The sequence below is a fragment of the Camellia sinensis genome, chromosome 1 (genome assembly GCF_055761805.1).
Source record: "Camellia sinensis isolate YWXY chromosome 1, ASM5576180v1, whole genome shotgun sequence".
Classification (NCBI taxonomy): domain Eukaryota; kingdom Viridiplantae; phylum Streptophyta; class Magnoliopsida; order Ericales; family Theaceae; genus Camellia; species Camellia sinensis.
The window spans coordinates 253,479,104-253,551,192 of NC_138961.1; the positions used below are offsets into that span (position 1 = coordinate 253,479,104).

Here is a 72,089-nt window from a genome sequence, read left to right on the forward strand (position 1 = left end):
GAACTTCTTATCCAACAGTTCTTGCAGTTGCACTTTTAATTCTTTCAGTTCAATTGAGGCCATTCGGTAAGGAGCTTTAGAAACTGGCTGTGTTCCCGGAACCACATCAACGGTGAATTCAATCTCCCTGTCAATCAAATCCCCTGGCAGGTTGTCTGGAAAAACATCTGGGAATTCTCTGACTATAGGTATACTGTTCACATTAGCACTATCATCAGTAGATACAGTCAATACAGAACACAGATATCCTTTACATCCCTTTCTAATCAATTTAACAGCTTTCATAGATGAAATCAAATACGGAGGAGGTACTACTCCAACCCCATTAAACACAAATTCGGGTAAACCCGGTGGACGAAAAACTACTTGTTTCATTACACAGTCTATGGTAGCATGGTATTTCGTTAACCAGTTCATTTCCAATATAACATCAAAATGATCTATGTTCAGAGGCAGTAAGTCAATATACAGATGCATATCCCCAACAATAATTTCACAAGCATGGTACATATATGCACAAGTCGTGGATCTCCCAACGGGTGATGATACAGCTAACAGATAATTCATGGGTTCTAAGGGTCTATTCAATTTTCGCGAAAAAGCATGCGACACATACGAATGTGTAGACCCCGAATTAATCAGTACATATGCATTTTGAGTACAAATAGAGAGGATAGCTGACACAATGGTCTGAGTATTTTGTACGTCTCCCGGTACTAGGGCGAACACTCGGCCCTGCCTCGTAGGTTCTTTCCCGGTAGCTTTGGGGTTCGGTTTCGGTGCAACAGTTGATGCTGCTACGCTTGGTGCCGCTTTACTATTGGTCTGCGGAGCAGAGGGGCAGTCTTTAACCATGTGGCCTATCTTGCCACACCTGTAACAAGCACCAGATAATTTATAATAGACCCCTTTGTGCTTCTTGCCACACTCAGAATAGGGTGGTATAGAACCACTCTCTTGACTAGAAGTAGTCGTTGACCTTGTATTCTGTTTTTTGTTCAATGGGTTATGCTTGCCTTTCTTGAATTTAAAACCCTGCCTTTTACCACGCCATTCAGACGCTGGTGTTTTAGTTTTCAGTGCCTCGATGTTCGATTCAGCCATCAAGGCTCGGTCAAGAACATTCACATAGTTCGGTAGCTTTAAAACATTAATTCTGTCGAGTATTGCGACATTAAGGCCGCCTTCAAACTTTCTGGCCTTCTTGTAATCAGTATCCACCATGTGTGGTGCGTATCTAGCAAGTTCGGTGAACTTTGTTTCATATTCAGTAACGGACATTGTGCCCTGTCTCAGCTGTTCAAATTCAGTTACTTTTCTGTTCGTGACACACTGAGGAAAATACTTCTCGAAGAAGGCTCCTTTGAATTGAGCCCAAGTCATTACAGTGTTGTCATCATGGATAAGCATCCACCACCTTCTAGCCTCTTCTTGCAAGGTAAAGGTGGCCAACAGTACTTTATGTGCTTCAGAGCACGGAAAAACCTCAAACAATTTTTCTGTCTCGAGAACCCATGCTTCAGCTTTTAACGGTTCAAGGCCTCCTTGAAGGATGGCGGTTTCATTTTGCTGAACTTTTGGGTGAGAGCAATTATATACCCATCATTAACATTCACATTCTGTTCCGGCTGTACCGGAGGGGGAGGTGGGGGCTGTTGATTCTATTGTTGATCTAGTCTCTCAGTTATTAGTTCCATCATTCTTTCTAGTCTTGCCATTCTTGCCTCGGAGGATGAGGATTCAGATTCATCTGCAGTGCTTGTATTATCCATTTCACTATAAGCAGTTATAGCAATGATAAACATGAGCAGTTACATACTTAAACAGTTTATCACATTAGCATATATTCAGTCATGTCATAGCCACACACACTTTAACATGTTCATGCAATGCCCTAATCGCTTTTCTAGGACATCCTATAGCTCATTTGGACACGTGTGTGCGGTATAACTCGTGGTAAGTATCGCTCTGATACCACTCTGTCACGACCCAAACCTGACCCTATGGGTTTAGCACCGTAACCGGCCTGTAATCAGAGATTACCGAAGGCCTACTTAACAATAATATAGTAAAACAGAGTACAGGGCCTGGCAGAAGCCAAAACAGTAAATAAACAATGTCCAATGAGCTGTGACAGTCTGTATACAAAAAGACTTTTCCTACATATATACATGAACAGTACAGAACAGTATGTACAACATTTATAGTTATTCAGGACAGGGACTTACTCCCTATTGGAACAGTACAGTACAAAACATTCGGTCTATACTGTTAACAAAACAGTTACAGAGACAGACGGGGGAAATTAAAACACCCCTAAGCCGTAGTTTGAGAGGCTCGGAACCTCGCAGCGAGGCACAGTGGTTGGCTTGACAAAAGGGAGTCTAACCCACGCTCCTAGCTCCGGTCGGGTGCCTGAACACCTACATATATATATGAGTAGTGAGCTAAAGCTCAGTGAATAACATAATGCGTAAAGAGATTAAGAATGAATGTCCTTACAGTAATGAAAACAGTTCATTAAATCAGTATTTCAGTCGTTTAGTCAGTACAGTGATATGTGGTACATCCATTAGCATAACAGTACAGTAAACAGTAGGTCTTGAAAGATCGAACAGTAAATGATGGCCATCAATCAGTAAACAGTAGTGGTTCCAACGAGGGAACCGACAGAGATCTCTGTAACAGTAACAGTCAGTAACAGTAGTTGCTAAGGATGCCACAATATAGTTCAGAATATAGGACATATATTCATTCAGTTAACAGTATCAGTTCAGAAACAGTACAGTCCAATTGTTCAGAAGATAATCATTTTTGAACATATCTTTACACAGTTGTTACTCACAGAGTTCTGGGCTACAGTTAGGCTAGAGCGCGTCCCCAGTCGCCAACCCTACACAGTTACAGATTGAACACACACTAAGCTACACAGTTAGGAAAGATAATAACTTAATCCCAAATTTGCCTCGATGTGTTCTACATCTATATCCTCATTAAGATGTCTTAAACTAGGCCTAAGAGTGCCTAGGATGGGATGAGGATGCAAAGATGCACTTTAAAAGTATTTTCAGAATTTTCAGAAAATAGGGGTCATGCTCGAGCGTAGGTTACTCCGCTCGAGCGTAGAATTACCCGCCCGAGCGTTCTACAAAACAGTCAAAAGTACTGGATAGGTGAAAATCACGCTCAATTGGGCGCTCGACACCCACTCGATCGCAAGACACAGGGTCCCACTCGAGCGTCAATTATTCCGCTCGAGCGGACATCAAAACAGAACAAAATACTAGGAGCACGATTTCCACGCTCGAGCACCAGTCACCCCGCTCGAGCGTGAGTTCAGAATTTGGAATTTCCAGATTCGAACCTCAAGCTCAAATTCAACTCCACAAGTGCAAATTTCGATCCTCTTGGGCCAATTTTCTAGAAAACATTCCAAAACTCCTAATTTAACATGATTCCAAAGCTCAATTGTAAAATCAAGGCCCAAGGGTGTTTCAATTACATCCAATTTCAAACCAATTTTCATGAACAAGATGAACATGGGACATGCATGAGTTTAAACCAATTCAAAGCTTCCAATACTAGCTCAAATGAGCTAATTCTTTTCAAAACAAGGTGAAATCATGGACTTAAACATAATTATGAACATGCATGTAATATTTTGCCATGAAAACAACTTAAAACTCCCCAATCCAAACGTGCATGCATGAATTAAGATATAATTCAACATGTTAGAACTAAATTATGACTTAGCTCCTCAATTAGACATGAACCATGCATTAATCAACTTAAAGACACAATCAAGAGGATGAAATTCATACCTAGGTTCCTTAATTACTAGTCTTGAGGTTCAATTCGCCAATTTACACTTTAATTCTTCAAGTTCTCTAGCCAAACTCTCAAGAACAACTCAACTCTCCCTCACTCTCTTCCTTGGTCGGTTGAAGGCAACAAAAAGGCTGATGAGGTGTGTTTTGATACAAAGGAATGAGTCTCAAGAGTGCTAAGCTAGTGGCCCACTAGTGGTGGCAAAATGGTAAATAAACCAACTCATGCAATTTAGTTTATTTTAATCTAATTTAATCATACTAAATCCCATTACAGATAAATACATCGTTAAATCACATAAATTCTACTGATCATGAATCACTAATCAGTTTCTCTGTTCGGCCGCTGATAAGGCCTTCAATTTGCAGTTTAAACATAAAAGCATAAACAGATAATCAAACAGATAGAAATGCAATACAAACAGATATATTCAATCAATCAGTTTCAGATTTCAGTCAGTCAGTTCAGTTCAGTATTTCAATCGGTTCAATTACTTATCATAATCAGTCTCAGTTTAGCAGTAACCAGTGGTTTATCAGTAAACAGTGGTGAGGGTTATTACAGGCTCCTACTCTTCCCAACCTTCCTATGATGCCGATTGAGCAAATAATGGCACCGCAATCAAATATTGAAGCTAATCATTTCACACTGACGTCCTGTATGGAGACTATAGCGATCCCGGTTTTCCCTTTCTGTATTAATTGTTTTCCGGACTTAGGTTCCGTGGAGTTGGTGGTTGTATGTCTTGTTGTCATCCTTTAATTCCCTATGTTTGAGTTTTAGGATGCGTTGGGCGTGTTTCGAACTGATGGGTTGAGTTTTGGTCTCAAGTGTTGTTGCCTAGATTTTAGGTGTTACGCTCGAGCAGGTCATTCTGCGCTCGAGCGGAGTTGGTTTCTTTTGGCGATCCGCTCGAGCAGGTCTCTTTGCGCTCGAGCGGAGTTTTTGTACTTCCAGCATTTCGTGCCTCTGCAAAAGTACTGCCACTACAAAAAAAATTGTTTTTTGCGACGGCAAAACGCCGTCGCAATTAATCCAAACGCCGTCTCAAAAGCTATTTGCGACGGTAAATTTTTTTTTTGCAACGGCAAGTGGGGGTCGCAACAAGGGGGGTTGCAAAAGACCTTTAGCGACGGCACTTGCCATCGCCATTGTTTTTGCGACGGGAATATTTCTTTTTTGCGACGGCAAATATCTGTCGCCGATAGTGGATGAAGATCTGGGCTTTTTTGTGACGGCACAAGCTTTCCGTCGCTAATGAGATTTTGCCGACAGCAAAATTTCGTCGCAAAAAATGCCGCCGTAAAAAAATGTGGCGTTTATGACTATTGGCGACGGCAATCTCACCGTCGCTAAAGCCTTGTTTCTTAAATAAATTCCACACCTTTTGCGACGGTATGGCTGCCGTCGCAAAAAAGCCTGGCATAGCTTCTTTTTTTTTTTTTTTTTTTTGCGACGGGGTGTTCTGCCGTCTCAAAAAAAATTACAAAAAAAAAAAAAATCCCTGTTTTACAATTATTTAAAATATAAAAATAACCTGTAATGTTGGCAAATGATATAATAATATAAATACATAAATAAAATAACTAATGTTGGCAATGAAAAATAGCTTAAAAAAATCAAAAAATGAAATAATAATATAAATCCATACATAAACAAAAGTTGGCAAATGATAAAAATTCCTAATGTTGGTCACATAATACATACATAATGTTGGTCACAAATTTAAATAACATAAATCAAAATCAAAACCAAAAGTTTTCATCTTGATTCATTCGTGAGTTACAAAAACAGAAGTTGGTCATAATCTTTACGCACCCACATTCCAAGCGAAGCAAACTGCTACTCAGGAAATATCTGAAAAAAATAAAATAAAAATAATTAATAACAATATAATGGTGGTAATATTTTAATTACAGAAAAATATAAAAAAATTAACTACCATATAATTAGAAAGATAGTTTAGTGAAATCCGGGAACCCGATTCGAGCCCCGTCTTCTCCCACAAGTCTCTCGTGCCTAGGCGGTCGTGTGTGCCAAGTTTCGTGCTAAACCGACGCCGTTTGGTGATTTTGGGGCGTTAACTCCTCGAATTCAAGTTTCTTAAGGAACTAGTTTACCTAAAGTGAAATCCGGCTCTAACTTCCAAACCGGGAACCCGATTCGAGCCCCGTCTTCTCCCATAAGTCTCTCGTGCCTAGGCGGTCGTGTGTGCCATGTTTCGTGCTAAACCGACGCCGTTTGGTGATTTTGGGGCGTTAAATCCTCGAATTCAAGTTTCTTAAGGAACTAGTTTGCCTAAAGTGAAATCCGGCTCAAACTCCCAAACCGGGAACCCGATTCGAGCCCCGTCTTCTCCCACAACTCTCTCGTGCCTAGGCGGTCGTGTGTGCCAAGTTTTGTGCTAAACCGACGCCGTTTGGTGATTTTGGGGCGTTAACTCCTCGAATTCAAGTTTCTTAAGGAACTAGTTTGCCTAAAGTGAAATCCGGCTCTAACTCCCAAACCGGGAACCCGATTCGAGCCCCGTCTTCTCCCACAAGTCTCTCGTGCCTAGGCGGTCTTGTGTGCCAAGTTTCGTGCTAAACCGACACCGTTTGGTGATTTTGGGGCGTTAACTCCTCGAATTCAAGTTTCTTAAGGAACTAGTTTGCCTAAAGTGAAATCCGGCTCTAACTCCCGAACCGGGAACCCGATTCGAGCCCCGTCTTCTCCCACAAGTCTCTCGTGCCTAGGCGGTCGTGTGTGCCAAGTTTCATGCTAAACCGACGCCGTTTGGTGATTTTGGGGCGTTAACTCCTCGAATTCAAGTTTCTTAAGGAACTAGTTTGCCTAAAGTGAAATCCGGCTCTAACTCCTAAACCGGGAACCCGATTCGAGCCCCGTCTTCTCCCACAAGTCTCTCGTACCTAGGCGGTCGTGTGTGCCAAGTTTCGTGCTAAACCGACACCGTTTGGTGATTTTGGGGCGTTAACTCCTCGAATTCAAGTTTCTTAAGGAACTAGTTTGCCTAAAGTGAAATCCGGCTCTAACTCCCAAACCGGGAACCCGATTCGAGCCCCGTCTTCTCCCACAACTCTCTCGTGCCTAGGCGGTCGTGTGTGCCAAGTTTCCTGCTAAACAGACGCCGTTTGGTGATTTTGGGACGTTAACTCCTCGAATTCAAGTTTCTTAAGGAACTAGTTTGCCTAAAGTGAAATCCGGCCCTAACTCCCAAACCGGGAACCCAATTCGAGCCCCGTCTTCTCCCACAAGTCTCTCGTGCCTAGGCGGTCGTGTGTGCCAAGTTTCGTGCTAAACCGACACCGTTTGGTGATTTTTGGGCGTTAACTCCTCGAATTCAAGTTTCTTAAGGAACTAGTTTGCCTAAAGTGAAATCCGGCTCTAACTCCCAAACCGGGAACCCGATTCGAGCCCCGTCTTCTTCCACAAGTCTCTCGTGCCTAGGCGGTCATGTGTGCCAAGTTTCGTCCTAAACCGACGCCGTTTGGTGATTTTGGGGCGTTAACTCCTCGAATTCAAGTTTCTTAAGGAACTAGTTTGCCTAAAGTGAAATCCGGCTCTAACTCCCAAACCGGGAACCCGATTCTAGTCCCGTCTTCTCCCACAAGTCTCTCGTGCCTAGGCGGTCGTGTGTGCCAAGTTTCGTGCAAAACCGACGCTGTTTGCTGATTTTAGGGCGTTAACTCCTCGAATTCAAGTTTCTTAAGGAACTAGTTTGCCTAAAGTGAAATCCAGCTCAAACTCCCAAACCGGGGACCCGATTCCAGCCCCGTCTTCTCCCACAACTCTCTCGTGCCTAGTGTCACGGACTGGGCGCTTGTCATCCTCCCGAGAAGCCGGCTCCACGAGTGGTACTGCGTACCCCCCTGTGCATTTTGCCCACGGATCAACCTAGGAGATGCGATAGGGATCTACCCTGCCTGCCTTGCCGCTCACAACCTAATGAACCTAATGCGCTTGCAAGGTGCTTGGTGTAGAACTCGCATCCCTGATGAGTCGGTACGTGACATGCTACCACCGCCAGTCCCTGACGCCCTCGTCAGGGGGACATTACCCTGCCTGCCCCCATGCTTGTCCGTTCCCCTACCCACGGGAAACCCGCCCCGCGCAGACACCACCCTTGGTGTGGACCCCACAATGAAGGTGCTTGGTGTAAGTCCCACGTACCGTCCCCATCACAGTGCTCCTAGGCTGGCTCTGATACCACTTGTCACGGACTGGGCGCTTGTCATCCTCCCGAGAAGCCGGCTCCACGAGTGGTACTGCGTACCCCCCTGTGCATTTTGCCCACGGATCAACCTAGGAGATGCGATAGGGATCTACCCTGCCTGCCTTGCCGCTCACAACCTAATGAACCTAATGCGCTTGCAAGGTGCTTGGTGTAGAACTCGCATCCCTGATGAGTCGGTACGTGACACTAGGCGGTCGTGTGTGCCATGTTTCGTGCTAAATCGACGCCGTTTGGTGATTTTGGGACGTTAACTCCTCGAATTCAAGTTTCTTAAGGAACTAGTTTGCCTAAAGTGAAATCCGGCTCTAACTCCCAAACCTGGAACCCGATTCGAGCCCCGTCTTCTCCCACAAGTCTCTCGTGCCTAGGCGGTCGTGTGTGCCAAGTTTCGTGCTAAACCGACGCCGTTTGGTGATTTTGGGGCGTTAACTCCTCGAATTCAAGTTTCTTAAGGAACTAGTTTGCCTAAAGTGAAATCCGGCTCTAACTCCCAAACCGGGAACCCGATTCGAGCCCCGTCTTCTCCCACAAGTCTCTCGTGCCTAGGCAGTCGTGTGTGCCAAGTTTCGTGCTAAACCGACGCCGTTTGGTGATTTTGGGGCGTTAACTTCTCGAATTCAAGTTTCTTAAGGAACTAGTTTGCCTAAAGTGAAATCCGGCTCTAACTCCCAAACCGGGAACCCGATTCGAGTCCCGTTTTCTCCCACGAGTCTCTCGTGCCTAGGCGGTCGTGTGTGCCAAGTTTCATGCTAAACCGACACCGTTTGGTGATTTTGGGGCGTTAACTCAAAATTATGCAAAGATACATTTTAGCTTAGAATGCAAAGATACATTTTATACCTGATCTTCTGGTGGTGGTGCATATGGATTCTCGTCTTCTGCAGATTCCCTAAATGCCCGGTGGCCACTCGATGCATCAGGAACCTATGATAGTCAATACATAATGTTGTAATCATATTCGAATTTTATACATAATCTTGTGTGAAAATTGAACTATCAAACAATTTAATTTATATCGAACCTGACTGTTGGGATCCACACTTGCCCCCTGTGACACTAAGGCCATCATCTCAGCTCTCATCTGCTGTAAATGTGTAGAGAACTCTGCTCGCAGCTCCTCCCTCAACTCATCCCTTAGCTCTGCACGAACCTTCTGCGTGATCTGATCAATAGTCGATGGCTGGGGTGTTGATTATGATGGCCCAGCACCATCTTTATACACCGCTCTCCGAAGCACAATTCTCCCGTATGTGCGACAATATCCATGTCTGTCATGACCTATCAACTCATGGAAAATGGCATTCCTAGCCTCCAAAGTCCGACCATCCTCAGGTAGCATAGAGAGTTGACGATTAAACTCATCCTGTATTGAATAAGACATACAAGTATATGTCAAATTAAGATGGTTGACACACAAAAAATAAACTTTAAATACAATCAAAGGTGTTTGGAAACTACCAACGTCTGAATAACCTCTAGGTCATCTACTCTACGTGTCATAAGCCAAACATTCATCTTATCAGTAGACTCCCCCTTACTGGTCATCTGCATTTTTTTAGAAATATGAAAATTAGAATGTAAATAATTTGTAAATATACAATGTTTATTTATATACAAAAATAAAACAATAAAATGTAAACCTCATGCCGTATCTGAGAGAAAGTAGTACGCCATGTGGTATGAGCTATGCCGTGAGCTCGCCGATTTTTAGCGTTCCTACTTGCGATTTTCTATAACAGGTTCGACAAATGGGAGTATGCAACTATGATTTGTATGTTTACATATCATAAATATAACTTATTTGTATACCTCAGCATCGGAAGTACGCCAATACTCCACAAGTTCTTCCCACTGGCTTGGCACAATGTGCATAGGAACATCATCCTTCAGATTAGGATCAGAACTTCTAGGCTTGAAATACTTAGCCTTAAGCTTGTTCTTGTGATCCTTCCATATGCTGTTGCAGTTTTTCATGCAGATTGGCTTGTACTCCTCTGGACATATATTCAAATTGTCCTATAAAACACAATTTCAAAGTTTAAATAATAATAACACAATTTTGGAATTCGAATTTGTGGACAAAAATATACTTTTACCTTCACATCCTTCCAGATAGCATCAATAATATCATCAGGCACATTGTTCCAGTCAAGAAAAGTAAGAGGAACAATGTTACCATTCCGCACAATAATGCCAAGTTGAGTAGTTAACTTAGCCACGTTATCCCCTATTGGGCAGTAATTTCCATCAAATTGTATGTCTAACTTTTTACCAGTACCCCACTCTTTAATGCCCTTGGCACATCCTCTACCACGCCTAGTCGAGGTTGATGAAGAACTAACATGACCTGTGAGATACAATAACAATAAACAATATGCAATGGTAATAAACAAATGCAAATTTAAATAATGTGAATACAAATCATATCAAATAAACCTGAGGTGGGCTGTGAAGAAGTCGAAGGGTCTGCAAAATACAATGAGAATAAACAAGTTATATATAATGAGCATAAATAAATGTATGTTTAAATAATTTTCATACAAATCAAAGCAAATTTATATACCTGCGGATGGCTCATAAGCTGATGATGATAGCTGCTGTGGTGGCACTGATGGTGGACGCACCGATGGTAGACGTGGAGGCTGAGTACATGGTAGCTACTGTAGTGCCACTAAAGGCCCCTCCGATAGTGGCCGATGTGATGCCTCCTCTGATGGTGGTGCTACTGATGTCCTGTTATGTAGCACATCAGACATCATGCGCCGGGAATGATCAGGCTTCCTCTTCCTTCCCATAATAATCTGCAAGCAATATAACATTAATTGACATTAGAAACATAGACAATGGTTTGTCGTCAACTATAATATGACATTAATTGAACTAATACAATTACAAAGACAGAGTAAATTAAGAAATTGATGATTAACTACAACCTTGGCCTTAATTGAATTACTAATGTTTCCACCACTATCAGCCTATTTGAACATCAACTGTTTCCCCTTCTGCGGCTTCCCTCACCCAACCAACTTCTTCATCACGAAGCATTATATTTTCTTCCAATTGTTGGCTCATGTATGGCTCGATTTGTGGATCAGTCGAACTCATATCAAATAAACCTCTTTGAGACATCTTCACCACGACTTGCCAGTCCGGTTGTAACGGGTCTGCAACATACCAAACTTGCTCTACTTAGGACGCCAAGATGAAAGGTTCATTGGTAATTCTATCATCTCGGTACAACAAATGATTGAAGTTCACCAACGTGAAATTGAAGACATCTTCTTTCTTTCCATGAATGTTGTCAATCCAATCACACTTAAATAACACATGTTTCTTCTCATTGGAATATCAAATCTCAACAATATCTGTCAATTGTCCATAATAGTACACAGACCCCACACGAGGATTCTTGTCTTTTCGACTAGCATAACTTATGGTATCTGCCTTCAAAGCTACACCACAATTTTGTGTGGCTCGACGATCATCCATGGCCTTTACTCGATACCGAAACCCATTCAGTATCTACCCATTGAACCTCCTTGCCAAGTTATGAGGACCATTTTCCAATAGAATAATCTCTTCAGAAAATATGACATCAGTAGTCCTTCACAAAGTTTGGACCTATTTTACACAAAAATGTAAAATTTAAAATGTAGTTCGACTTAAGTAACTAGAATCTATAGAGTTAAATACATACATGTTCCTTGAACCAAATGTGAAAAGTTTCAAAATGTTCACGCGAAGCTGATGATCGTCAACACGAGGCATTTTAAGCTTAAGTACTTCAAGGTGTTCGCTGTGTAGATTGAAATTTTAGCAATACAAAAAATTTTGTAGAAAATTCAATAAAACATAATAAAATATTGAGTGAGTGACTTAACCTACTTTATGAATGGTTGAACCGCGCTTGTATTGAATAAGATGTATCGATGAGCTTGTACCCAAGAAGTATTATCAAGATAAAAGCTTGTGTTTTCACCAATAGCATGACCCAAATTATCAGCATCACTATAGTTCCTCACGGGTCGACTAGATTTGGTTTCCACATCATTGAGATATTGTGCACAAAAATTCATGCATTCTTCCATAAGATATCCTTTAGCAATTGATCCTTCAGGATGAGCTCTATTACGCACGTATTGCTTCAAAGTAAGAAGATACCTCTCAATTGGATACATCCATCGAAACTGAATCGCTCCACCCAATAAGGCTTCATCAGCTAGATGTATAGGCAAGTGCTCTATTATATCAAAAAAACTCGGAGGAAATATTTTCTCTAGATGACAAAGTGTTATAGCGATACGATCTTGAATATATTGCAAATCCGTCGCACGATTCACTTTTGAACACAATTGTCTAAAGAAATTGCTCAATTCAATCAAGGGTTCAATTACATTCTTCGGTAACGATCTTCGAATAGCCAATGGAATAAGTTGTTGCATCAGAATATGACTATCGTGGTTCTTAAGACCCCCAATACTTCTATCATGTGAGCGCACACGACGTGATATATTGGATGAATACCCGTCGGGAACTCTTACTTCCTTCAACACTTTCAAGAACAAATCTTTCTCATCCTTGGTCATCGTGAATTGTGCTGCTGGTAAATAGGCTTTATTCGACCCTCTTGACTGCAAATGTAGGGGTTTTCTAATATTCATATCTTGTAAATCACGCCGAGCATTAACGTCATCCTTCGATTTTCCTGCAACCCCTAATATTGTCCATAACACATTGTCACAAACATTCTTCTCTATATGCATCACATCGAGGTTGTGTCTTATTAGATTGTGCTCCCAATATGGCAATTCATAAAAGATACTCTTTTTCTTCCAACTGTGGGTGCGATGTCCAGCTTTCTCCTTCTCTACCTGTCTCCTATGCCTCTCCTTAAGGTCATCCCTCTTGTATTGGGTTAAAATACCCTCAGATTCTAATTGTAGCAACATCTCAGTTCCAGACAACAATTTGGGTTTGAGTCGGACTTCCCGAGTACCATCAAATGATACTTTATCCTTCCGGAATTTATGGCCAGTAGGTAAAAATCTGCGATGACCCAAGTATGATTGTTTCCTACTATGCTTCAACCAACACGATGTAGTTTCCTTATTGCAACAAGGACATGCATATTCGCCTTTAGTGCTCCATCCTGACAAGTTTGCATATGCAGGAAAATCACTAATTGTCCACAGTAAAGCTGCATGCATTTGAAACATTTGATTTGTTGATGCATCAAATGTTGACACACCCTCATTCCATAGTTCTTTCAACTCCTCAATCAACGGTTGCATGTACACATCAATCTTGTTACCAGGTCCTTTTGGGCCGTCAATAAGCACGGCTAAAATTAGAAATGGTTGCTTCATGCACATCCATGGCGGCAAGTTGTATGGAACGAGCACAACAGGCCAAGTGCTATGAACTATGTTCATCGTTCTAAATGGGTTAAAACCATCAGATGCTAAGCCAAGCCTTATACTTCGGCAATCATTACTAAAGTCAATATTCCGACGGTCAAAATCTTTCCATGCAAGGGAGTCAGCAGGATGCCTAAAGACACCATCATCAGTTCGTTCCTCTGCATGCCATCTCATTAACTTGGCCGTCTTGGATGACATAAACAACCTCTGCAACCTTGGCTTTAAAGGAAAATACCTCATCTGTTTTGCAGCTATTCGTTTGCCACCTTTGTTAGGACCATTTGAACCACCATCACCATTTGATTTCCATCTACAACTGTTGCATATGACACATTTATCAAGATTGGCGTCCTCGTTTCGAAACAACATACAACTGTTGGGACATGCATCCCACGTCTTATACGTGAAGCCCAAATCTGTTGTGACCTTTTGAGCTTTATAATATGAGTCCGGGAGTTTCACACCCAACGGGAACGCCTCATTCAATAACTCAAGCAGCATGTCAACAGACTTGTCTATCCACTGATTAAGCACCTTCAAATGTAAAAGTCGAACAATGAATGACAAAGATGTGAACTTCTGACAACCCGGATACAATTCACTTTGTGCATCTTGAAGAAGTTTGAAATACTTTGCAGTCTCTGCATTTGGACCGACCTGGGGTTCAAATGCATGGGGATCAGGCTCCTGTGGTTCATCACCCTCAACACTTGTATCGGCATGTGGATTTTCCATAGCCCCTTGTATCATTCCAATCATATCATCCCCAATGTCTGAATTAGCTAATGTTTCATTCTCTCGATTACCATGCAGAGATACGTAAGATTCCCAATGATTAATCCAATGTTTGTATTTTTTAAAAAAACCATTCAAAATCAGATGCTCCCGTACACCCTCTCGTACAAAATAGTATCGATTCTCACACTTCCTACACGGACAACTGATCATCGAACCTTCAACCCTATTGGTGTAGGCAAACACAAGGAATTCATCAATCCCATTAATGTATTCGCTCGACATCCTATTTGGAAAATCGATCCAACTCTTATCCATCATCTGTACACATCCACAAAAATATCTCATCAAAGTAACTCTAAATATAATACCTACGTATTCATGTACCATGATACCTATCCATCCAATTTCTCTCAAATAGGTAGGTAGTCTTATCCTAGTTAGTAATTTACCGATTTAATAGAAGAACATAAAAAATGAAATACTTATACAACAACACGTGAGATCAATTAATTGAAGAAAAAAATGATATAATTTCATACTTTCTGAGTCATAACTTAAAAAATAAATAAATCATAACCAAACACCACATGAGGCACAACCAAAGATCTTATAAGTCTTAACTAAAACAATATCATAATTAATGAAGATAATTCATCATAACTAAAGAAAAAAAAAATGACATAACTAATGATGCATATGATAAATGGATGTGTATGGTAGAATTCTCCAAATTATTAGTATTCCATAATACTATGCGGCATTATTTATGAACTTGATAGATGAGTTATACAAAAACACACTAATCAAGTATATTGTCTCAAAAATTATTTAATAAAAATGGATCATTATTTTGTATATTATAATTTTGAACATCACATACATAATCTTATGTAACAAAGTAGAATAAGAAAGCCCAGTCCAAGTTTCTTTTCTATCTATATATATGGAGGCCCAATTACTTTCCATACTACAAATTACTTCCACAAACACACCAGCAAAGATCAACCAGGTAACGTAAATACTTAAATGCCTTGCATGCTACATGTTGGAAACATTGTAAGATATGCTCTCCTTGAAAGAAAATGGAAAAACTACATATAATGAAATGATAGCAGAACTGCATTAGCTATGGTTATGAAGTTCACAGACTAGATAGATGTACAGTATAACCAAATTAAGCACAGAACCATTACCTGTCGATAGAGTGGTGACTGGAACTTAAAATCCACCAAAAAATAAAGGCTTCAAGTTCCTGGATCAAGTCCCGGCCTAAATTCCCAAAAGTTTATCAAATGATCAAAAAGACTACTTTTTGATACAGTTGCCTGGAAGAAAAACAGAACAAATGATAGGTACATCAATAACAGTATCAGCAAAATTAAACTCATGATTTATTTTATTATAAGACTTAAACTTTGAGTTTTTTTTTTTTCCTAATTTTTCATATTATTTTTTATTGGACACTTCTTATATTATTGAGAATTGCATTACTTTAGTGATTAAGTAGTGTATATAATATGAGAAATTTGTTGGGTTATATTATGAAATTTGAAGTATACCAATGAAGTTTTTTGAAACTCTTCAATCGTGGAACTAAACTGGATTTGAACAAATTTTGCAGTTTGGTTTTGGTTCGATTTCTAAAATTTCAGAATTTATGATTCCAAAATTTCTCTAAGGATAGGTTTAGTACTTGGATCATCTCATAAACAAATTAAACTAGTATGTAAACACCCCTACTAAAACAATTGATTAATCAGGCTAAAAATGATTATACATCATTCACTTTTATAAGTCATGTATATTTTCATTTCCAACATTTTTAGCAAGTGGCCACAAATAAGAGACCCGTTAACAATTTTTTTTTTAAATATATAAAAATAGGTTGTGAATTTTTAAAAGTTTATTATTTTTCAAAAAAATAAAATGATTGGAAATAATGAGTGTTTCCATAAATGTTATTATTATTTATTTAAATATACAAATTAAGTGTTATTATTTATTTTCAAAAAAATAAAATGATTGGAAAACAATGAAAACAGATTTTAGTTTTATAATGTATATATATATATTTATATATAATAATGAAAACAGATTTCCATAAATGTTATTATTATTTATTTAAATATACAAATTTTATAATATCAATGTAATTAGAATTATAATGTATATATATATATTTATATATAATTTACATATTTATATATATATATATATATATCAGATTGATACAGATTTATATATATATATATATATAAATATATATATATCAGAATTATAATGTATATATATATTGATACAGATTTATATATATATATATATATACAGATTTAATAATATATATATTATCAATATATATATATAGATGATATAGATCTGTATATGTATATACAGAGAGAGAGAGAGAGAGCATACCTGTCGTCCTCGACGCAGCAGCACCGCACCACCGTTCGCCGTTCACCGTTCACCGTTCGGCTTCGTAGGGATTTGGGGGAAAGAAATTGGTTTCAAATATTTAGGGATTTGGATTATGTTTTGATCGAGCGGCAAGATGAATAGGGAAGAGCGGGGGCAAAAACAATTTCACTTTTTGCGACGGTAGGTTTTACACCGTCGCAAATGACAAGTATTTTATTCATAAAACGGCGCCGTTTAAATTAGACTTTTTTGCGACGGAAAATTGCCGTCGCAATAAGTAAACTATTTGCGACAGCAAACGTACGCCGTCTCAAAACATTTTTTTTGCCGACGGTAAAAACATCCGTCGCTAATACTGATGCATTTACTCCCTATCGGCGTATTTTTTATTACCGACGGGGAAAACGCCGTCGCTAAATCCTTCATTTGCGACGGGTTAAGCTGCCGTCGCAAAAAACCATTTTTTGCGATGGGGCAAGCGCCGTCGCTAATGCTTCCGTGTTTTTTACCCCCCTTTTCTTGTAGTGTGCAGGCTTGTTATTCACGCTCGAGCGGATTTCCTTACGCTCGAGCGGGTCGCGCTCGAACGTGTATCTTGGCACTCGAGCGAAGTGTTCATTTTCTGTGAAAGTTCTGGGAAGGGGAACTATACGCTCGAGCGGACTGGTTTTCGCGCTCGAGCGGGTGTGTTTTGTTTTTGTGTCTTGGCGCTCGAGCGGGCCTTCTTACGCTCGAGCTGGACCAGTTTTTCGTGCTTGACGCTCGAGCGTCCGGTTCTACGCTCGAGCGGGATAGTCGTATATCAGTTGGCAACTGGGCATTTTTGATTTACTTTTCAACTTTCTTTCTCTCTCTTAGTTTCCAAAAAACCGATTGTGAGAGCTCATCTCTCTAGAATCTCCCTTTTCTCTAGGGTTTGATCTAGCTAGAGTGTTTCACTCCCTTGTTGTCTTTGTAAAAAGTGTGTTGATCGATGAGGGCTATATTATGATCCAAAAAGTTTGGAGTTTGGAGCACTTTGAGTTTGGTCATCATCGCCGTTTGAGCTCTAACTTCGAGGTAGGGATATCCTACTCCATCTTATGAGCTTTGTCTTTAAATTTTAGTATTTTGATATGTTGAGGGTTGTTGGGTAATTTTGAGAAAGTTTGGGGTCATGTGTACTTTTTTAAAAAGATGGGGTTTCAAACATATAAACCCTTATGTATGTAATACATTGGAAAATGGACTTGGTGTTGGATTATTGATGAAAATGGAACCTTAGGGCTGGTATTGAAATTATGGGAAAAAGCCCTAATTATTATGATAAATTAATTTGTATAATTAATTTTGGGAAATGAGAAATTGAATAGGAAATATTCGAATTGGAAAGGTATGGGATTAAAGGGTGTAGTTGGATTAATTTATCGCTCACCTAGTCAAAATGTTGATATTTTATCCATTTGATGCAATTATTTTCTGTTTAGAAATAACTGTTTTGGACTATTGGTAGAGGATAGTCTTCATTGTTGTAGACAATACATGATGATTAGGCAAACTAAAACTAATCAATTGAGTATGCTATTGGATATGGTGGTAGGTATAATACATCAAAATTTTGTATTGATTGATTGAATTTGTATATGATGATTGCTTATATACATTGCATTGTGTGGGAGGAGATGGGGGATGTACTCCGTGGTTTATTGGAAGATGGGGGATGGACCTCTAAACCGGATTTTGTTTGATATTAATACAGCACTAAAATGTGTATCATTTGTGTATAATTGTGTATTACATGATTAAACTTGTATATGATAATTGCTTATATACATTGCATTGTGTGGGAGGAGATGGGGGATGTACTCCACGGTTTATAGGAAGATGGGGGATGGACCTCTAAACCGGAAATTGTTTGGTATTGATACAGCACTACAATGTGTATCATTTGGGAAGTATAGAAGTGTTTCTATGTTTATTTGATATAGCACTAAAATGTGTATCATGTGAGAAGTATAGAAGTGTTTCTATGTTTATTTGATACAGCACTAAAATGTGTATCATTTGAGATGTATGGAAGTGATTTTATGTGTTATTGATACAACACCAAAATGTGTATCCATCATGAATTTCGAAAGTATTTTAATGATGAGTTATAATCTCATCAAATTATTTGGTTAGGTTCTGAGTCGTATTTTCAAACTCAAAGTTGAATAAGAAATGGAAAAGGAAATGTAACATGGGCATGGCTGTCATGAGACTGTAATATGATATAAGTCGGAATATAAGTGTGGACCATCTATCGAATGTTATTATTTTAGTCATTGTTTATAGTTGGTTTAGTATATTTCTACTGGGCTGTGGCTCACCCTATATGGGACATCATTTTCAGGTACAAGTGTTATGCCATCTCCAAGGACATAGCTTGGAAAGCTTGGGGCCGTTAGACTACTTTTGTTGTTTTGTTGTATTACATATATATCAAGCCAAGGGCTTTCTTTGTATAGAGTTAGTACTCTCTTATTGTAACCAAGTGCTGACTTGGAAAGTTGTAAGCCTATAGAGCATTTACTTTTGTTGTCAACATGTAATACACTTTGTAATAATTACTCTAATGGAATATATTTATGCTTTATTCTCTTATGTCTAAGCACGCTTTTGTTGGATGATTTATGAGTTTATTTTAAGGGCGTTACAGAGATGGTGACTGCAGTCACAAAATTGGCGTATCGACTGCAAAACAGAACGAGTGAGCTCCACCAGTTCAACGCCTAACTCTCTCTGCTCCAACGCATGTACAAGGATGCACGAGCAAAGATTTGCGCACTGAAGGCCGAAAATAAAGAACTTAAACGGAAGACCACTTCCATGGCCCGATTTAGAGTAACGTCGTTCTTGGCTTTTGATAGTCGGCAGGGAATGCTCGCTCTCGACGAAAGCACGGAGGCAGGGACGTCAAGCGTAACCCAAGGTGATAAAAAGAAGAAGAGAACGATGAAAGAGGTGAGTAAGTAAGGTTGGCCAATGGCTGAAAAAATGAATGAAGATTTTTTTTTTTAAATGTAAATATTGTTATTTTAAGTTATTTTTATTTTCTTCATTTCGGTTTTTGTTTTTATGCATATATATATATATATATTTTAAGCACAAAAGATGAAATTAAAGTGTAGAAAATAATAAATAAAAATTAAGTCTAATGGCAAAACAAAAAAAAATGGAAAAGAAGAAAAAAAAATAATGACAAGAAAAGAAAAAAAAGAAAATAAATAAATAAAGAAATGAAATGAAGTCTATTAGTGAAACGGGAAAAAAAACAAATAAAAATAAATAAAATAAACGAAATTAAGTCTAATAGTAAATTTTTTTTAAAAAAAATCAATGTAATGCAAAATTAAATTAAGCTCAAGATGCAGAACAAAAATACATAGTTGTGAATAGCAAACTGTTAAGGATAATAAATATATGAAGGACTTGACAACATTCAACTGCTAAAATGTTTTAATATCAATATAGCAATACACATATATCATTTTAACAAAAATTCAAGTTTCATAGTCACAACAAAACTTTTTAAGTAGAAATCAACATTCCAAGCTCGCCACGAATAAAATTGAAGCGATCCTCGCTTAGGGGTTTTGTGAAAATATCCGCCAATTGCTTGTCGGTGTTTACAAATTCAGGTACAATATCTCATTTTTGAACATGATCTCTTAAAAAATGATGTCGAGTTTCAATATATTTCGTTCATGAGTGTTGAACCGGATTTTTGCTTAAATTGATGGTACTAGTATTATCACATTTAATAGGGATATGATCATAATGCAAATCAAAGTCCTCCAATTGTTGTTTCATCCAAAGTATTTGGGCACAATAACTTCCAGAAGCTATATATTCAGCTTCGGCCGTTGATAAAGCAACAAAATTTTGCTTTTTGCTAAACCAAGATACTAATGAGTTACCAAGGAAGTGACAAGTGACACTACTATTTTTTCTATCAAGTTTGCATCTGGCAAAGTCAGCATCCGAATAACTAATTAAATCAAATGCAACACTTTTAGGATAAAATAGTCTCAAATTTTTGGTGCCAACAAGATATCTAAAAATTCTTTTAACAACACTAAGATGTGATTCCTTAGGATTTGATTAATATTTAGCATACATACAAACACTAAACATAATATCGGGTCTACTTGCGGTTAAATAAAAAAGTGAGCAGATCATACCTCGATATTTTGTTTGATCAAAGGATTTACGTTTTTCATCCTTGTCTAGTTTAATGGATGTGCTCATAGGTGTTCCAGCTATTTTTGAGTTATACATACCAAACTTTTTGAGTAGTTCTTTTGTGTACTTAGCTTGGTTGATAAAAAATTCTTTCTTCACATTGTTTGATTTGAAGTTCAAGGAAATAATTTAGCTCCCCCATCATGCTCATCGCAAACTCACCTTGCATACACTTAGCAAATTCCTTACACAAGGTTTCATTAGTAGCACCAAATATAATGTCATCTACATATATTTGCACAATAAGTAAATCATCATTTTTAGTTTTAACAAAAAGTGTTGTGTCAATCGTTCCTCTAGAAAAATTATTTTCAATCAAAAATTTACTTAATCGTTCATACCATGCACCAGGTGCTTGTTTCAAACCATATAAAACTTTTGATAGTTTAAAAACATGATTTGGAAAAGCATGATCTTCAAAACCTAGAGGTTGTTTAACATAAACTTCTTCATTTATAAAACCATTAAGAAAGGCACTTTTTACATCCATTTGATAAAGTTTGAAATCTCTAAAACATGCAAATGCAAGTAACATGCGAATGGCTTCTAATCTAACAACCGGAGCAAAGATTTCATCAAAACCAATACCTTCTTCTTGATTGTATCCTTGTGCAACAAGTCTAGCCTTGTTTTTTATAATTGTGCCGAATTCATCAAGCTTGTTTCGAAAGATCCATTTGGTACCGATAATGGTATGATCTTTAGGTTTTGGCACAAGTTCCCACACTTTTGTTTCTCTCAAATTGGTTAAGCTCTTCATGCATAGCTATCATCCAATGTTCACTGAATTCGACTTCTTGAAAGTTTTTAGGCTCAATCTGTGAGAGAAAAACCAAGTTACTGCAAATGTTTCTAAGTGAAGAGCGAGTTTCAATACCTTTTGTAGGGTCACCTAGGATTAAATCCTTAGGGTGATTATGAACAAACTTCCATTCTCTTGACAAATCATCATTGTTTCCTCCTTCTTCTTGAGGTGGAAAAATAGGTTGTTCAATCTCTTTGTTCAACTTACATAGTTGGTTCTCTTCTTTGTAGATACTTGAATCTTCCACATTTTGTTTCAAATCTATATTATCACTAACAATTTGCTTTTGAGCAAAGATGTTAGTTTCATTAAATGGCACATGTATAGATTCTTCCACAATAAGAGTTCTTTTATTAAAAACACGATAAGCTTTGCTAGTTAAGGAATAAACAAGAAAAATTGCTTCATCAGATTTTGAATCAAATTTACCTAAGTTATCCTTGCCATTATTATGCACAAAACATTTACAACCAAAAACATGTAAGTGACTAATGTTAGGCTTTTTATCATGCCAAAGTTCATAAGGAGTCTTTTTGAGAATAGGTCTAATTAATGCACGATTTAAAATATAGCATGCAGTGTGAACAGCTTCAGCCCAAAAATATTTAAGAAGATTATTTTCGCAAAGCATTGTTCTACTCATCTCTTCAAAAATTCTATTATTCCTTTCTACTACACCATTTTGTTGAGAGGTTCTACCATGCTCATCACAAAACAATTCAAATTTCTCATTTTCAAGTTCTCTACCATGATCGGTTCGAATATTAGTAATAAGGAAGCCTTTTTCATTTTGAATTCTACGACAGAGTTTTGTGAAAGAAGAAAATGTTTCATCTTTGTGTGCTAAAAACATAACCCATGTAAATCTTGAATAATCATCAACAATAACAAGACAATAATGTTTACCACCTAGACTAGATGTCCTTGAGGGACCAAATAAATCCATATGCAGTAGCTGTAAAGGTCTAGTTGTGGAAATGTGAGATTTTGATTTAAACAATATTTTAGTTTGTTTTCCTTGTTGACAAACACTACAAAGATGATCTTTTTCAAATTTAATTTTTGGAAGTCCAATGACCAAATCATTTCTCAAAAGTTTAGCAATTAAATCCATATGAGCATGACCAAGTCTTCTATGCCATAACCAACTATTTTCATTATTAACATATAGACAATTAATATCACTAGCATAGAGATCATTGAGATGAAAAACATAAACATTATCGTGACGATTACCAACGAATAAAGCTTTATGATCATTTGTGTTTTTAATTGTGCAATGTGATATATCAAAAATAACTTGATTACCTTTATCACATAATTGACTAATACTAAGTAGATTATGCTTAAGTCCATCAACAAGTAAAACATTTTTAATAGAAGGGTTAGGAGAAATACTGATGCTACCAATACCGATGATTTTTTCTTTCTTGGTGTCTTCAAAAGTAACAAAACCTCCGTCTTTGGATAACAGTGTAGTAAAGAAGGATTTATCTCCGGTCATGTGTCTGGAACATCCACTATCAAGGTACCACTTCCCTTCTTTAGCTTTGGACTTAAAGAAACCTACAAGATGACAATCAAGTGTTGGTTTTTGGTACCCATAGTTTCTTGGGTCATTCTTGGTTAGTTTTGTTAGATCTCTTCACAATCCAAATCTTTTTAATTCCCATATTTATATTATTTTTGAATGGACAAGAAGATATATAATGGCCTTTCTTTTTACAATAATGACAAGTAATATGAGGGTGAATCATGAGAGGTGCTGTGACAACCCTCACCACTGTTTACTGATAATACCACTAATTACTGCTAAACTGTGACTGAACATGATTAAGTAATTGAATTGACTGACATTCTGAACTGATTGATTAAGTGTATTAGTTTAAACTCATTTCTATCTGTTTGACTGTTAATTGATCTGCTCATGTTTTAAGTGTCCAACTGTGAATTGAAGGCCTTATCGGCGGCCGACTCTGAAATTGATTAGTGTTTCATGTTAATTAGAATTTATGTGATTTTATAGTTTGTTTAATTGAAATTTGATTTGGTATGATTAAATTGGATTAAATAATGTTGAATTACATTAAATGAGTTTATTACCCTTTTGCCATTGAGTGGGCATCTTTAGGCCATTAGTTCATTTCAATTTTGATACATTATCTCAGCCATTTTTCTAGGCCAAAACCGAGAAAGAGAGAGAGAGAGAGAGAGAGAGAGTTGAGAGAGAATTGTTTCATCTAGAGAATTACTTGGAGAATTAGAAGATTTGGAGGATAATTGCACAAATTGAGCTTCCATTCTTGAAATTGAGGACTTAAGGTTGGAGAATCATCTTCTTGAACTTGTATTTAAGTTGTATCTTGCATGTTTCATGGAAGTTTGGTGATTAGAGTCTAGAATTGGTTCAAAATGTTGAATTGAAGCTTAAATCATGCATGCATGTACATGTTCTAGCATTTTGAGGTTGTTTTCATGGAAATTGCTACATGCATGTCCATATCTTGATTATAGTTCATGAATTCATCATGTTTTTGGAAGTTTTGACACATTTGATTACGTATTGGAAGCTTTGATTTCAATTGAACACATGCGTATTACATACATATTTGAAATTGTGTTTAATTGACTCACCTTTGGGCTTTGATTTTGCAAATTGATCTTCGAAACATGTCACATTATGGGTTTTAAAGTGTTTTCCAGAAAATTAGCCCAAAAGGATCGAATTTGAAGCTTTAAAAGTTGAATTTGAGCTTGGAGGTTCAATCTGGAAATTCTAGATTTTGGACCCACGCTCGAGCGTAAGACTTCACGCTCGAGCATACGCTCTGAGTACATGCATCCCGCTCGAGCGGGGGAAGTAACGCTCGAGCGTGAAATACGTGTATCCAGTACTTTTCATATGTTTACAGTCCGCTCGAGCGAGAGAGTTAACGCTCGAGCGAGAGAGTTAACGCTCGAGCGAGGACCTGTGTCTCACGCTCGAGCGTGGATCGAGCGCCCATCGAGCGTGATTTTTGTGCATCCAGTACTTTTGCTTGAGTTTACAGTTCGCTCGATCGAAGGAAGTCATGCTCAAGCGGAGGAAGTCACGCTCGAGCGGAGATCCTTTGTCTGCATGTCCGCTCGAGCGTAAAAAGCCACGCTCGAACGAGACCCTTGTTTGCTGAAAATTCTGAAAAGTGTTTTTAAGTACATCTTTGCATCCTTATTTCATCCTAGGCATTCCTATGCCTAGTTTAAGGCATCTTAATGAGGATATTGATGTAGAACCACACCGAGTCAAGTTAGGGACTAAGTCATTGATTCCCAAGTTTGACATATTGCGAAAAAGTCAAAAAGCCAAAAAGTTACTCAAAAAGTTAAAAAGTTAACACTATTCACCAAAAGTCAACAATTACGGCTGCACAACTCCCAATCCTAATTTTTCCCTACAAATCAATTTTTACAATTTTTTATTACACATATTTTCATAAAAAGTCAAAAAGTTAACCCAAACATCCATATTTTCTTCCTCATTTTTTTAGTCCAAAAAGACAAAAAGTGCACTTATTTAGGACACCTCAAACAACCCCTTAGTGTGTGTTCATTCTGTAACTGTGTAGGGTTGGCATCCGAGGACGCTCTAGCCTATCTGTAGCCCAGTGCTCTGTGGGTAACAATGTTGTAAAGATATATTCAATCATGAATATTTTCTGAATGATCAATTGTACTGCTTTCTGAAATGATATTTCTTACTGAATGAATGCTTGTCCTATTTGTGAACTGTATTCGTGGCATCCATAGCAATTTACTGTTACTGTACTGTATTGCTACTGTCACAGAGATCGCTGTCAATTCCCATGTTTGGAACCACTACTGTTTATTGATATGATGGCCATCAAATGACTGTTCGGTCTGTTAAGACCTACTGTACTGTTTGCTATTAGATGTACCACTTATGACTGCTATGATCGAATAACTGATATACTGTTCAAATGACTGTTTTAAATACTGGAAGGACATTCATTCCTAACCTCTTTACGCATATGCTATTCACTGGGCTTTCGCTCACTGTTTATATATATATGTAGGTGTCCAGGCACCGGATCAGAGCTAGGAGCGTTGGGTTAAACTCCCTTTTTGTCAAGCCAACCAACATGCCTCACTGCGAGGTTCCAAGTGTGTTCAAGCTTAGGCTTTTTGGGGTGTCTCAGTTCACCCTTCTGTCTCTATTTTGTAATGCTGTATGGACTTTTACTGTACTGTTATGGTAGGGATTTGATCCCTAACCTGAATGCCTGTATATGATGTATGTACATACTGCTTTTGTTCCGAATGTGAATGTGTTATGAAAAGTCTTTTTGCATATAAACTGTCACAGCTCATTGGACACATTTTATTACTGTTTTGGCTTCCGCCAGCCCCTGTACTCTATATTACTGTCTTTACTGTTAAGAAGGCCTTTGGTAATCACGGATTACAGGCCGGTTACGGTGCTAAACCCATAGGGGCGGGTTTGGGTCGTGACAGAGTGGTATCAGAGCGATATCAAACCACGAGTTATATCGCACACACATGTCCAATTGAGCAATAGGATGTCCTAGAAAAGTAATTAGGGCATTGTATGAGCATGAAAAAGTGTGTGTGGCTATGACATGAATATATGTGCTAATGTGCTAATGTGTTTAAGTATGCAACTGCCTATGTTTATTATCATTGTATTGCATATAGTGAAATGGACAATGCAAGGAATGCTGATGAAACAGAATCATCTAATGCCAGAATGGCAAGATTGGAAAGAACAGTTGAATTGTTGACTGAGGCCTTGAGGCTACAATAGAACCAACAGCCCACACCTCCTCCAGTTCAACCCGAGCAGAATGTTAATGATGATATAATTGCTCTGACACAGAAGTTTAGTAAAATGAAACCGTCATCATTCCAAGGAGGCCTGGAACCATTAAAGGCCGAAGCCTGGGTTCTTGAAACAAGGAAATTATTTGAAGTGTTTTCGTGTTTTGAAGCACACAAGGTCCTATTGGCCACTTTTACTTTGCAAGAGGAGGCTAGAAGGAGGTGGATGTTGGTCCGTGACACCAATACTACCATGAATTGGGCTCAGTTTAAGGGAGCCTTCTTTGAGAAATACTTCCCTCAATGTGTCAGGGACCGCAAAGTGACTGAGTTTGAACAACTGAAACAAGGCACCATGTCGGTAGCAGAGTATGAATCTAAATTCACTGAACTCGCCAGATATGTACCACACATGGTTGATACTGATTACAAAAGGGGCAGGAAGTTTGAAGGCGGCGTTAATGTTGAAATGCTTGACAGAATCAATGTTCTGAAATTACTGAAATATGTGGATGTTCTTGACCGAGCAAGGCCGAGTCAAATATCGAAGCATTGAAATAGACTGAAACACCGGGAACTGAATGGCGCGGTAAGAGACGGGGCTTTAAATTTAAGAAAAGCCGGAACAGTTCATTGAACAAGAAGCAAAACACTGGGTCTTCGAACAGTTCTAGCCAGGGTAATAATTCCACACCGCCCTGTTCAGAGTGTGGCAAGAGACACAAGGGGTATGCTATAAAATTTTTGGAGCTTGTTACAGGTGTGGCAAGGTGGGCCACATGGTCAAAGATTGCCCTTTTGCTCCTTGGGGCAATAGTAAAGCTGCAGCCAGCGCCGCAGCATCAACTGTTGCACCGAAACCAAATCCGAAAGCTACCGAAAAAGAGCCTATGAGGCAAGGCTGAGTGTTTGCACTCGTACCGGGAGATGTGCAGAATACCGAGACCATTGTATTAGGTATACTCTCAATCTGTACTCAAAATGCTTATGTTCTTATTGATTCGGGGTCTGCACATTCATATGTATCACATGCTTTTTCGCGTTAATTAAATAGACCACTGGAACCTATGAACTGTCTGTTAGCTGTATCTTCACCTGTTGGAGGATCTATGACTTGTGCTTATATGTACCCTGCATGTGAAATTATTGTTGGAGATGTTCATTTGTATATTGATTTACTGCCTCTGAAAATTGATCACTTTGACATGATATTGGGAATGGACTGGTTAACGAAATATCATGCTACCATAGATTGTGTAACAAAACAAGTTGTTTTCCATCCACCTGGACTGCCTGAATTTGTGTTTAACAGAGTTGGAGTAGTACCTCCCCCATATCTGATTTCATCCATGAAAGCTTTTAAACTAATTAAAAAGGGGTGTAAATGGTATCTGTGTTGTGTATTGACTATACCTACTGATGCTAAAACTGATGTGAACAGTATTCCTATAGTTAGAGAATTCCCAGATGTTTTTCTAGATGATTTGCCGGGGGATTTGATTGATGGGGAGATTGAACTCACCATTGATGTGATTCCGGGTACACAGCTAGTATCTAAAGCTCCTTACAGAATGGCACCGACTGAATTGAAAGAGTTGAAAGTTCAGCTGCAAGAACTGTTAGATAAGAAGTTCATTAGGCCCAGTACTTCACTGTGGGGCGCGCCAGTCTTATTTGTGAAAAAGAAAGACGGCTCATTGAGACTCTGCATTGACTACAGTGAACTGAACAAGGTAACAGTGAAAAATAAATATCCATTGCCTCGTATTAATGATTTATTTGACCAGTTACAGGGTGCCCAAGTGTTCTCCAAAATTGACCTTAGGTCTGGATACCACCAGTTGAAAGTCAAGACAGGGGACATTGAAAGACTGCCTTTCGAACGAGGTACGGACATTATGAATTCTTAGTTATGCCTTTTGGAGTTACCAATGCACCTGCTGCATTTATGGATCTTATGAACAGAATTTTCAAACCATTCCTAGATGAATTTGTAGTTGTTTTCATAAATGACATTTTGATTTATTCCAAAAGCACGGAAGAACATAAACATCATTTGAGAATTGCCTTGCAGACCCTAAGAGAACATAAACTGTATGCTAAACTGACAAAATGTGAATTTTGGCTTGATAATTTAATGTTTTTGGGGCATATGATCAGTAAAGATGGTATTACAGTTGACCCACAGAAAATTGAAGCAGTAGTGAATTGGCCCAGACCGTCTAATGTTACAGAAGTTCGAAGTTTCTTAGGCTTAGCCGGGTATTACATGAGATTTGTGGCAGACTTTTCCAAGATTGCCTTACCATTGACTCAGTTGACTCAAAAGGGGATATCATTTGACTGGACCGATCAGAGAGAATTAGTTTTTCAAGAGTTAAAGACTCGACTTGTGACTGCACCGATTCTTACCCTACCCTCAAGTACGGATGGTTTTACCATATTTAGTGATGCTTCTTATAAGGGTTTGGGATGTGTTTTAATGCAGAATGGTAAAGTGATTGCGTATGCTTCTCGACAACTGAGACCGCATGAAAAGAACTACCCGACCCATGATTTGTAACTTGCTACAGTACTATTTGCACTGAAAATCTGGCGTCACTACCTTTATGGGGCGACATGTGAGGTGTATACAGACCACAAGAGTTTGAAATACTTTTTCACACAGAAAGAACTGAACATGAAACAATGGAGATGGTTAGAACTGATAAAAGACTATGACTTGCAAATTTTGTACCATCCAGGAAAAGCTAACATCGTTGCCGATGCACTGAGTCGGAAATCGATTGGAAATTTAGCCTGTTTACTCACCGGACAGAAAGAATTGCTAGGTGACCTTGAAAAAATTGAAGTTGAGATTGTTTTGCGCGAACAAGGTGGAACCTTAACTGCTATTTCTGCTCAACCGGCACTCATCGAAGAGATTAAAGAGAAACAGCAACATGATGACTTTTGAAAAAGATCATTGATGAACGGGAGTCCAAACCGAGGTCGGATTTCAAATTTGAGAACAATGTGTTGAGATTTCAGGGAAGGTTGTGTGTACCGAGTGATTCTGAACTGAAAAGAAGAATTCTGCAAGAGGGCCACAATTCAAAACTATCTATCCATCCAGGAAATACGAAAATGTACCAAGACTTGAAACTGATTTTTGGTGGCCGAGAATGAAGAAAGAAATTGCTGATTTTGTGTCGAAATGTCTTCATTGCCAACTAGTCAAAGCCGAACATCAACGATCCGCAGGCTTACTGCAACCCTTACCGATACCGGAGTGGAAATGGGAACATATCACTATGGATTTAATTGTTGGTTTACCTTGCTCCAGTAAAGGTATGGATTCAATTTGGGTTATTGTTGATAAACTGACTAAATCTGCTCACTTCTTACCTGTCAAAACAATTTATAATGTAGAAAAATTGGCTATAATTTATATTGATGAGATTGTTAGATTACATGGAGTGCCTGTATCTATTGTTTTTGATAAGGACTCAAAGTTTACATCGAGATTTTGGCAAAGTCTACAGACAGGATTGGGTACTGAACTGAGACTGAGTAGTGCATACCATCCTCAGACAGATGACCAGTCAGAAAGAACCATCCAGACTCTGGAAGATTTACTGCAGATGTGTGTCCATGATTTCCAGGGAAATTGGGAAAGCCATTTACCTCTAGCTGAATTTGCCTACAACAACAGTTTTCACTCGAGCATTGGTATGGCGCCTTTCGAGGCTTTATATGGCAGAAAATGTCAATTTTCGATTTGCTAGGCAGAAGTTAGAGATGGGCCTTTGCTTGGGCCCGAAATTGTATATGAAACCACTGAAAAAGTGAAACTGATTCAGCAGAGACTGAAAACCGCACAAAGTCGACAGAAAAGTTATGTGGATGTCCGGAGGTGAGACAGAGAGTACGACGCAGGTGATCATGTTTTTGTTAAAGTGACACCGATGAAAGGCCAAACTCGTTTTGGAGTCAAGGGTAAGCTAGCACCGAGATATGTCGGACCATATGAAATCATTGAAAAGATCAATCCGGTGGCGTATCAAATAGCGCTTCCTCCTGAAATGGAGCATATGCATAATGTTTTCCATATCTCAATGTTGAGGGATTATCTTCGGGATCCCTTCCATGTGATTGAGCCTACCCGTGTAGTGCTAAGTGACGACTACACTTATGAGGAACGGCCTATTCAGATTGTAAACAGACAGATCAAGAAGTTGAGAAATAAAGAAATTCCGTTAGTGGAAGTTGATTGGCAAAACCATGGTGGCGTATATGCCACTTGGGAAAGAGAAGACAATATGATCAAGAGATATCCTGAACTGTTCCCTCTAGATCCGGTATTCTTCCAAAATGAAGGTAATTCGAGTTTGGAGGACCAAACTCTTTGTAAAGAGGGGAGACTGTGACAACCCTCGCCACTGTTTACTGATAATACCACTGATTACTGCTAAACTGTGACTGAACATGATTAAGTAACTGATTTGAATGACATTCTGAACTGATTGATTGAGTGTATTAGTTTAAACGCATTTCTATCTGTTTGACTGTTAATTGATCTGCTCATGTTTTAAGTGTCGAACTGTGAATTGAAGGCCTTATCGGCGGCCGACTCTGAAATTGATTAGTGTTTCATGTTAATTAGAATTTATGTGATTTTATAGTATGTTTAATTGAAATTTGATTTGGTATGATTAAATTGGATTAAATAATGTTGAATTACATTAAATGAGTTTATTACCCTTTTGCCGTTGAGTGGGCATCTTTAGGCCATTAGTTCATTTCAATTTTGATACATTATCTCAGCCATTTTTCAAGGCCAAAACCGAGAGAGAGAGAGAGAGAGAGAGAGAGAGAGAGAGAGAGTTGAGAGAGAATTGTTTCATCTAGAGAATTACTTGGAGAATTAGAAGATTTGGAGGATAATTGCACAAATTGAGCTTCCATTCTTGAAATTGAGGACTTAAGGTTGGAGAATCATCTTCTTGAACTTGTATTTAAGTTGTATCTTGCATGTTTCATGGAATTTTGGTGATTAGAGTCTAGAATTGGTTCAAAATGTTGAATTGAAGCTTAAATCATGCATGCATGTACATGTTCTAGCATTTTGAGGTTGTTTTCATGGAAATTGCTACATGCATGTCCATATCTTGATTATAGTTCATGAATTCATCATGTTTTTGGAAGTTTTGACTCATTTGATTACGTATTGGAAGCTTTGATTTCAATTGAACACATGCATGTTACATACACTTTATGTTCTTGAAGTTTATTTGAAATTATGTTTAATTGACTCACCTTTGGGCTTTGATTTTGCAAATTGATCTTCGAAACATGTCACATTATGGGTTTTAAAGTGTTTTCCAGAAAATTAGCCCAAAAGGATCGAATTTGAAGCTTTAAAAGTTGAATTTGAGCTTGGAGGTTCAATCTGGAAATTCCAGATTTTGGACCCACGCTCGAGTGTAAGACTTCACGCTCGAGCGTACGCTCTGAGTACATGCATCCCGCTCAAGCGGGGGAAGTAACGCTCGAGCGTGAAATACATGTATCCAGTACTTTTCATATGTTTACAGTCCGCTCGAGCGAGAGAGTTAACGCTCGAGCGAGGAGCTGTGTCTCACGCTCGAGCGTGGATCGAGCCCCCATCGAGCGTGATTTTGGTGTATCCAGTGCTTTTGCTTGAGTTTACAGTCCGCTCGAGCGAAGGAAGTCACGCTCGAGCGGAGATCCTTTGTTTGCATGTCCGCTCGAGCGTAGAAAACCACGCTCGAGCGAGACCCCTGTTTGCTGAAAATTCTGAAAAGTGTTTTTAAGTACATCTTTGCATCCTTATTTCATCCTAGGCATTCCTAGGCCTAGTTTAAGGCATCTTAATGGGGATATTGATGTAAAATCACACCGAGTCAAGTTAGGGACTAAGTCATTGATTCCCAAGTGTGTAACTTAGTGTGTGTTCATTCTGTAACTGTGTAGGGTTGGCGTCCGAGGACGCTCTAGCTTATCTGTAGCCCAGTGCTCTGTGAGTAACAATGTTGTAAAGATATATTCAATCATGAATATTTTCTGAATGATCAACTGTACTACTTTCTGAAATAATATTTCTTACTGAATGAATGCTTGTCCTATTTGCGAACTGTATTCGTGGCATCCATTGCAATTTACTGTTACTGTACTGTACTGCTACTGTCACAGAGATCTCTGTCGGTTCCCATGTTTGGAACCACTACTGTTTACTGATATGATGGCCATCAACTAACTGTTCGGTCTGTTAAGACCTACTGTACTGTTTACTATTGGATGTACCACTTATAACTGCTATGATCGAATAACTGATATATTGTTCAAATGACTGTTTTAAATACTGGAAGGACATTCATTCCTAACCTCTTTGCGCATATGTTATTCACTGCGTTTTCGTTCACTGTTTATATATATATGTAGGTGTCCAGGTACCGGATCGGAGCTAGGAGCGTTTGGTTAAACACCCTTTTTGTCAAGCCAACCAACGTGCCTCACTGCAAAGTTCCAAGTGTGTTCAAGCTTAGGCTTTTTAGGGTGTCTCAATTCACCCTTCTGTCTCTGTTTTGTAATACTATATAGACTTGTACTGTGCTGTTATGGTAGGGATTTGGTCCCTAACCTAAATGCCTGTATATGATGTATGTACATACTGCTTTTGTTCTGAATGTGAATGTGTTATGAAAAGTCATTTTGCATACAGACTGTCATAGCTCATTGGACACTTTTTATTACTCTTTTGGCTTCTGCCAGCCCCTGTACTCTGTATTACTGTCTTTACTGTTAAGCAGACCTTTGGAAATCACGGATTACTGGCCGGTTACGGTGCTAAACCCATAAGGGCGGGTTTGGGTCGTGACAGATGCCTTTTCAAAAATTGTATTAAGATTTTTTTGTTTTTTAATAGGGTCATATCCAATGCCCGCCGTATCAAAAACACATCTTTGATTTCCAAGAAGCATGTTAAGATTATTTTTACCTTTTACAAAATTTTCAAGTGTTTTTGTTAAATCATCAACATTGTTTTGTAAAGCAATTTTCTCATTAGAGATGGTGTCAAAATCATTTTTCAAAACAATTTTTTCTTTTTTTAATTCTTTTACATTAATAGATAAAGACGCAACAGATTTCTTCAACACATTATTTTTGGCACAAAATTTTCTAAATTCATCTTATAGTTCATGGAATGCACTTTTAAGTTTTTCATAAAGAGTAATTACCTCATCTTAAGTAGAGTCTTCATCTTCAAGAGTCATGAGACACAAGTTGGCTACTTTATTTTCAACTTCATCACTTGAACTTTCATCTTCACTTTCTCCCCAAGTTCCTATCATGGCCTTCTTGTTTCTTTTGTAGTCTTTTCCATGATTTTTCAATTTTGGACAATCCATTTTCATATGTCCAGGATTTTTGCACTCATAGTGAATAATAGGCTCTTTCTTGTTATCTTTATTGTACTCTTTCTTTCTTCTTCCATAATTGTTTTTCTTGAAGTGCTTTTTGAGAATTCTACTATAACAACCCTCATCTTGTCTTAGTCATATTCATGAGCATTTATATGATTTTGCCTTGTTAAGTTTGTACATGCAGACTTAGATTTGTTTTGCCTTAGTAAAGGTTCTTGTCTTGTCTTGATGCTATCATGTTTTGCCTAAGTGTTATATGCGTGCTTTGTTCCTTGCTTGGTGTGTTAAACCTAGGTCATCTTTCCTTATTATCTCAAGCCTAGGTCACACCTTTGAACCTCCTACACCTAAACCATTGAGTGCCAACACCTACGACCATCTTGGAACCACCTTGGTTGACCTCCACCGTCACCTAGGCATATTGGACGAGATGTGCATCACGTAGGCCGAGGGGTGCATCACCTAGGTCGAGATGTGTATCATCTAGGCCAAGATGTTAATCATCTAGGCATTCGAGACCATAATCCTTGAACCTAGTAACCTTTTATTCTAGGACTGGTACGACCTAGGCCGAGGTGTGGCACATCTAGGCCAAGTTGTGGCACACCTGGGTCAAGTGTTATCCTCCCTAGCCGAGATCAGGAAGACCTTACTTGCCTGACGCCTATGTCTTGATCCGGGATCATTTCCTTGTCAGAATGCCCATGTCATCTTGCTTTTTATACACACTTTGTCATACTCTTGACTTTTCATTCTGGCACCTTTTTTAGAAGATCCAATCAAATGATGCCACGTGTCCCAGTAGTGGTTTAAGCCAGCTAGCAGTGAGGAACCCATATCATTTGCTATGTCTTTGCCTTAGAAGAGAGAGAAGCTCTAGGAAGAAGAAGGAGTTCTTAGAGAGAGAACTAGATTTCCAAGCTTGATCCTTAGAGTTTGAACCGTTTGATCCGTGTTTTGAGGTTAGATTCTTGATCTACTCTTGTTGTTCTTTATGTTGATATGATCACATTGCATGATCTAACATGATTCATGAGCCATGCATTGATTTAAAGTTTTGTTTTAGAAAGAGAAAATGATGTTCTTGTGTTCTTAAAGAAAAGCCTTGTTTTGATCCGAAAGTTTATACTAAGTTCCATGTTTTTGTGTTTGTCTTCATGAAATCTTCAACTATGGGTACCCAGGTCCATGTTTCTGAACTCATATCATGAAATCTCAGATTTTGAATAAGAAGTTATGATTTTAGCATTCATGTTCTTCATGTTCTTGTTCTTCAAGAGGAAACCCAGATTTCCAGATTTCATTTCCTTAAGTGTGGTCATTGAGACCCACTCTTGCCTAGATCCCACACCTAGGCCAAGCATCATATCTCACATTAGCCTACCTTGCATGATCACTTGCACCTTAGCCTATCTTGCATGCACACCTAGGCTGACCATGGTACACCCTTGCTGGCACCTTGTAACATCTCGGCAGACAGCCGCACACCTAGGCCTAGAAGACCACACCTCGGCCAAGACTTCCTAAGTTCACCCAGCTAGGCCATTTTGGCCTAGATCATCTTTGTGCATCCATTCCGAAACCTGGTTGGTACCCAACATGCTTTTCCAAGAAGAAAAACCGTGTTTTGACTCCCAGCACATGTTTTGCTTTGTCTTGACTTGGTTTTGGAAAGAAGTACCGGGATCATTTTCATTCATGTAGAGCTTGTTTTGAGAGTGCATTGCACAATCATCTTTGAGCATTCCTTCTTGTCTTCTTGAAATGCATTCATTAGACTTTGCTATATGATTGTAGGTCTTGGATTCTTGTCTTAAACCCTACATCCGAAGAACTATTATGAGTGATTTTTTTAATAAACTTATGTTATAATATTTTGATAAAGTTTTGCTTTGTTTCATTTTGGAAAAGCATTTGATCAAGTATAAATGATTATCCATTAGCTTTTGTATCAAGTATTATGTTTGTTTTGATGACATTCTTGAAAGGTCCTTTCGTGCTAGGGGACGTTAAGCCTATGTAGCACCTATGTTTGAGATATCTCTTTGCCATCAACGGTCATGTATGGATGGTACCACCGATGGTCTTGTATGGGTGGGTTACATTTTGCCACCGACGGTTTTCCGGGTGGGTTGTCTAACCAATTTCGGGTCGGCCACTGACGGTCGTGAACGGGTGTGCTTCAATTTTGGGTCGGTTATTCCTTTGTTTTGTCAGGAGTGTCATCCTTTGTATTATGTAGATGTTATTAAACATCTCAAGATGCTTTGAAAGACTTTGATTGATGAACTTGATTCATCCCATGTTTTGGTACAAGCTATGATATGTATTGTTTTGATAAAGATCTCGGATATCATTCATTCAAACCTTTATTATTTATATCATTCACTGAGTATCCAAGCTCACCCTCCCCTTTATATATATGTAGGTGATGAGCAAGAAAGCGATGTCGACTAAGCTTTGTTTGGAAGATGTTTTGATTCATGTTTTGCTAGCATCTTGAAGATTATGCTTCTTGGTTTTATAGTTCATTTCTTTTGTATGTTTGGCTTGAGAAGCTTTTTGATCAAGATGTAATATGTACCTTATGTTGTTTTCTATTCAAGATATAAAACCATGTTAAGATGTATATCATCTCATTTGATCTATGCACAGCTCTTATGGACTACTTAGATTTAAATTTATTGCTTCCGCACATGTAAGCCCCATATGTATACTCTGGTTGTATGAAACTTTGTAAGTTGGCCTTTGGTAATCTTGGATTACTGGCTATCATGACACTATTCTACTAGGGGCGGAATGGGGTCGTGACATCTACTAAACATGGCATAGCTTTCATCGTCACTGGAGTTTTTATGTTCTTCTTCATTTGATGAGGCTTTGAATGCAATTTCACTTTTCTTTTTGTTTTCAACATCCTCATGTCCTTTCATGGTAATCTCATGAGTCATAAGGGAACCCATAAGCCCATCCAATCCAAGTGTGGAGAGATTTTTGGCTTCTATAATGGTCGTGACCTTTGCTTCCCAATTCTTTGATAAACACCTAAGAATTTTTCTTACCAACTCACTGTTAGTATAAGTTTTGCCAAGAGATTTCAAAGAGTTTACAATTTCAGTAAATTTAGTAAACATACTTGAAATAGATTCATCAGAATTTATTTTAAACAATTCATAACAATGAACAAGCCTATCAATACGAGATTCCTTCACTTGGTTTGTACCTTCATACGTTACCTCAAGTTTGTCCCAAATTTCTTTTGCCGAATCACAACTTAAAATTCTATTATACTCCTTAGAGTCTAATCCACAAACAAGGGTGAGTTTGGCTTTAGTATTGGCTTACAATAATTTATGATCTCTCTCATCACATTCATCTTCAGTTTTTGGTACACTAATATTGTCTACTAATTTGGTAGAAATTTTTGGATCTTTAGTGACAATAATCCACATGGCATAATCAGTAGCTTGTAGGTATATGATCATCTTATCCTTCCAATGATTATAGTTGTTTCTGTCAAACAATGGTTGCCTATTTGTAGTTTTTCCTTCAACTAAGGTTGCCATGGAGCGAAACTCCTAGATGGTTAAATCTAAAACAAGAGTCTAGACTCTGATACCAATTGTTACCCAAAAGACAACCTAAGAAGGGGGTGAATTAGGTTTTTACAAATAAAAATAATAATATCCTAATAAAAATTATGACTAGCACAATAGATAAATATAGTTAATGAAATAAAAATAATTAAAACAAGTGTTCTAACAACTATGTCAATTAATGATTTTAGCACATAGTGAAAATGTGAAATATAGCTATGGAAATTTAAATAAAATAAAGAGATAAGGAAAAGAGAGACAAACAAATTTATAGTGGTTCGGCTTTAACTCGGCCTACGTCCACTCCTCAACATTCACCTGAGATTTTTCACTATACTCTAGCTTTACAGGGTGCTAGCAACCTTTTCACAGATGGAGCAATCCTCCACAAATTTTACACAGACTTTTTAAGTCAAGAACACTGAGTGTACTACACTCTTACAAGGTTGAAAAGAATGTATTTTTGCTTTCACAGAAAGTTATAAGAATTATCTCTCAAAAATAGATATAAAAATAAAGCTTTGGTTTTTCTGTAAACCTCACACAAGAAAGATGGGTTTAAAGCTATAAGTTTCAGTGTATAATTTCTGAAAGAGGATGTAAACAAAGAATATTTTCTGATTTTTTTTTTGTAACTTGTTTACATTAGAGGCTTTGGTATATATAATGAAACTTATAGCCGTTTATAGCTGTTGTATTCATTTGAATATCTTTCACTCCATCATTACTAATTTGAATATCTTTCATTTGAACCTTTTGGCATGTTGTTGTACTGGACTGTTTGAACCTTTGTTTTTGGTTGTTTGAACCTCTGGTTTGGGCATTATTTTTTGGTTGAAATGAACTCCTGATTTAAGCAAATATTAAATACATTCAAACAATATTTAGGATAAAAGTTTATGTGAGAAATAATGTAACAAAATAAATTTTGATTTTATTTTTCTTTTTCAAATAAATTAAAACATAATTAAATAAATCATCAAAATAAATTTTGGATTCTATTTTTCTTTTTCAAATAAATTAAAATATAATTAAATAAATCATCAAAATAAATTTTGGATTCTATTTTTCTCTTTCAAATAAATTAAAACATAATTAAATAAATTATCAAAATAAATAAGTCTAACAAATAATAATAATAATAATAATAATAATAATAATAATAATAATTCATGTGTTTGATTTTAGTTTTTTGAATTTAATTTTTTGAAAACTGAATTTTTTATTTATCATATTTTTTTTTATTTTTAATGAATATTTTTTAAATTTAAGTAATTTTTTTACTTTTTTAGAGGTACTTTACTTAGATGTATCTAAATAGTAAAATATTTGTAAAAAAAATATTTTAAAAAATTAATAAATACACAAAAATATGAAAAATGTACTCTTTTTTTTTTGTATTTTTTTATATTTAGTGTATTTTTAAATGATTTTTTCACAAATATTATACTTTTTAAGTGTATTTATGTTAGGTGTGTCTAAATTTTTTTTAAAAAATGCTTAAGAAAATATTAAAATACGAAAAATAAAAAAGTAAAATTTTTTGAAAACTTTTTTTTGAAAACCAGAACCAAACAAGCTGAATAATTTTTTAAATGAACTAACTTACATTATTTTTCAGAAATATCAAATAATATCACCACAACAAGAATCTAAAAAGAATTGCAAATACGTTTGGCTTAGGCTTGATTTTTGTGAATTATTTGATAGAGAGGAATTAAATTAAATAATATAATTCCTTTATAAATTTTCTCAATTCGTTTGTGCACCATCACCCAGAGACATTAGAGGGGGCTTCAACTAAAAAAATGAGTAATTTCATTTTAGAGTATATTTAAAAAAATATTTACAGATTAATAATAAATTTTATACATATTAAAAAGTAGAATTATAAATTTTATCATACATTTTAATTAATTTTTAGAAAAATCTCGGACATGTTATTTTTTCTTAAAAAAAATTACATAGGCCACCTGTCAAGCTTTGTATCCTTTGTTTCATATTTATATAGGTAAGTATGATTACTAACATTACAAACATGGAAACCTATCATGTTCATCAAATCAGTTATGCTACATCAGAATTCCTTCTATCACGGCCTCTTCCATGGTGGTAATTGTTGACAATAATGTGTAGATGGGTGGTGGTACAATAACCACGGTGATATTGGGAGATAAATGAAAGAAAAGAAGAACATGCAGATAAATTAATAAAATTATTTTTAAAATGATATAAAAAAAGGCTATAGTATCCTTTTGTGTGTAAAAGAAATTAAATTGACGGTTGTGATTAATATACTTTTAAAAATTAAAATTTTAGTTTTAATTTAAGATATGAGTCAAATATTAAAGTTTAATTTGTAATAGGATTAAATTTTGACGTTATTTGTTAAGTAATTTTTCCCAACTTATTTCCTTATCGGTTATTCTTACCCCAGCAAAACAAATATAATCGTATAGTATACCTAATGGTTTGCTATAACAACTAGGGGTATATGCAGTGCGATTTGGATGATTTGAAAGTAAGATTATAAATCGAATGACAGATTAGTGGATTGACAAATTACGGTTTTAGCGGTTTTGGATAGATTGGTGGATTGAAAAATATTTTAATAAATTATCAAGTATTTACATAATATGTAATACAAATTCATATAATATTTTCATATATATAACATAAACTAATTTTACATAATATTTTTCATATATGTAACTATTAATTTGTAATAAATTTCACATATTAAATCTCTTATACTTATTTTTATTTTGATATTTCATTATAGATTAAAAAATATCTATACTAAATATTAAGCAAAAGGGGTTTTTAACCCCTAAGGCCTGTGGGAGCTTCAATATGCCAATCCTAATTTTTTAATTTTTTTTTTAAAAAAAAAAAAAATTAACCTCAGCATATTTATTAACTTTTTTCAACCCACAAGACTTTTTGACTTCTCTCATAATTACTGCAGTAACTTTTCCAAAACAAATAATTTGTATATTCAAAAAAATTTAAAACAAATATAAATATCTATATCTATATCTATCTATTTATTTATATCTATCTCTAACCCACAAGTTTTGTGGGAGTTTCAATATCTAAACCTTAATTTCTTAATTTTTTGGATTTTTTTTTGAAAAAAAAAAAACTTAGCACTTATTAAATTTTTCCAAATCTTTTAACTTCTCCAATACACACATTTCACATACCTATTGCAAACAGTGAGTCTTTTTTTTGTTTTCTCCTTCTTGACTTTTCACTTCTGCACTTTCAACTTCAGTGACCAAGTATGCAAACAGTAAGTCTTTTTTTTGTTTTCTCCTTCTTAACTTTTCTTTTTGTTTACTGTTTTAATATTATAGTTAGATAACTCATAAAAATATTTGTGATTTGTCTAACGAATAAAAAATTATAATTTGATTTTTTAATATGATTGAAATTAGATAAATATAAACCCTCACAAAGTGAAAAATGTGATTATAATTAGTTGAATGATTCTTTTTTTTTTAATGTGGTTGTAATTAGTTTAATAGTTCTTTTTTTTCATTTATTTATTTTATTATGGGAAAAATATGATGTGATTGTAGTTTGTTCAATGACTCTTTTTTTTAATATGATTGTTGTAGTTAGTTCACTGGTTTTTTTTACTATTTTAATTTTATTTTTGATTTTTTAATATGATTAAAATTAGATAAATATAAACCCTCACAAAGAGAAAAATGCGATTATAGTTAGTTAAATGATTTTTTTTTTTTAATGTGATTGTAGTTAGTTCAATAGTTTTTTTTCATTTATTTATTTTATTATGGGAAAAATGTGATGTAATTGTAGTTTGTTCAATGGCTCTTTTTTTTAATATAATTGTTGCAGTTAGTTCAATGGTTTTTTTTTTAATGTTATTTAATCTTTTTATTTACTATTTTAATTTTATTTTTAATATGATTGAAGTTAGATAAACATAAACACTCACAAAGGAAAAAAAATGTGATTGTAGTTAGTTCAATGATTCTTTTTTTTTTTTAATGTGATTGTAGTTAGTCAATGGTTCTTTTTTCCATTTATTTTTTTTTTAATTATGGGAAAAATGTGATGTAATTGTAGTGATGTAATTGTAGTTTGTTCAATGATTCTTTTTTTAATATGATTGAAGTTAGATAAATATAAACCCTCATAAACAGAAAAATGTGATTATAATTAGTTGAATTATTTTTTTTTTAATGTGATTGTAGTTAGTTTAATAGTTCTTTTTTTTCATTTATTTATTTTATTATGAGAAAAATGTGATGTGATTGTAGTTTGTTCAATGGTTTCTTTTTTTTTAATATGATTGTTGTAGTTAGTTCAATGGTTTTTTTTAATGTTATTTAATCTTTTTATTTACTATTTTAATTTTATTTTTAATATGATTGAAGTTAGATAAACATAAACACTCACAAAGAAAAAAATGTGATTGTAGTTAGTTTAATGGTTCTTTTTTTTTAATGTGATTGTAGTTAGTCGATGGTTCTTTTTTTCATTTATTTATTTTTTTATTATGGAAAAAATGTGATGTGATTGTAGTTTGTTCAATGGTTATTTTTTTTAATGTAATTTAATCTTTTATTTACTATTTTAATGGTTTTTCTTTACAATTATTTATGAAAAAAATATAATTGTAGTTAGATAGCATAAAAATATTTGTGATTTGATTTGATTTTTTTTCTGATTTGATTTTTAAAGTACCAATTATTGATACAACAGTGATGCATACCCCCAGTGGGGGTCGCACCCCCAGTGAGGTGTCGCACCCCCACTGGCTGAAATCCAAAAAAAAAAAAAAAAAAAAGAAAACAGTTTTTTTTTTTGTCAAATGATGGACTGCCACCTCACTTGGCAGTCCATCATTTGACAAAAAAAAAAACTGTTTTCTTTTTTTTTTTTTTTTTTTTGGATTTCAGCCAGTGGGGGTGCGACACCTCACTGGGGGTGCGACCCCCACTGGGGGTATGCATCACTGTTGCACTGGGGGTATGCATCACTGTTGAATCAACAGTGATGCATACCCCCAGTGGGGGTCGCACCCCCAGTGAGGTGTCGCACCCCCACTGGCTGAAATCCAAAAAAAAAAAAAAAAAAAAGAAAACAGTTTTTTTTTTGTCAAATGATGGACTGCCACCTCACTGGGGGTCGACCCCCAGTGGGTGTATGGGGCATTTCTGCCCCCAGTGGGGGTCGCACTGTATTTTGAAAAAAAAATTGTAATTGATTTTTTTAACTCATTGTGTTTTTTGAAAAAAAATTATTGTGTTTTTTTAACTATCAATTCACTTAATTTATGATTTGATTTTTACCTCACTGTGATTTTTGAAAAACAAAATGGATTGTACTCGTTAGGGTCACATAATGTACCAATTATTGATGATGATTAGATTATATTTTGACCCAAAAAAATTATAATTGATATTTTTAACTCACTATGTTTTTTGAAAAATAAATTATTGTGTTTTTTAATTATCAATTGACTTAATTTGTGATTGATTTTTTTAATAATTGATGATGATTAGATAGCATTAAAAAAATTGTGATTTGTATGATTGAAGTTATCTCCTTTTGTTTATAATTTTATTTTTTAAAACGATTGAAGTTAGCCAAATATTAACACTCACAAAAAGAAAAATGTGATTGTAGTTTGTTCAATGGTTCTAAATAATTCTATATCTATCTATACTATATGTTAAGCAAAAAGGGGTTTTTAACCCCAAGCCTTGTGGGAGCTCCAATCTCCCAATCTAAATTTCCTGATTTTTTTATTTTAAAAAAAAAATCTTAGCATTTATTAGCATCTCCCAACTCCCAAGTCTTACCCTCATAATAACACTTTAATGCATTAAGAACAAACATAAAAAAAATTCTTTGAAATCCAACACATATGAATTCCTTGAAAAGTTCCAACATATATGATTATTATCCCTCATAATAACACTTTAATGCATTAAGAACAAATATAAAAAAAAAAATTGAAAAATCCAACACATATGATTATTATTAAAATATTAAACTTTAATATAATATAAAAAAAAAAGACATTTAAAAAAAACATTTAAAAATCACAATTCACACACACACATATATATATATATATAATTGTAAACATAATAAAATAGGAGGACATTCATGTCTACACGTTTTTTTTTATAAGATCTCCTCCATTATAATAAGATAGCACTTTATTTCTCTCATCTTATAATCTATATATATGTATATATATATATTATTAAATATTATTATCTATATTATATATTAAGCAAAATGGAGGTTTTTGTTGGCATATTATAATCACCGAAAGTCACTTAGTATTTTATTAGCCGAAAGGCACTAGGGTCTGTAATCATTGTTATGCCCTTAGGGATCATCTTGTAATTGTCTTGTTTGTAAACCCTAATCTTCATCTATAAATAAGGGGTGATATCTCATCATACCCTAAGCTGATTATTCAAGCTTCATGGTATCAGAGCTTAATCTATAGGGTTTCGGCTCACCCTCGTTGGTAGACCTTTTCACCAACAACACTCTAGGGTTCGAAGCTTACCTGGGTGGATCTTCCTCAGCCGTCTTCCTCAGTCAATCTTCCTCAGTCGATCTCCTCATCCCCTCAGCTCGTCCTCCTCAGCCGTCTTCCTCGTCGACCTCCTCTGTCAACAGCACCGCAGCTCGGCCGACAGCACCGCAGCTCGTCTTCTTCGTCAGCTCAGTCGATCTCCTCATCCCCTCAGCTCGTCTTCCTCGTCACTCGGCCGACAGCACCGCAGCTCGGCGACCTCCTCCAGCCACTTCGTCGCTCGTCTCCTTCGTCGTCCTCTGATTTCCTCAGCCTCTGATCTCACTGTGGTATATAAATATATATATACCTATATATCCTGATATATATATATATATAAATAGAGCCGGATATATATATATATATATATATAGTTATATATAAAAGACATGTATAAATAAATCAATTTAAAAAAAAATCAAAAAAAAAATCAAAAAAAAATAATAAAAAAATAATAAAAAAAAATAAAAAATAAAAAAATATATAAATAAATAAATAAATAAATAAATAAAATGAAATAAAAAATATATATATATATATATTCAAAAAAAAAAAAAATCATTTCTTAATTTTTGTTATGTCTTTATAGTGGTCATTGTGCCTGTTATCTCACTACCACCTTCTGGGTTTGTGATTTCTACTAGTTTGTTGTGGGTTTGGTAGTATTGTATCCATGACAGATTCCACTAGTGTGTCCTCTTCGTCTCAAACACCAAAGAGTGAGAGTCTCATTCTACCTACTACCATGACTGAGAATCCCAACCCTAGTCTGAAAATCACCACCTCTCTATTTAATGGTCAGAACTACCTAGCATGGTCTCAAAGTTTGACTTTGTTTTTGAAAAGCAGAGGAAAGATGGGGTATGTTGATGGCAGGATACAGGCACCTAGTACCACTGACTCAGGTTATGACCAATGGGAGATTACCAACTCTTTGATTATGAGTTGGCTTATCCATTCGATGGTTCCAGAACTTGGTGAGGGCTACTTGTCTATGGAGACTGCCCAGGACATTTGGGAGGCTGTGGCTGTTACTTATTCCCGCAAAGGAAATTTTTCACAGGCATTTGAGTTGCGTCGCTCTATTGAGAGCACACTTCAGGGGGAGCAGACTGTTCTTCAGTACTTCACTTTCCTCACCAACGGCTGGAAACGCCTTGACCACCTGGAAGACTATAAACCCGTTTGCCCTACTGATTCTGTCGGGTACAAGAAGTTCATTGCTCGGGAACGGGTCTTTAAATTTTTGGCCGGCCTAAATATGGAGTATGATCCAGTTAGGGGTCGAGTTCTGAGTATGGACACCCTTCCTTCACTCCAGGAGGCATTTGCCTATGTACAAAATGAGGAGAGTCGTCGGTCAGCTATGATGTCCCCTGTCTCTACTGACCGTTCCGCATTACTGTCTACTCCTCGAGATGGCCTCAGCCTGCCTCCTCCATCTGCTGCTAAGGAGTCTGTATTCTGTGATTATTGCAAGAAGCCGCGGCATACTCGTGAGACATGTTGGAAGCTTCATGGGACTCCATCTGGGGGTCGGGGTGATCGGTCAGGTTCTCGAGGAGGTCGGTCAGGCCACTCTCGAGGACGTGGTTCCTATTCCCGGGCTCATCAGTCTAGTACAGTTGATACCCTTGATTCTAATTCTACTTCTGTTACCCAAGCTTCTGATACTGAGCTGGAAGATGCTTTGCGCCAATTGTTGGACCGCCGATCTTCTACTGCTCTCAGTACCGCTTCCTCGTCCTTTGCCCGCTCAGGTAGCTTAGCATATGTTCCTTGTGCTTTCCTGTGTCATACATCTTTGCCTTGGATTATTGATTCTGGTGCCTCAGATCATATGTCTGGCTCCTCTGATCTTTTCTCTGCCTATAAGCCCTCTTCAGGTCAGGACAAAGTTAGGATTGCCGATGGAACTGTTTCTTCCATTTCTGGAAAAGGTTTAGTCCAAGTCACTCCTACCATGTATCTATCTTCTGTTCTCCATGTTCCCAAGTTTTCTGTTAATCTGTTATCCTTAAGTCGTCTTACCCAGGATTTGAATTGTTGTGTGACGTTTTTTCCTGATCATTGTCTTTTTCAGGACCTTGTCACGGGGAGGACGATTGGTAGTGGTAGTGCAGAAAATGGTCTCTACTTCCTAGATCAACCGGACAAACTTGCTTATTCTTCCACCACGTCTTCTACTACTTCCGCTGATGTATGGTTGTGGCATCGGCGTCTTGGGCATACCTCATTTCATTTACTTAAGCATTTATTTCCTTCTAGTTTCGCAAATCATCATGTGTCTGACTTTCTTTGTGAGTCTTGTCAACTTGGAAAACAACATAGAGCTTCTTTTGCTCCCAGTTTGAATAAAAGCTTAGTTCCTTTTTCATTAATACATTCTGATGTTTGGGGGCCCTCTCGTGTTCTGTCTGTGAAAGGTCATCGCTGGTTTGTTACATTTATTGATGATTTTTCTCGTGCTACTTGGGTGTATCTCATGAAAGATAAGAGTGAAGTTTTCTCTGTGTTTCGCACTTTTCATAAGATGATTTGTACTCAGTTTGGGGCCACTATCAAAATATTTCGTTCTGATAATGGCGGGGAATACATAGATTCTGGGTTAGAACAATATTTCTCTACTCATGGCATTATCCATCAGACCTCTTGCACCAATACCCCTCAACAAAATGGGGTGGCCGAACGCAAGAATCGGCATCTTCTTGACATAGCTCGGTGCATGTGTTTTTTTATGCACGTGCCTCAACCCTATTGGGGCGACGCTGTTCTCACCGCTGCCCATCTTATTAATCGTCTCCCTACCCAGATCTTGGACAAAAAGGCTCCGCTTCACGTCCTCCTCGGTTCTCAGTCCTTGTTTTCTATTCCTCCCAAAATATTTGGTTGTGTCTGTTTTGTCCATAATCACTCTCCCTCTCGTGGTAAGTTGGACCCTCGCTCCCTCAAGTGTGTTTTCCTTGGTTATTCTCCTACTCAAAAGGGGTATAAATGTTACCACCCTTCTTCTCGTAAGTGGTTTGTGTCCATAGATGTCACTTTCTTTGAGTCCCAGTCCTATTTCTTGTCCTCTCCTGTGTCACCGTCCTCATTTCCGGGGGAGCCTTGGTGTGAAGTGAGTCCTGTGTCTCCTATGGTAGAAGTGAGTCCTGTGCCTCCTATGGTAGAACCAGTTGTTCTTGCACCCCCCCTCTTCCACTGGAACTATAGAACCCACTGTCACCAAGAATAAGGATGGGCATGTTTATGTCCGGGACATCGACAGAAAACAAGTTAACTGGATACAAGGGACCGTTTCTGCTACTCCACTGCCATCTCCTGCTTCTGATGAGAGTCTAGGTAACTTTGAATCTCGTGAGTCCATTGATCTTGATGTTCCTATTGCCAAAAGGAAGGGTGTGAGATCTTGTACTCAACATCCTATCTCACAGTTTGTATCATACTCTCATTTGTCATCCTCATATAGAGCGTTTGTGTCCAATATTTCCTCTGTTAGCATTCCTAACCATTTTCAGGATGCTCTTGCTATCTCTGAGTGGAAACTAGCCATGATTGAGGAAATGAAAGCACTTAGGAAGAATGGCACTTGGGAATTGACTGAGTTACCTACGGGCAAACGACCTGTGGGCTGTAAATGGGTATATACTGTGAAACACAAAGCAGATGGGTCTATTGAGCGTTACAAGGCAAGACTTGTGGCAAAAGGGTTTACTCAGACATATGGCATTGATTATCAGGAGACCTTCGCACCCGTGGCTAAAATGAATTCAGTCAGAGTACTTCTCTCTCTAGCAGCTAATCTAGATTGGCCGCTTTATCAGTTTGATGTCAAGAATGCTTTTCTCCATGGTGACCTCGAAGAAGAAGTATATATGGACATTCCTCCGGGTTTTGAGGATCATCAAACAGAAGGGAAAGTATGCAAACTTCGGAAGTCGTTATATGGTCTCAAACAGTCTCCAAGGGCTTGGTTTGAAAGATTCACTCAGGCTATGTTTAAATATGGTTTCAAACAAAGTCAGGCAGATCACACATTGTTTGTGAAACATTCCTCATGCGGTAAGACTACAGCACTTATTGTTTATGTAGATGACATAGTTCTTACAGGCAATGATAGTGGAGAAATACCTCTGTTGAAAAAATACTTAGCCAAAGAGTTTGAAATCAAAGACTTGGGAAGCTTGAAGTATTTTCTGGGAATTGAAGTTGCTCGCTCTAAGGATGGGATATTTATCTCACAGAGAAAATATGTGCTTGACCTGTTGAAGGAAACTGGGATGCTTGGCTGCAAGGCATGTGCCACCCCACTGGAACCCAATCAAAAATTGGGAGATGATGAAGGAGGAGAAGTTGTGGATAAGGGGAGCTATCAACGATTAGTGGGTAAGCTCATTTACCTATCTCACTCCCGTCCTGATATTGCTGTTGCTGTCAGTATAGTTAGTCAGTTTATGCATGCTCCTCGTCAGATTCACTTTGAGGCTGTCATGAGAATCTTGAAGTATTTAAAGTCTGCTCCTGGTAAGGGTCTGTATTTTTCAAAGTATGATCATCTTCGTGTAGAAGCCTATACAGATGCTGACTGGGCTGGGTCAGTAACTGATAGGAGATCAACTTCAGGGTATTGTACATTTGTCGGCGGCAACCTAGTTACTTGGAGGAGTAAGAAACAAAATGTGGTTGCCAGGTCAAGTGCTGAAGCTGAGTTTAGAGCTATGGCACAAGGTGTGTGTGAACTTTTATGGATCAAATTATTGTTGAGTGATCTCGGTATTGCTCAGACGGACTCCATGCGGTTATATTGTGATAATAAGGCCGCCATCAACATTGCTCACAATCCAGTTCAACATGACAGGACGAAACATGTTGAGATTGATCGCCACTTCATTAAGGAGAAACTCACTAGTGGTACCATTTGTACTCCTTTTGTTCAGTCTGGTGACCAACTTGCTGACATTCTCACCAAAGGACTTGGGAATAAACCGTTTCATGACATATTAGGCAAGTTGGGCATGAGAGATATCTTCGCACCAGCTTGAGGGGGAGTGTTGGCATATTATAATCACCGAAAGTCACTTAGTATTTTATTAGCCGAAAGGCACTAGGGTCTGTAATCATTGTTATGCCCTTAGGGATCATCTTGTAATTGTCTTGTTTGTAAACCCTAATCTTCATCTATAAATAAGGGGTGATATCTCATCATACCCTAAGCTGATTATTCAAGCTTCAGTTTTAACCCCAAACCTTGTGGGAGCTTCAATATCCCAATCTAAATTTCTTGATTTTTTTATTTTTAAAAAAAAATCTTAGTATTTATTAACATCTCCCAACTCCCAAATCTTACCCTCATAACAACACTTTAATGCATTAAGAACAAGCATAAATTTTTTTTTTGAAATCCAACACATATGAATTTCTTGAAAAGTTCCAACACATATGATTATTATCTCTCATTGAGAGGGTGAATTGTGATCTGGAGTTGGGCCGAGGTAACGGCCGAGCAAGTTGAGGGCCCAACGGTGCATGGGTCCGAAATGATCGACTTTTTGCCCAAAGTGGGCTGCCAGAACTTGGGCCGGGCAGAGTACGGGCTGAGTGTCACCCCGGACCGGACAGAAACTGCTCGGTAAGGCAGTGCTCGGTCGGACCAGGATGCTCGGTCCGAGGATGGCCAGAGCCGGATTGGCCGAGTGACCGGCGCCCAGGAAGGCGTGGACAACCGAGGAAGTTGAGTGACCGGTGCCCGGAAAGGCGTGGTCAGCCGAGGAGACTGTATGACCGGCAGGAAGGCCGATCAAAGTAAGTATCCGGGCTAGGCTCGACCGGGATGCCGCTTAGCCCGGTCCTCCGTGTGTTTATCCAGTTAGGCGCATGAAGTATGAAGCATGGTATGACCGAGGTAGGGCAGCTCGGCTGCCGAGCTCCAGCTGTGATGACAGGTAGTTGAGATTAGGTGATGAATGGCATGGTTTATGCTGACAGATGGGATAGCAGAGCCACATGTCAAGAGATGACAGGGAGTGGATATGGGGCTCAGTAGGTATATAAGCATGTCTGCGCCCCCCATACGCGACACATGAACACTTTTGTAAGGAATTCTTACACTCAAATACTCTCTCCCTTCGCTCTATCCATCCTAAGGTGTGTGCTAACTTGACCGTCGGAGGGTTTTTCCGGCCACACACCGCCGGGTAGCTCACCATTACTTGCTCGCAGGTGATCGGACGTCGACGGAGCTCGGAAGAAAGGAGTACGGGCTTGCCGGAATATTTGCTCCCCGTACAATTGGCGCCGTCTGTGGGAAGCTTGACAGACAAAACCTTGTCTTCCAGGTTCGTCTGATCGCCGACCATGGCAAACAACGACGAGTTTCCGTTGTCCGCCATCGACGGAGCCACCCCGGAGTATACCCGAAGGAGAGAGGGACCTCCTGCTGTCCACCCAATGGCTGACTTGGGAATGCCCATTGGCAGACAGTCAGGAGACGTGCGGGATAAGCGCGGAAGGAGTCATGGTCATTCACGGAGTCCAGATGGTCACCGGCGGAGGAGAGACTCGCACGCCAGGCGACTGGAAAACAAGTTAAAGGACCAAGACGCTGTCATCAGGCGGATGGCGGCGGAGATGGAGGATCTTAAGCGGCATGTCAAAGGGAAAGGTGTAGCTGGAGTGGGAGACCACAGTGAGCGCACCCCATCCCACCGGTCAGGCGATCAGAGTCAGCGACGTACTCAGTCCATTTCCATCACCAGAAGTTACCAGGTTGGTGATTCCGACGTGCATGCAGAAAAGTCTAGCGCGCAAGACAGCACCTACAAACCCTCACGTCCGGCGACGACGTCGAGGTACTCATACTCCGCTCAGTCAGAGGATTTACGGGCGGTCTTAAAGGAGCGGGCCCGCCGGCACGAAGCACAGAGGATACCTGCTTTCCAGCGGTTATCCTATGGGGTTCACGCCAATGAGGAGGTCGGAATGCCTCCACCCCGCATAGTAGTTCCACTCTTCGAAGATATGGACTTGGCCAGGCTGAGTGCCACACCTTTTTCCCTGGAAATTGAGACAACACCACTTCCGGTAGGCTTCCACCAACCTAAGTTCACACTCTATGACGGAAAAACCGACCCTTACATGCATGTGAGTCACTTCCGTCAGGTTATGGCCGGACATAGGCGGAATGACGGACTTATGTGCCTAATCTTCCCGTCAAGTTTGGGCGAGCTGGGCTTAAAGTGGTTCGAGAGGTTGCCGGAAGGGAGCATACAAAGGTGGCATCAGTTGGCCGAAGCGTTTGTTACGCGCTTCAAAACCAACACAAAAACACCAAAGGAAGTCGATCACTTGTTAAGTGTCAAGATGGAACCGTGCGACACACTGAAGGCGTACAATTCAAGGTATTGGGAAACCTTCAACGAGATCTTAGACTGCCCGGTCAACCTTGCAATCACGCAGTATAAGCGCGGTCTCCCGGTCGGACATAGACTGCGGGACTCGCTTACCATGCACCAGCCGACCTCCATGGGCCAGCTCATGCAGCACATTAATGAGCACATCCGTGTGGAGGATGACGCGTCGGCTTCTACCATGAAAGCCAGTCCGGTCGTAGCAGACAAGAAGACAGCAGGCAAAGTGCACGTAGTTGGGCAAGAGTCCAGCCGCTCAAGTGACCGAGCAGAGGAACCAGACCGGGGTTCCAATCGTAAAAACCGGGGTAGAGGACGTCGGAATGACCGGGATGACTACCCCCAGGATGACGTAGAGGACGCAAACAAAAGAATGAAGGCGAGGACTGGCATAACCACGGTCTTCAAGATTCCAATCTATCGCATACTTAGTGAAATCCGAGACGAGGAGTATGTCCGGTTTCCTGCTAAGTTGGGCGATGGACAAAAGGGCTACAATCCGCGGTATCGTTGCACGTTCCACCGGGAGAGAGGCCACCGGACTGAGGATTGTTTGCCTTTGCGACAACACTTGGAAGAACTGGTTGCGGCCGGACATCTGGACCTTTACATTGATGGCGGCGTGAAACCGAATCAGGCTCCGGTCGATCCCAGGGGACAGGATGACCGAGATGCACCACCACAAGGAGTTATTAATGTCATCCACGGCATCGTGGAACCGGAGCGTGTTTGCGAACTCCGGGGCATGATCAAGAAGGTAGAGCATATGAGGGAAGTTTTGTCGGTACAGCCTGCCATCAAAAGGAGGAAGGCAGAAGAGAAAGACGTGATTAGTTTCACCTCAAGGGATTTAGAGCGTATCCAGACGCCGCACAACGATGCTCTTGTAGTAACACTACGCGTCAAAGAATTTGATGTTAGACGGATCTTGATCGATCAGGGAAGCTCGGTCGAGATCATGTATTATGATGCGTTCAAACAACTCAAACTTCGTGAGACAGACTTGGCTCCGGCTACTTCGCCATTGGTTGGATTCAACTCGCAACCGGAGTGGCCTTTGGGAAAGATAATCCTGCCGATCAAAGCGGGATCCGTGGTCAAACAAGTTAAGTTTTGGGTGCTGCAAGTGCCTTCGACGTACAACCTTATCCTTGGAAGGGGATGGCTACACGCCATGCAAGCTGTGGCATCAACTTTTCACCAAGTAATGAGATTCCCCTCGGCTATGGGGGCAATCGAGGAGATTTGGGGCGATCAGGTCATGTCCAAACAGTGCTTCGTGGCGGTCAACGGAAGCCGGGCTGCCAAAGGATTCGTTCAAATGATTGAGGGACCGGAGGACCAGGGTGTCTTGGATGATGTAGGCACCAAGGCCGAGGATAAGGCTGTAGAAGAATTGGTTGAAGTGCGGATTGATACCGAGCAGCCGGACAAATTTTTCTTGCTCGGTTCAGGTCTCACGGCCATAGAGAGGACCGAGATGATTGAGTTTTTGATGGCGAATATTGAAGTCTTTGCATGGTCGCCTTACGACATGCCTGGCCTTGACCCAAGTTTTATCTGCCATCACCTCAATGTCTTCCCTGGAGCAAAGCCAGTCATCCAGCGAACAAGGAGATCGACGTTGCATCACGCCGAGGTAGTTGCTGATGAGGTAAAGAATCTGCTTGACGCACGAGCAATTCAGGAAGTGCACTATCCTCGGTGGATTTCCAACACAGTAGTGGTGCCTAAGAAGAATGGGAAGTGGCGAGTTTGTGTCGACTACAAGACAGTCAACCGAGCTTGTCCCAAAGACAACTTCCCTTTGCCGCGCATCGACCAGCTAGTGGACTTGACGGCTGGACACAACAAGCTCAGTTTCTTGGATGCGTACCGCGGCTATCACCAGATCGCCATGCATGGGCCTGACCGAGAAATCACCTCTTTCACAACTCCAAGGGGACTCTTTTGCTATCGAGTTATGCCCTTTGGTTTGAAAAACGCCGGGGCAACCTTTCAGAGGATGGTGACCAAAATGTTTGCTCCTTTGCTCGGCCGGACAATAGAGGCTTACATCGATGATATGGTGGTAAAGAGCCGACATGAGGCAAACCATTTGTCCGACTTAGCCGAGATGTTTGCCATTCTGAAGAAGCACAAGTTGTGCTTGAACGCCTCAAAGTGTGCCTTTGGCGTGGGATCCGGAAAATTTTTGGGATTCTTAGTCACGAACCGAGGCATCGAAGCAGACCCTACTCAGATCAGAGCCGTGCAAGAGTTGAAGCAGCCCAGATCGGCTAAGGACGTGCAGCATCTGGCCGGGATGGCCGCCGCGCTTAATCGATTTATAAGTCGGTCATCAGATCGCTGCCGCCCTTTCTTTCAAGCATTGAAGTCAAAGTTCTCATGGGATGAAGAGTGTGACCGAGCTTTGGCCGAGCTCAAGGATTATTTGTCTTCTCCGCCGCTGTTGGTTACACCAGAGCCGGGTGAGGAACTCTACCTTTACCTTGCCGTCTCCCAGCACGCAGTAAGCGCGGTGTTAGTCCGAGCTGAAGGAATCAAGCACCTCCCGATTTTTTATGTCAGCAAAACTTTGTTACCGGCAGAATCAAGGTACTTGCCGTTGGAGAAGCTTGCCCTGGCCTTGATGATGGCTTCAAGAAAATTGACGCACTATTTTCGCCCATACCATCATCGTTTTGACCGAGTTTCCCCTCAAGGCTTTGTTTGAACGCGCGGACTTTTCAGGCCGAATTCTAAAGTGGGCGGTCGAGTTGGGACAGTTTGATGTAAAGTTCCAGCCGCGCACCGCCGTCAAAGCCCAAACCTTGGTAGATTTTGTCGCCGAGTTCTCACCTGGCACTCATCCGGTTTGCCCGGTCGACATTGCCGAGGCAGATGATGAGATGCACGCAATGCCAACCGAGGAACAACCAATTGAATTAGGTAGCGCCGCGGAGTTAGCGCGCACCATCAAAGTTCCCTCAGTTTGCACGGTCATACCACCCGGTGATGCGATGACGAAGTTGTGTATCACCAATTCATCCACTCTGTCCGGTACCGCATCACCGAGGGGGGACGAAATTGAACCACACCGCTCAAAACTTGATGATTCGCCTACGGACTTGGGCATTCCGAACCAACTTGCTGAGTCCGGTGCCGAATCATCAAGGGGGGAAGGCATGGTTCCACATAGCTCAGAACCTGCGGCCGGCTTCACACCGCAACCTGATGATTCGCCTACGGACTTAAGCATTACAGAACAACTTGCTGAGTCCGGTGTCGAATCACCAAGGGGCACTGAATTTGAACCGGTCAACACCGAACTTGACACCGCACAGCCGAGCAGTTGTGATCCCATTGCCCTTCGCAATTCTCAGGACCCATCTGACTGCTGGAAGCTTTTTGTGGGGGACATGTGGAAGCTTTTCGTTGATGGAGCGTCCAACCGCCATGGTGCCGGCCTAGGTATTGTTCTTATATCCCCGGATGGCCTAACCATTGAACATTCTATAACGCTTGGCTTCCCGGCGTCTAACAACGAGGCTGAGTACGAGGCACTTCTCGCCGGGCTCAGGAGCGCAATTCAAATGAAGGCTGCCGAGCTCCTGGTGTACAGTGATTCCCAGCTTGTGGTTAACCAAGTTTCTGGGATTTATGAAGCAAAGGATGAAAGGATGGCGAAGTACCAAGCTCTGGTTAGGGAGCATATCAAGTAGTTTGAGGCAATTAGAGTCCAACAAATTGGCCGGGAAGACAACAGCCGAGCTGATGAACTGGCCGGTCTCGCTTCTATGGTGGATAATACTTGTCCAAACCCTCTTTTGATTGACTTTCTTCCGCGGCCAAGCATTGAACCCGCCGGGCAGACAGATGTACTCTGCGCCGCGCTTGGTCCCTCTTGGATGGACCCCTTGATTTTGTTCCTCAGAGACCGGACTCTTCCAACTGACAAGAAAGAAGCACACAAAATCAGGGTGAAGTCAGAGCGGTTTTGGCTCTCTTCATCTGGCGCGTTATATAAGAAGTCCTTCACTGGTCCTTATTTAAAGTGCGTGCACCCGAATAGTGTGGAGGCCTTCTTGTACGAAATTCATGAAGGCATTTGTGGCAGCCACATAGGAGGCAGGTCCTTGGCCTACCGCGTTATATCGCAGGGATACTGGTGGCCGTGCATGCAGTCCGACGCACAAAAATATGTCCGCAAGTGCGAAAAATGCCAGAAATTTGCCCATCAGATCCACCAGCCTGCCAGGGAACTTCTTCCCCTCACCAGTCCTTGGCCTTTCGCCATATGGGGGCTAGATATAGTGGGACCACTGCCAACAGCACCGGGCAACCGAAAATTCTTCATCACGACCACAGATTACTTCACAAAGTGGGTTGAAGCTGAGCCCTTGGCAACCATCAAAGAGAAAGACGTGAAGCGATTTGTCTGGCAGAACGTGGTCACGCGGTTTGGCGTCCCCAAGATTTTGATCTCTGACAACGGCACCCAGTTTGACGGTCGCCTATTCAGAGGATTTTGTGAAGATTTGAAGATAGAATTCTACAACTCCACCCCGGCCTACCCGCAGTCCAATGGTCAAGCCGAAGCATCGAACAAGACTATACTGGACGGGTTGAAGAAATGGCTGGAAAAGGCCAAGGGAAAATGGGCTGAGGAATTGCCCAGTGTCCTTTGGGCATACCGAACAACCCCGTGACGTTCAACCGGGGAAACTCCATTTGCTTTGGCTTACGGCATGGAGGCGGTCATACCCTTGGAAGTTGAAATGCCCACCCTCAGAACCGAGAGTTTTGAGCCCGAGCTAAATGCCGAGGCTATTGCCTTGGAGCTGGACCTAGCGGAAGAGCGCCGGGAGAAAGCCCTCATCCATGTGGCCGCCTACCAACAGGAGCTCTCCAAGAAGTATAACAAAACAGTGCACCCCAGACCGTTCAAAGTTGGAGATTGGGTTTTGAGGAAGATTATGGGCAACACCCTGGTGCCAGGAGAAGGCAAACTAGGGGCAAATTGGGAAGGACCCTACAAGATCACTGGTCTGGCTGGCAAGGGGGCTTACCACTTGGAAGATCTAGAGGGAAGAGCCATACCCCAGCCATGGAATGCGGCCAACTTGAAACTGTATTATTTTTAAGCTTTTGCTTTCTTGTGTAAAGAAATTTTTTGACTTGCAAAGCAGAATGTAATCCTTTTTTGTCAATTTACAGAAGTAATATTGCTTTAGCATTTGGACTTTCATTTAATGTTAAGAACCAAGATGATCTACTCCGGTTGGGAGAGTTGGTGTTTTGTCCAGCTTAGGATTCCCAACCGAGATGATGTGCTCCGGTTGGAAGAGTTGGTGTTTTGTCCAACTTCGGATTCCCAACCGAGATGATGTACTCCGGTTGGAAGAGTTGGTGTTTTGTCCAACTTAGGATTCCCAACCGAGATGATGTGCTCCGGTTGGACGAGTTGGTGTTTTGTCCAACTCCGGATTCCCAACCGAGATGATGTACTCCGGTTGGAAGAGTTGGTGTTTTGTCCAACTTAGGATTCCCAACCGAGATGATATGCTCCGGTTGGACGAGTTGGTGTTTTGTCCAACTCCGGATTCCCAACCGAGATGATGTACTCCGGTTGGAAGAGTTGGTGTTTTGTCCAACTTAGGATTCCCAACCGAGATGATATGCTCCGGTTGGACGAGTTGGTGTTTTGTCCAACTCCGGATTCCCATCCGAGATGATGTACTCCGGTTGGAAGAGTTGGGGACTTGTCCAACTTAGGATTCCCAACCGAGATGGTGTACTCCGGTTGGAAGTGTTGATTTTTCAACTTTGTTACAACCGAGATAGTTATTTCGGTTCATGGATTTGTTTTGTTATGCTGAAATGCTTCGACCGTGTTATGGATTCCGGTCGACAGTGTTCAAACAATGATTTATGCCGAGATGTTTCGCTGAATATAGATTGGATGACAACCATGCAAACACTTGGCAAAATTTGGCTTTTTCATTGATAAGAAGATGGATACAAAAGGTGGGGACATAGCCCGGTTACATCAAAAAGCGCTGAGGCAAAAGTACAAAAAGAAAACTAAACTAAGGGGGATAGGTTGGTGAATTCATCCTCGCCGGCATCCAGGTTGATGGCTGGACTTGCTTCTTGGGCGCCGGGCTCCTCGTTGCCGGGTTGCTCCTGCACCTCGGCCTCCTCCGCCTCGGAATCTGTCTCGCCGCCTCCCTCTTCAAGTCCCTCCTCGGCCTCAGCTTGCAAAGCGCTGAAGACGTCGTTTGCATAAGGCACGAGGTAGACCGGTAGCGAAGCTGGAGGAGGGTTGGCAAATACGTCGGTGTCAGAGCCCTGGCCGAGGTGTTCGCAGGCTGACTTCCAACCGGCCTTGAAGTAGATGTCTTGTGTTGCAAAGACCTGCTTCTTATAACTCTGCTCGGCCTCGTTAAAGCCGGCATTGTTGGCAGCCCGGCAAGCCTTCTTCTTCGACTTCTTCAAGGCGTCCACCTCGGTCTGGAGTTCGTTTTGTTTTTTGTTGGCCGCCTCCAGCTGACCAAGCAGTCTGCTATTGTCTGCGTTGGCCATCGCAAGGGATGACTTAGCCCGGCCCAGCTCGGCCTGAAGGCTCTCCACCTGGCTGGCTGTGTCGTTGGCCTTCTGCCGGAGTCTGTGGATACGCTCCATGACCAAGTGCTGCTTTTGGATGGCCTGCAAAATTAGAATTGGATCAGAGAAGAAACCGTGCAAACACTCGCGAAAATTGAAACAGATTGAACTTCTTACCCTGGTCATGGACTTCACGGCGGATTTGACCAGCCGGGTGTCAGGGACATGGTCACTTCCAACCACATCGCTGGGAAGCAGCAAAGCCTTGGAGAGATCGAAGGCGAGTAAGTGCTCCTTGTCTCCCTTGATCGAAGCATTTGTCGGGATCTCTTTTCCCCGGTGCTTCAGCTGTGGCCGCCATGCCGGGATAGAGCTGGCCCTGTCAACCGGTTGCTCGGTTTCCAGCTCGGTGATGAGCTCGGCAGAAGGATCAGCCCTTGGTCTTTTGCCCGCCCGGCGTGTTTCTTGGCCGGACTGCCCGGCAACTGGGGAAGCAAGAGCAACCACGGCGGCGCTCGATTGACCGGCAGCCGGTGAGCGAGCGACGACGCTTGGTATCTCGGCTGAGGTCGCGGTTAGAAGGTTTTTGATCCGAGATCTTTTGGCCATCTCTTGCTCGTCTGTTAACTGGATTAACGGGACGTCGGGAAGGGTTGGATCTGGAGGTGGCGAAGGAGCTCTGAGGAAGTCAGTTACTCTACTCCGGCGCGGAGCAGAATATCTGTAAGTCGGTGTGTAGCTGAGTAAGTCGTTGCAATCTCGGTGGGGATACCGAAGCACGGTCCGAATTGCCTCAACGTTTGGAAATTGGTAGTTGGCTTGTAAGGCTTGGATTGCTGCAGAGGAAACAGGAAAACCGGTTAGTTGCAATGTAAGGAGTTAGACTAACCGAGCAAGTTTGAGCGGCTTACATGAAGAACCGAAGCCTTTGTTTATAAACCAGCCCGGCACCTCGGCTGTTTCGTAATTGCCGGACACCCAGAAAAAATCATCGTCGTGCATATCTTTATCCGGGGTGCCGGTTACGATTTTTTCCTTGCCCGGTCTTATTTTCAAGTAGTAAGCTAGGCTGTCACCGGTGTGGCCCATTGTGTATTGCCTCAATATCTCGGCTAGGCCTAAGTTGGTGCCTAGCCGTTTGTTCAATTCGTGAACGCCGTTGATTATTCTATAAGTGTTGGTGGACACCTGTGTGGGTGCCAGCCCGGTGCGGCGGAGGAACTCGGTTATAAGAGGGTTGAGCGGGAAACGGAGGCCCCCCTCGACAATGGACAGCACGGTGAAGGGGCACTCCTCCCTACCCCAAGGTGTGGTCTCCTCTTCTGCGAGATCCAAATGGACATCGGCCGGGACGCCGTACTCCTCCCTGAACGCAGCCAGCGCAGCCGGAGTATCCACTAGGAAGCGGAATTTCCCCATTTCTGGCCGGCTTGGTATAGCCCGGTTGAGTGGTTTGGCACTGGTAATTGGTTGCTGCTCGCTTCTAAGAGACTCAGGAACGACAGCGGTCCCCTTGGACTCTGCAGGAAAACGATGGCAAGTTTAAGTGTGAGCGCGGCAGCGCAAAAGGAGCTTGATTTTAGCTCGGTCATTAAGAGTGCCAAACCACCCCGGTCGTCTACTCTATCTAAGGAGCCCGGTCGCCCAAGCAGACCGGATGTTAGCCCGGATGAGCGTCCAAGTCCTTTTGTTATCTCGGTTTTTGCTAGGGTTGAGATAAACTTGTTATTTGCTCGGTCTCGTTGGTTTTTTAGATCAAAGGAGGACCAGGAGCCCGGTTCGCCCCAGTTCTTCAATGTTCTTCAGGAAGACGAAGAACACCAAGAACAGCGGAAGGTTTGGGACAGATTCTATGGCCTTTGCCCTAAATGCTACGTTTTTGTACCCTAATGTGTGTAAAATAAAAGAAAATAGCAACGTAAGAGGGATTGAGTATCTTACCTGTGAAGGGCTGAAGGTGTTCTTCCTAAACACGAAGAATGGCAGAATGGCAGAAGAGGTGAGGTCGAGAGTGCTGGAGCTCTGAGGTTGAATATCGAAGTGGCAGTAGGAGTTGGAGTTTGGGGGAGGTCTTGTATGTATAAGCAAGAGGGAGTCCGCCCAAATTCAAATTCTGGCAAAAACGGCGGGTTGGCTGCCCGATGACCAATGGCAGGCCGCCACGTGTCCCCATTTATGGCTACGTCAGGACTGAAGCGACGGGTTGAAAAGACGAAGAGCCAACCGAGCTACTTTCGACGAGAACAGGTCAGCCGAGGAATATAACCGGTCAAGTCTGCAGACAATTACGTCAACTAGCCCGGTCGAGGCTTGGCGTCTTGAAGACCGGAGAAATGTTATCTCGGTCGAAGTGAGTAATCCCAGTCACGCTTCCGCGGACGGAATTAAGGGGCAATTGAGAGGGTGAATTGTGATCTGGAGTTGGGCCGAGGTAACGGCCGAGCAAGTTGAGGGCCCAACGGTGCATGGGTCCGAAATGATCGACTTTTTGCCCAAAGTGGGCTGCCAGAACTTGGGCCGGGCAGAGTACGGGCTGAGTGTCACCCCGGACCGGACAGAAACTGCTCGGTAAGGCAGTGCTCGGTCGGACCAGGATGCTCGGTCCGAGGATGGCCAGAGTCGGATTGGCCGAGTGACCGGTGCCCAGGAAGGCGTGGACAACCGAGGAAGTTGAGTGGCCGGTGCCCGGAAAGGCGTGGTCAGCCGAGGAGACTGTATGACCGGCAGGAAGGCCGATCAAAGTAAGTATCCGGGCTAGGCTCGGCCGGGATGCCGCTTAGCCTGGTCCTCCGTGTGTTTATCCGGTTAGGCGCATGAAGTATGAAGCATGGTATGACCGAGGTAGGGCAGCTCGGCTGCCGAGCTCCAGCTGTGATGACAGGCAGTTGAGATTAGGTGATGAATGGCATGGTTTATGCTGACAGATGGGATAGTAGAGCCACGTGTCAAGAGATGACAGGGAGTGGATATGGGGCTCAGTAGGTATATAAGCATGTCTGCGCCCCCCATACGCGACACACGAACACTTTTGTAAGGAATTCTTACACTCAAATACTCTCTCCCTTCTCTCTATCCATCCTAAGGTGTGTGCTAACTTGACCGTCGGAGGGTTTTTCCGGCCACACACCGCCGGGTAGCTCACCATTACTTGCTCGCAGGTGATCGGACGTCGACGGAGCTCGGAAGAAAGGAGTACAGGCTTGCCGGAATATTTGCTCCCCGTACACTCATAATAACACTTTAATACATTAAGAACAAATATAAAAAAAAATTCTTGAAAAGTCCGACACATATGATTATTATGAAAATATTAAACTTTAATATAATATAATAAAAAAAAACATTTACTTCATTGAAAAGTCCAACACATATGATTATTATCAAAATATTAAACTTTAATATAATATAAAAAAAAAAGACATTTAAAAAAAAAATTAAAAATCACAATTCACACACACACACATATATATATATATATATATAATTGTAAACATAATAAAATAGGAAGGTATTCATATCTACACGTTTTTTTTTATAAGATCTCCTCCATTATAATAAAATAGCACTTTATTTCTCTTATCTTATAATCTATATACATATATATATATATATATTATATATTATTATCTATACTATGTGCCTGTTTGGTTTAGCTTACAGCTTATAGCTTATAGCTTATAGCATTTTGGAAGTCAAAAATCAGCTTATTCTTTGAGTGGAGCAGGAGATGCTTAATTTATAAGTCAGAAATCAGCTTATGTTCATAGTTATAAGCTATAAACTGTTTAGGCATAAGCTATAAGCATTTTCCCACAGCTCTACCAAACAGGGCCATATATTAAGCAAAATGGAGTTTATAACCCCAAGCCTTGTGGGAGCTCCAATCTTCCAATCTAAATTTTTTGATTTTTTTATTTAACAAAAAAAAAACCTTAGCATTTATTAACTTCTCCCAACCTCTAAGTCTTACCCTCATAGTAACACTTTAATACATTAAGAACAAGCATAATTTTTTTTTTTTGGTTGAAATTTAACACATATGAATTCTTTAAAAAGTTCTAACACATGATTATTATCCCTCATAATAACACTTTAATGCAATAAGAACAAACACAAAAAAAAAAATTATTGAAAAATCCAACACATATGATTATTTTCAAAATATTAAACTTTAATATAATATAATAAAAAAAAGAAGATATTTAATTCCTTGAAAAGTCTAGCACATATGATTATTATCAAAATATTAAACTTTAATATAATATAAAAAAGAAAAAAAAGAAGACATTTAAAAAAAAAATTTAAAAATCGCAATTCACATATATAGATAATTGTAAATATATTAAGAAAAATGGGGTTTCTAAACCCCAGGCCTAGTGGGAGCTCCAATCTCTCAATCTTAATTTTCTAAATTTTTGATTTAAAAAAAATGTTAGCATTTATTAATTTGGTCAAAATTCCCTGATCATCATTTATTAACTTTTTCCAATCCACATATCTGCATTTATTAATTTGGTCAAAATTCCTGTTTAGTATTTAAAATCCCCTCATACAAATAATTATAGTTAGCCCATGCATAGTTACTGCAGTAACCTTTTTAATTTATCCTGTACACTATGGTTAGTAATAAGATTGTTAAATTATTTTTATAAAAAATCTTAAAAAACATAATTTATATATTAAAAAAAATTAAAACAAATATAAATATCTATAATTATCCCGTGCATAGCACGGGTGATAGGCTAGTATATGTATTAATTATAGCGGAGCAGAGCGGTTTCGAAGGCGGATTATAAATTTTAAAATTTAAACTACGATTAGTGGATAGAGCGGTGTGAATCGATGCAGTTTTAATAAATTGAGCAGTATTTTGCACATCTCTAATAACAACTGCAAAAGCCAAAGTATGACAGATTAGATTGATTTGGATTCTCCAATAGCATGCTATAGCAGTTGTCAAATTTGGTATAAGTTTTGGCAAATGTCAAATCTATTAGCTCAGTCAAAACCAACTGATTTCTTACATTCATTTCCTCTTTGCCTTTCTCTTCCTTTCCCAGAAAAATCTCCCAAAAACAGATTGATTATTATTTTTATTTAAAATGAAATTCACCACAAAAATAAATAAATAAATAAATAAACATAAATCACCAACAAACCCTTCAATTTTTTTTTTTTTTTTACTTTTTTGAAAACAAATTTCACCAAATTTTTGTTAAATGTCATAATCTTGGTTGAGATTGTACCAAAATGACTTTGCACCATTGAAACACTATTATTATAATTTGATAATTTACTGTTGTAGCATGTCAAATTATAATTTTGACAATGCTATAATAACAATTATCATTAGAGATGTTCTTACTCAGGTGATATCTTTTTTTGTCAAACAAAAAAGGGAAAGACTATTATACACATCATACATTATTAATATTAAGATCTCTTTTGGCAACCCAAAAAAAAGTTACATTTTTTTTTGTTTTTAGTGATTTTTAAAAAAAATTATGTCACATTTTTTTCCTTTATCCGTCCGTCTTTTTCGAGACAAATTTTAGAAATATATTTTTTTGGAAATTTCAAAAAAAAAGAAGAAGTTAAAATAAGTCAAAAATTTTTTTTACTTATTTTCGTTTATTTTTATCTTTTTAAATTTTTTTAGCATTTTTTTCAAAAAATTAAATCAAGAAACTTAATTTTTTTTTAAAAATCAATAAAAAACGAAATAAGCACCAAAAAAACAAAAAAAACAAAAAAATAATTAAATTCCAAAACAACCCTAAGTGGGAAAGTTATTTACTCTGTTGACACTAGGGATGGCCACGGGGTGGGTTTAGCCATTCCCCACCCCGGTTCCAGCCGACAAATCCACCCCCGCCCCTGTTACGGGTGGAATTTTTCAACCCCACCCCTACGGATACCCAATACCCGCGGATAACCGATCACATTTCAAATAGTCAAAAAAATTAAGAATCATTTAAATTCTTAACACACTAAAATATATATTTTTTATTTTCATATATATAAACATCGAGACTTCTAAGATTATTATTTATTTATATTTAAACAAAATAAAAAACTTTTAATATTATTTTATATCTAATTATATTTTATATATATATATTATTTATTTATATATTATTAATTATATTGAGCGGATTTGGATCGGAGGAAGCGATACCTGCTTCTATCTCATCCATTTTGCGAGTGACCAAAATATAACAACTCCGCTACGTAGCTTGAATTATCAACGACTCGAATGGCCCAAAATCTCAAAATAACGTCGTTTTGGGATTTTTTTTTTTATCTTAGCGGTAAGATTTATTCTCTTATCGGTAAGATAATTTTTCCGTACCAAGTCTGAGTCATTCTCTTACCGGTAAGAATGTCAAAACGACGTCGTTTTAGCACTCGGGGCATTCGAGCTCTCACGCATTTTCCAAAATATAATACACTCTTGTCCTACGTAAATATCAAAATAGGTAAAATCCATCCCATTCAAACGAGTACGAACCAACTCTGTGGATTGAATTTCAAGCGCCATCCCTAGTTAACACTTAGGCTCCGTTTGTTTGGGATTATTGGGAGGGGATTGGAATTGATAGTGAGGTGGAACTCACTATATGAGATGTTTATTTTGAGAGATGGAGAGGGGACTTCTAATCCCTTAGTATTAGGATATACCTTGGAAGGGGGATTGAGATGGAAGAGGTAGATGTGGTATTAGAAAAATAGTCCTAATGACTAAATTTTTTTATTTTATTTATTTATTTATTACATGTTGGGTATTTTTTTTGAATATTAATGTTTAAATTTTTTGTATTTTTTTGTTAAGTAAAAATCATTGTTTTTGTTTGTTTTATTTTTTTTTTTTGAAATTTTTTATTTTTTTAATTTTTTTTACATATTGGACTTTTTTTTAACATTAATGTTTAATTTTTTATATTTTTTATTATTTTATATAAAAATAATTTAACAATCTCTACACTAACAATTATTATCAAAACAAACACAATTTTATTTAGTCCCCTCACTAACAATCCTTTTATTATGAATTCCTTCCATTCTATTTCTAAAAATAAACGGGGCCTTATGAGCTCATTTGGAAAAGAGAGTTTGAGACTTTTTTAGTTAAAATAATCACAGAAAAAACAAAATAAATTTTTTAATTTAATAAGACAAAATATTATATTCAATCCATAATTATTACATTCTTTTTTATAAAAAGAAAAAATCAAAAAAATCTTCTCAAACAAGATTTTTAGCCTTAAACTTAAATAACTAAAAAACTAAAAAACAAACTAGCCTTACTTCCCAAACCGACACCAAAATTGCTCAAACTTGGAATCACGCCCAAGATACGCATCCATCTATCTATCAATGTTGTCAAATTGGTAATCTCAAAAGGCAACCTTCTCTTCTCTTTTTCTCTGCCACTGCACATCCCCCTTTTTTTTTTTTTTTTTTTCCACTGAGGATCCTTTAGAGTGAAATTTTTTTAAAATTTTCTAGAGTGTTACACTGTGTGGTTGAGATTTACTGGCAAGTCACATCAGAAAAATTGATATGACTTGTCACTAAATCTCAACCACACAATGTACCACTCTAGAAAATTTTAGAGAAAAATCTTCTGAACATATTAAAAAAAAGACGAAAAAGCAAAGCAGTGGGAGAGAGAGCAAAAAAAATGCATCCGAGGGTTAACAATGGCATGGGTTGGATGGAAGGAGAGGAAGACGATGCAGTTTCTTGGAGCAGAAACAACAACAACCACGAAGGAGAGACCGAGGACGCAGACTTGAACCACCCTTCTCTCTCTACTTTCAAATCCTTTCTCGAAAGTGATTGGTACATGAACAATGCTATAATCATGAACCCAGACTTCCAAACCATCCCAGAATTCAAAGATATGAACATGAACATGAACATGAACATGACCTTCTCTTCTTCTTCTTCTTCTAATCACCCAACTACTGTTCCTGCTGATAATCTTCTCTTACAGCAGCCAAAGCCAATGGACTCCTCCTCCTCCTGCTCTCCCTCTCAAACATTCAACTTCGACCCATCACTCTCTCACCCATTCTTGCCTCCTCCCTCATCTTGCTTTTCTTCACTCTTCAATGTTGTCTGTAACAACAACAACAACCCTTTTGAAAACGGCTTCGATTTGGACTGTGACACTAATTTTCTTGAAAATCATAATTGTGATTCCCCCATGTTGATGGGTTTCAATGGTCTGAGTTGGAGTTCTTCTGAGTTTCCAGCAACCCGTTTGGTGCAGATTTCTGACAACAACGCTGCAATTGGTTTCGAGGGTTCTTCTTCTGGGGATGGGGATGCTCCGTTTCTGAACAGGTCTAAGGTTTTGAGGCCTCTTGAAATTTTACAACCTGTTGGACCTCAGCCCACTCTCTTTCAGAAGAGAGCTGCTTTACGACAAAGCTCTGCGGCCGGAGCCATTAATTTGGGGAATTTGGACTGGAGGAGGGGCACCGAGGTTTCAGCAAGAGCTGATGGAAATTGGGGAAAGAGACTGGACGATGGAGAATTGGAGAAGAAGAGGAAGATAAACGATGAAGATGAATTTGAGGAAGCCAGTATTGATGCGTCGGGACTTAATTATGATTCTTCTGATGAGCCTTTTGAGAACAAGAAGGTGGTTGAGAGTGAGGATACCAACAATGGTGGGAATAACAATTCCAATGCTAACACCACCGTCACTACTGTTGTTGTTGGAGATGATCAAAAGGAAAAGGGAAAGAAAAAGGGGCTGCCAGCCAAAAATTTGATGGCTGAGAGGCGGCGAAGGAAAAAGCTCAATGATAGGCTATACATGCTTAGGTCTGTTGTCCCCAAAATCAGCAAGGTATGAATATATCTATAAAAATGAGTTTCTAACTCTCTCCTGTGCTCTGCTAACTTTACACCACTGAGTGTGTTTTGAATTTAACCCAGTTATGATGATTTATGGTAATTTTTTCCCAAAAATACAAAGGAATTCAGGGCTAATCCTAAGAATTTTTAGACAATATTTTAAATATCTTGTACTAAAGCCTGAAGTGAGTTTCTTTAGTGCAGGAAGGCATAGATAGTTTTGGACCTCATAGAGACCTTCATCAAATTATTTGTGATTTGAATTCACAATCGTATTGCACAACTGATTGTTCTCATTATGTGATGTCTGCAGATGGATAGAGCTTCAATACTTGGAGATGCCATTGAATACTTGAAGGAGCTTTTGCAAAGGATCAATGATCTCCACAATGAACTTGAGGCAACCCCACTGGCACCAGGATCTTTGCCGCCACTGCCACTGCCACCGCCACCAACAAGCAGCTTCCATCCATTGACACCCACCCCACCGACCCTTCCATATCGTATCAAAGAAGAATTATGCCCAAGTTCATTGCCCAGCCCTAAAAACCAACCTGCAAGGGTAATTTCATTAATGTAGAAATTGGCTTACTGAGTTGGTCAGTCTTGAATATTGATGTCTTATGAGTTCTTACCTTCTCGTTTTGCCTGAGTTTTGAGTTAGGCATTTTTAAGTGCATGGATGCTCATAAACTGTTTCTTTTTTATTAATTTTTTATTAATTTTTTTTTTCCAAAAAAAGAAAGTGGGGGAGCGGGGGGGTGTTATTTGGTCCAATTACCAGAAATGGTTTCTCTGAAACGTATTATCAGAAGACGGAAATGCTGTGTTTGGTTAAGAGATTTGGAGAATGATTTGAAAAGGAAAAGAGAAAATGTGTGTGAAATTAAGTGAAATATAGGTAATATAGATATATTTTATTCACATTTCACCAAATTTTTCTTTTTTTCTTTTCAAATCCTCTGCCGAAATACAGCGTAAAAGCTTTTGAGAGCAAGGTGTTTTTTGCCATTTTATCATCCCCAAGTCCCAACTAGAAGCATAGAATGGAAAAGTTCGTTCTGGTGTTTCCTGAAAATTGGTGCTTTTAAACTGATTATTTTTATAATGGTTTATGATACCAACGAACAAAACAATTTTTCTTGTGTTGTATTATGCTATCTCTAACTCTAGTCTCTGCCAATTATGCCCTTTCTGTCTTTGTCGAGCGGTGCTCATGAACTTCGGAAACTATGACAGATTAATAAATGTATGTTCATTGGACCCGGGATCGGATATATAAATTAGAGTATATAAATCTTTTTATATTTGGTGTTATATATATAATTTATGATTGTGTTAATAACTGATTTAGGTTTCGTTTGAGAACAAATTATTTTAGTGACTTTTTGACAATAACTAATATATTTGGAATGATTTTTTGATTTTTTATGAAAAGATATGCAAAAAATAGAAAGAATAATGAATCTTTTAACTTTTTGGTACAGATTATAGACTTTTTAATTTTTGTATTAACTTTTTGATTTTTTAGCTAAAACACTCGTATGCCATACGAGGTCTTAGTGTTGTTTTGTTATTTATGTCGTTTCCTAAATTGTATCATGAATCTATTATATATATATGGTCTCTATCTCATTGATTGGTAAGTCAAATAATTTTTTTTATTCTTTTTGGTATCAGAGTTAGGTTAAGTACCTAGTAATTTTGCTTCACCGGCGGGCGGCAGCCTTACCTTGGCCACCCGTCGGACCTCAACCCATGCTACTGTCATATTTTCTTTCAATATCACTTCGTGGTGATCTCTTCCTCTATCTACTAGTTTATTCCTATCCCAAATATCTCTATCATATATTTTTTTTTTATTTGCAATCCATTTTTTTCTTTGTGTTTCTGTTCCACTTTGTGTTTTCTTCTATTTCAATCTCAAATAGGTTTCTATCTTCAAACATATTTGACTTTGAGGGAAGTATTATACCTATGTCATGGTGAGCATGGTGATATACCATGTGAACCACCTAAGTCGCCCCATCTGGTGCACAACCCAAGTTGTCCCTCTAGCACACAACCGAAGTCGCCCCCTTGGTGCACCACCTAAGTTGTCCCGTCTGGTGCACAACTAAAGTCGCCCCCTCTAGCGCACTACCAAAGTTGGCCCCTGGTGCACTTTCTAATAAGCCACCCCTTAGCGCACTCAGTCATCTATTTGCTATCATCATTCAGCAGCACATCATAAGTTATGTGTGTGTCATGCTTGCTGGTTCAACATCCAGTTCTCAACATCGGTCCAATATGATCCCTTTAAACCGTCTCAACATTGATTCCGGTTAGTCTCTACAATGGTTCGACATAACCCCTTAAACTGTCCTGACATTTATTTCGGTTAGTTCCTACAACGATCCAGCATGACCTTAAATTGTCCTGACATTAGTTCCGATCAGTTTTTATAATGATTCGACACGACCATAAATTATCTCTCGACATTAGCTCCGGCCTTTGATGCCTTCTAGGGTCTTGCTGGCTGCCGACCAGGGTATTTCTTGGCCATAGATACTGCGGAAGCTCTTTCAAGGCAATTTCGTCCCTGTTTTTTTTTTTCTTTCTAGGATGTGGTGTTGATGTATTAAGTAATTTTTGGCCTTTTTTATTTAGTGGATTACGAGATTTGTTTGGTAGCATTTATTTGGACTAGCTATTGAGTTTTCTTGAGCCTCTTTTAATCATCCATTAGCAAACTGCGATTGTTGAATATTTTCACACCAATTTGAGGGGGAGTGATGAATATAGAAATTAAAGTACATATAATTTTTTTATTTTTAGTATTATGTGTATAATCTGTGATTGTGTCAATCATTGATTTAGTATTGTTTTCTATTTCTTATTTATATCGTTTCCTAAATTATATCATGAATCTATTATATAGACATGATCTCCACTTCATTGATTGATAAGTCAAATGATTCTTTCCATTCTTTTCTGGGATGGGACTAATTTATCAATGACATTGACTCGGAGTGTGGTTTCAATGCCATGATCCTAAAGAAAATGAATTAAAACATTTGTGTAGGTGCTCAAATGGGTATTTGTCTCATTATAGATATTGGCGTGAACCAAAGTTGCTAAAAAAATTAAAAATTGGAGTATGCTTTTGTTGTATATTTGGATTTTTCCTGGTCGGTTGAGTGTTAAGAATTCAGTTTTATGTTTGATTAATTTCTATATGAAGGTTAATGTAGTACTGATGAATAAGTTGTTTACGTCCTTTGACAAACAATTGGATCCTATGGTTCAATCATTTTGTTACACAGGACACAGCTTGTCCTAGTGGAATGCCCAGTGAAATGTCCCATGCTTGTGGTAATTGGATATTTTCATATATGAAATTGGTGGTGCTGTTTATGTGATCAAAGAGTTAATTGGAGTCCATTTGTTTAAAACACTAATCCTTTGCTAGACAAGACTAAAGTGTTTCATAGCCTTGTTAAGCATATCATTTAATGTTTACCAAAAATCAGCTTGTACGATTACTGCAGGAAATTCCTTTTGTTCTTCTCAAGAAAATTCTGTGCATGTTGTGTAGGTTGAGGTTAGGGTAAGAGAAGGGAGGGCTGTGAACATCCACATGTTCTGTGCCCGCAGACCAGGTCTCTTGCTCTCCACCATGAGGGCTCTGGACAACCTTGGGCTGGACATTCAGCAAGCCGTCATCAGCTGTTTCAATGGGTTTGCTTTGGATGTATTTATAGCTGAGGTATATGGATCTTATTCTGTCATTATCCTTTTAAGCTTCATTTGCTTCTAAAAAAAAATCATATCCTTTGCTTGATGAAAGTAACTGGATAGAATTTATCCTTTAAGAGAGAGAGAGAGAGTAACGTGATAGAAGATCAATCACAAGTTATAACTAGCATTCAATGCAATGATTTGTTATCTAATCTCCTCCATATGCCAGATGCTTGCATCCTTTTCCACATTCGGAACTAGCAAAGTCCACAATTTTATGGGGTCCAACCTAAAATGAGTTGCCAAACCTCGCTGATCTTTTATTTTTGCTATACCTATGAAATTTTATGGACCGACTTTAAATACATCACTCCCTTTTCCTGGGTTTCTACTTTGTGGTAGAGGCCTAATCAGAATGTATTTGATTTATTTTCCATGGTTTGGGATCTTTAACCCAGTGTGTAGTATTGGTTTATATTTTGTTTTATCACCAGCAATGCAGGGAAGGCCTAGAAGTTGTACCCGAGCAGATCAAAGCAGTACTTCTGGACTCGGCTGGTTTCCAGTTGTAGCTTTGCTCTCCGACATTTGAATTTGCAAAGCGGTGCGGTGGAGAAAATTTCATGGGATAGTCCGATGATATGGAACTGATAAATCCAAGTAGGTTCACCACACGTTCAACCAGGTCTCTGTATTAGGTTGGATTATTGATAGATAGTGTACTTCTCTCCAGCATTATGCTTGGAAGTAGTACTTGATTGATGCAGTAGTGTTGCCTCCAGTAACTTGAGTTTTTCTTTCTTTATTTATTTTTAAATAAGATTCTGTGGGTTTAGTTTGAGTTTCTGGATTAAGTTTTTTGAAAATTAAGCTTTTTGATTTTTGTGTTTTTTTTGTTTTTAGTAAATGTTTTTAAAATTTTAAATATTTTTTTTTAGTTTTTTAGATGCACCTTACTTAGATGTATTTAAAAAGTAAAAAATTTATGAAAAAATATTTTAAAAAATTAATAAATACATAAAAATATAAAAAAATGTAATTTTTTTATTTTTGGTATTTAATGAATTTTTTAAAGATTTTTGTACAATTTTTTTACTTTTTAAGTATATTTATGTTAGGTGTGTCTAAAAAATAAAAATTGCTTAAAATATTAAAAAAATTCAGTAAAAACAAAAAAATACGAAAAATAAGAAAATAGAATTTTTTGAAAAATGTTTTTGAAAAAATAGAACCAAGCAAGCTGATTGTTTTTCCATTTTTGCTGGCTTTTCTTGCTTGCTTGTTTGTTTGTTTTTAATTTTTAATTTTTTTTAAGTTTTTCTAAACGGTGGTGATACATGCACTAATTAATGTACACATTAGTGT

The 72,089-nt window shown here is 38.9% G+C and overlaps 2 protein-coding genes across 3 annotated transcripts in view; one reads left to right on the forward strand and one right to left on the reverse strand.

The window, feature by feature from the left end:
• Positions 1-4,153: 4,153 nt before the first annotated feature.
• Positions 4,154-58,112, reverse strand: LOC145823132 (uncharacterized). The gene is made up of 7 exons (XM_082922399.1): positions 57,945-58,112; positions 10,626-10,719; positions 10,499-10,528; positions 10,159-10,409; positions 9,872-10,078; positions 9,703-9,792; positions 4,154-4,183 (listed from the first exon to the last, which is right to left on the reverse strand). Exons 1-7 carry the CDS (start codon positions 58,110-58,112, stop codon positions 4,154-4,156), a joined length of 870 nt encoding a protein of 289 aa, XP_082778525.1.
• Positions 58,113-65,744: 7,632 nt separating this feature from the next.
• The window catches only part of LOC114298318 (transcription factor ICE1), a 7,004-nt gene continuing 659 nt past the window's right edge, over positions 65,745-72,089 (forward strand). Inside the window, exons 1-4 of one of the 2 annotated variants that reach the window (XR_014349177.1) lie at positions 65,745-66,996; positions 67,318-67,566; positions 70,582-70,752; positions 71,219-71,384. Coding sequence is in view for 1 of the 2 variants with exons in the window: in XM_028242898.2 (XP_028098699.2) it covers positions 65,818-66,996; positions 67,318-67,566; positions 70,582-70,752; positions 71,219-71,296 (1,677 nt within the window). In the remaining variant the exon portion in view is untranslated. Of the gene's footprint in view, positions 66,997-67,317; positions 67,567-70,581; positions 70,753-71,218; positions 71,566-72,089 lie in introns of those variants that run through there. The other variant, XM_028242898.2, reaches the window with a different exon arrangement.

Coding starts and splice junctions, on each gene's coding strand:
- LOC145823132 (XM_082922399.1), bottom strand. CDS start 58,112: ATGGCCAACGCAGACAATAGCAGACTGCTTGGTCAGCTGGAGGCGGCC. Junction 10,529..10,625: donor AGCTTATGAGCCATCCGCAG/GTATATAAATTT, acceptor TGTATTTTGCAG/ACCCTTCGACTTCTTCACAG. Junction 4,184..9,702: donor TCTCTCAGATACGGCATGAG/GTTTACATTTTA, acceptor TGCAAATTGAAG/GCCTTATCAGCGGCCGAACA.